The sequence below is a fragment of the Maniola hyperantus genome, chromosome 13 (assembly GCF_902806685.2).
Source record: "Maniola hyperantus chromosome 13, iAphHyp1.2, whole genome shotgun sequence".
In the NCBI taxonomy this organism is placed as follows: domain Eukaryota; kingdom Metazoa; phylum Arthropoda; class Insecta; order Lepidoptera; family Nymphalidae; genus Maniola; species Maniola hyperantus.
Genome location: NC_048548.1, coordinates 9682035 through 9742982, shown reverse-complemented (window position 1 = coordinate 9742982; position 60948 = coordinate 9682035). Strand labels below are relative to the sequence as shown.

General features: G+C 36.0%; 1 protein-coding gene across 4 annotated transcripts; it reads right to left on the bottom strand.

The window, feature by feature from the left end:
- Nucleotides 1–2688: 2688 nt before the first annotated feature.
- LOC117987733 (uncharacterized) lies at nucleotides 2689–35503 on the bottom strand. Of its 4 annotated transcripts, none has more exons than XM_069502628.1 (4): nucleotides 35478–35503; nucleotides 6261–6356; nucleotides 4735–4821; nucleotides 2689–4264 (listed from the first exon to the last, which is right to left on the bottom strand). In XM_069502628.1, the coding sequence occupies exons 2-4, from the start codon at nucleotides 6274–6276 to the stop codon at nucleotides 4119–4121; spliced, it is 249 nt and encodes an 82-aa protein (XP_069358729.1). In that variant the 5' UTR covers nucleotides 6277–6356; nucleotides 35478–35503; the 3' UTR covers nucleotides 2689–4118. The 4 variants fall into 4 exon arrangements, with proteins under 4 accessions (XP_069358729.1, XP_069358728.1, XP_034830669.1 ...); XM_069502627.1 differs by lacking the exon at nucleotides 35478–35503 and adding an exon at nucleotides 20573–20821; XM_034974778.2 differs by lacking the exon at nucleotides 35478–35503 and adding an exon at nucleotides 20543–20820.
- Nucleotides 35504–60948: the final 25445 nt, after the last annotated feature.

The window sequence follows — 60948 nt, the reverse complement described above, 5'->3', positions numbered from 1 at the left end:
ATGGAGTCTTAGTGCTAAAAATTTTTTACGAGACATTTCACCGCGATTAATAGCCTCAACTGGTGACAGAAGGGCTGGCTCATTTTTTGCGCAGCGGATCAGCCTGGCTGTCCAGCGCGGAAATGCAGCCAGTATTCTTGGCACCATTCCACGCGGTCATGATTTATATAGTAATTAGATAAGGCTAGCTTTAAGTTTTATTGTATTAAAAAAAAAAAAAAAAATATTAAAATAAATTAAAGAATCGACTGTTAGGCGGTACGAAGTTCGCCGGGGCAGCTAGTGAAACAATAATATTATGATAATAAGTACCTTCATGTCTATTTAGTTAAAATTTGAGTGAAATTCGGGCAATTTTTTAATGAGATTGTATAGGTCTCACAGGTCGGAGGATCTAGAAATCGAGAAATGATGTTCTCACATTATTATACACAATATTATAATATGAACTCTTCAATTTTAAAAGAAAAATGTTTTCCAACCTTTTTTCCTAATTTGTTTGGTTTGAAAATAGACTGGAAATCTTTTGCTCAAATATTTAATTTGAATAATTTCTGGGCCAAGATAAACAACGAGGCGTGCCTATTTAAATTTATTTAGTTACCTTTATTAGATAAGTGCTAGATATTAAAGGCTGAAAATCGGAATGGTTTTGGGATAAAGAAGTATCTGACTTCTACATCGATGAATAATTAACTAGGTTCAACTTTAACTATAGTCAATTAGTGATGCAGGTGTCCTACAAAAAAAATGACTACAAAAATCGAAATAAAATTTCAACACCCAATTCTCACCGGTTCGATCCGATTTTTCGATAGAGTTAGAGTCAAGATAAAAAGCGATTATCTATCTGCGCTAGGTTATAATTTCTTCTTTCTGGTTCTTATCATTTTTATATAGAGGAAGTTATCAGCAACATGTTGATGTAGTCATACGTACATAAACATGCTATTCTAAGAGTCGGGCTTCTAAGAAAAGCCATTAGATTGGAAACTATAACAATAACTATTAACTCTAACAACTTACGTCCATCGGCTTTATTGTTTTAATGAGATTTTCGTTTGAAGATTCCGTTACCAATACAAATTAAATTAGCGTTAGTTCAAGTACCTAAGTGTTTTTGAAGTGAAGCTTCTAAACAAACGTTTTGGACGTTAAAAAAACGAACAGTGCATATCTATTGTTTGTTTCCCTTAAGGGTGAGCGAGACAGAATACAGCTTCGCTTCTGCGGGGGGCATTTGGGCTGTACTCTGTGCGCCATATTCCTCATTGTTGAGGGTCGTGGTCACTATCCGTTAATCACATCGTAGGAGATTTCTTGGGGTAATAATGCGATGGGTTCCCAGATCTTTCCGCATACAACTCGAATGAGAGAAGGAAATTTCGACTCTTAGTTTTTAACAGTTACCTACAGAACCGGGATCTATCTCTAATCTATCCACCTGGCCCTACTATGGGCCGCCCGACTTATCTATCAACTTTTTAACCGACTTCAAAAAAAGGAGGAGGTTCTCAATTCGTCGGAATCTTTTTTTTTTTTTTTAATGTACCTATGTTCCCCGATTACTCGAAGATGCCAGGACCGATTTTGAAAATTCTTTTTTTGTTTGAAAGGGTATACTTCAAAGTTGGTCCCATTTAAATGTGGTGAAGATCTGATGAACATCTTCGAAGATAGATACTGGAGCTCCTCAACGGATAAGAGTAAATTGCTCGCGATCAGTGTAATAGCTTAGTAAACAGTAGATTTTTAACCAGTCATAGCATAATTCCATGGGACCACTAAAAATTGTGAAATAAAATTTTTTTGCAAACTGGCACCAACAAGTATTATTATGGAACTATATTAACTCTTGTATACATAATATATTCGGTAATAAATTAAATTATTTTTCAATTTTTAGTGTTTTTACATAACAACTCTTTGGATAGGTACTTTTGCCAAATCTATATTGTATAGTATGCGACAGGTCAAGATGGCAATCAGGGTGGAGACGCCCCGGACACTCACACATTCCCCGCGCTAATCCGGTGCGGGGTAGCGCGGGTGACGTGCGGGTGTGCGGGGCGTCCCCCCGCCTCATACCCCGATTGCGATCTCGACCTGTCGCGTACTATACAATAGGCTTACTCATTGAAATGGAATAAATAGGTACGTATAAAAATAGTGCTTAATTCACATGGAATGCAAAAAGTTATCTTCATACCACATAAATTATAATAAAATATAATGGCTATTATTGTGTCAAATATTATAATCTTATAAAATTATTACTGTTGGTTTTGTATCCGATTGGAAATGGTGCCATCTGAAGAGCACTTTCCACTTCACAAAGAGACTGCTTGACGTCTCTAAGGCGCTGCTGACAGCTTGCTGAGTTGTTCGTTTTTAGTAGCTCTTCTCTACAGTACCTACTATTATAAAATTTTAATAGATTGTACTATATTTCTATACCTATTTGTTTACTCCAACACGTAAACCTAACTGCCTTGACTTTTGAAAAAAATATTTATTAATCTAAATAGTTTATTACTTGATCCGAATTTCAGTTCTATAATTTTTTTTAATTTCTTCATAATTATTACATTCTTATCTTACCAACCTCATATTACAATAAGTTTGAAAATAAGTAAAGGAGTGTAAAATAACTAGCCGAATAAATAAAAGACGATTTCGATTCTTGTATTGAATTATTTAATGAATGATTTTATCTTTATGTATTTGGTTGTCACACATATAATAGAACTATACAGATGTTAAAATATTTTATTTATTTGAAAGTAAGTAGCAAAAACGAAACTGTTTGAAAAACCTGTTAGCTTTTACCATCTTTTATTATAAAAGATGGTTTATTAAAATATTGCGTCAGCTTCGTTACCTCTTACTTATATTAAATCATTAATAGTTTGATTCCAACCAGAATTTTTATTATTTTACAACGCAAAGAAAATAATGCTTATTAAAAGTTCAAGCTTTAGCAGATTCGAAAAAATTTGATAAAAAATTATCAAGTATTATTATTTGTATAATTACCTCTTACTTATAATAAACGTTGTATAGCGGTAGTATTTAGTAAAGTAATACAATACTTTTTCTTTTTTTAAATGATTGATAGAAAGAGTATTTGTAACTATTCACCTGCTATACAATGTTTATTATTGAGGCCGCTAGTTTTATGATTTTTGTGCCAAATTAAGCGAAAATCAAACTATCACATAGGTATAGGCATAAGATAATTAAACTAATCGGTAAACTTTGGGCCATATTAATATTATTTCCAGCCCAATATAATAAGCGATAAAAGTTTTGTTTGCGAAAATAAGGAGTAATTCCAAGTTTGTTCGAATTGAGGTTCCATAAGTACACAAAGTACACCTTTACTTTAATAATTAATTAATTACGGGCAATCTAGCCATCTTGATAATATAATAGCTCTATTAAGCCCAGAAAGAAAATGTATTAGTATAGGTATTTTGTGTAGGACTCGGAGTTATATATGTTATATAAATATAAATCATATCTAATACTCGTTGCAGAAAACTAATTTTACATCCACATCTTCTATCACAGTTAGGATCCCATTGTATAAAAGATGTACAAACGGTAGCAGTACAGTCGTATTCATTCATGCATTAGATTGTAAATATTAATATATTTTCACATTCACTTCGAATTTACATTTGACTAACATCAATGACTATCATCTAACCACATACCTACGTTTTTCATCTACACATTAATTAATTAGCTAGGTATTAAAATAAATTCAAAGTTACGTCTGGCATAGAATATACAAATGTTTATATTTATGTAGGTACTACAACAAATTCACTGAACCACTGTACACAAATCTACGCTGCTGATCACGCATTGATATAAACTTCTTCTTTTGCACACAATTCTTCTTTTCCACACAACGGATAGTCCTTAGCGTATTCGTCCAGATAATCTTTTGGAGGCAATTTGAAACTGTCCCTCAAGTAAGAAAAACGATGAAAATTATAAAAGTACTCAGTTCCATCTGGAGAATACTGTGGGTAGAGGGTATAGGCGGGGAACTCAAGCTCAGCAATGGAGTCCGTGAGGACATGCCTCGCGAACTCCTCTTTATATCGTCACGACTGCTCGCGGTACGCCGCCCGCCTCGTGCACTTCTCTTTCAAGATGTAGCAGAGAGCGATTGCTATAAGCACCGCGATCGCAATCGCCATACTTATGCTGATCCAGATGATCTCCTCGTTGATACCACTTGTTGATTTCCCTACAATACAAATAAACATTGTTACAGAACGTCAACATAAACAAAGAAAAGCAGGTGGTCGGGATTGCCGACAGAAATATAAACTTAAAACTATGAAATAACAGTGTTTTTTTTGGCATTTCAAATTAATCGTAGTATTATAGATTAAAATTTGTAATTTAAGCTTATTTAATTAGCTGTTTAGCTTTAACATTTATCGTCACTGCGAGCATGTCGGTGACGCGACTTTAAAGTTTTTATTCAAAATCGCCCAACGCGCCTAAAGAAGTTTCACTTCACTAATCTCTTAAAAATAAGTCCGCAAAGTTAGCGAACTTTGTCGTTATTTAATTACCTATAATGATGATCCTAGGGGATAAAACTTTTTGAGTTTGAACCGACATTGTCAGAAGGCCATCGCAACGCATCGCATGTAACGTTTAGTTATATTGGATCTTAAAGAACTCTATGTAATAAGTAAATGAACTAACCACCCATTTTGTTGGAATAGCCACCCATCTTGCCGGCGACTCTGGCGGACACGCCGCCCATCGTTGCCAGCACCAACACACTTGTCCCTGTATATAAAACAAAAAATATCTTACCAAAGAAAAAATGTTGACTACTATAAGGGGACTTAAATATGAATTCATCCTATATACTATGAGCCATTACCATAACCGAAATGTACTAGAAATTCCTAGAGGATTCTGAGCTAGAGGTCCCTGTGTGTAGGTAGGTATAGTACGCAACAGGTCGAAATAGCAATCGGGTAAGAGGCAGGGGAACGCCCCGCACACCCGCGCTATCCCGCACTGGGTTAGCGCGGGGGCTGTGTAGGGGCGTCGTGGGGGGTAGTGCGGGGCATCATCCCCACCCCGACCTGTCGCCTTACCTACTAGTGATATCGCGGTGTCCATGACTATGGCCCATGAGTAGGTTAGCTCGGTATCGGTTATTCTGTCTATCGAATATATATGTATTTTCGTTGTAACCTTATAGTGGCTATTTCATAGATCCCGAACTTAATATATTCTATAAATAGGAATGGTTAGTTTATCAAATCGCAGGGCACCGTTAGACTCGGCTATTCTGCTTCTAAATCGTTCCAAGAAATAATATAAGTACTTTATTTGAAACCACACTAGATAAAACCAGATAAAAGTATTTTCTTAATATCCGTCGCAATTTTAATTAAAAAAGAAATCACAAAGCTTGTTTAACGGCAAAAGCTCGCCGTCTACTATAATTAAGGTTTTAAGTTTATCCCGTCAATTTAAGTGGAGGATTATAATGAGAAAGTGGAAATGTTTTCTTAGGGACGAGGTAGGCTGTTTCGACTAATTATAGTACTTTTGTGTTCTAAAACGTGAGTATTCCTATTACTAAGCAGGTTGGTAGGCGCATTGGAGGTCATGGGTGATATTACAAAAGAATAAAAATGTTTTTCGCTGTTGTAAAATAATGAAGCTTTTTGTAAATGTCATTTTAAAAACACTTTAGTGCCCTTAGAAATCCAAGTTCAGAATATTATCCCTAAAGATGCTTGAAAAGACAACATGGCTCCTAGAAGTTGTAGCATCGTCGCGTCAGTGTGATATTAAGTGTGCTTCAAAGAGCACGAGCAGGAGCCTTGTATTAGAAATCGTACACGAATTTTCGGGCTTGTTATAAGATACTTAGACCATTGAATTTCAGTATGGAAATGAATGGCACAAAAAATATTAAATTGGGGATTTTTATTTAGATTGCACGCAGTGTAAACAAGGTTTTATTAATTACTTAACTCATATTGAGCTGAAACATAATATTATTGATTGCGGAAAAGGGAACACTAAACACGAGCAAGTTTGACGCAATTATAATTAGAGTATACATTAGGGTATACAATAGACAGACATACCTACATTCACATTTAAAATTGATAACATTATTGCTAAGAGTAATTAGTACCCACTGAATGACGTAACCCGATAGGTATCTACCCTAGTATCTACAGTGTTACTTTATTACTTACTTATTATGATCGCCATTATGAAAAATTTTCAACCTGGTCCTTTGTCCTAAATGTTGGATTTCCCACAGCTTACATTACATCCACCTTTTAAGAATCCTGAAACAATTAATGTACTGTTGTAAATTAAAAAAAATATCTCTATATCTAAAAATGAATCGCTGAATGTGTTGCTGATCGCAAATCTCGAGAGCAGCTGAACCGATTTCGCTAAATTTTTTTTCATGATATTCCTTGAAGTACGAGGATGGTTCTTACGGAGAGAAAAAATTAAAAAGTTCCTGTAAAATAATCGACTGTTAGGCGGTACGAGGTTCGCCGGGGCAGCTAGTATTATTATAATAATTCATAAAAGTGTGATGTGATCATTAAGTATTATTTATTACGTTTATACTTATCGTTGATAATAATTATTTCTCATACAAGAAATTTACCAAAAATTTAGAGCTTAAAAGGAAAATATTAAAATGTTCCGGTTTTTAAAATATTTCGGTACCGAATGGGAGAGGTAGCGTCACTCTTTTTCTCGTAAATTACTTAAATTTTTAGGTAATGCCAAGGCCTAGTTATTAATACATGTTAAACATGAAGCCTTTTGGATTAAAAGGCAGTTAGCTGCTTCCGTTGACTGCTCTACCTAGTAACAGAAAGGTTCATTTCTTGTGCGAAGAATCAGCCTGGTTGTTATTACATTATTTTTTGTACCATTGCATGATATGGTATAGCATGTTTTGTACATTAATTACTTTAGGTTAGCTATTCCTATTTTAATGTTTATTTCGACGGATAATGTAGTAAGTCAATTTGAAAATGTTTTTCAATTTTTCCATTTATTTATTCGTACTTACCAAAAATTAGTAAGAGTAAAAGGAAAAAGGTAAGAAGTGGACAGAGAAGCACTTATCTCTACAAGAGACCTGTACCAGTGACACTTGGCAGTGGGAAACCTTGAAGGTAGGTGGGAAGAAGAATAGACAGATACAACAAAGATTTTTGCGATTCTTCACGAAATTCATGATTGCTACGAACATTTACAATCAAACCAGCTACTATTATTGGATGGCCGCGTCAATTCATTCCACAATGGCTGGATTTCACAATGACAATACCTATTGGTCTTATCACAACCACGCTGATGCGGTGTTATTTTCGAAACAATATGAACAGTGTGACCATTTTTATAATACATTTCCTCAATTGTTTGGCTTACAAAAGAAACACTTAGGTAAGGGAAATTATGGATGATTTGAAAATAGCTAGTTGTGCTTCATAAATAAAATGAAAACGACTTCAATATTGTATTTAAAGTTATATTATGTTATGTTTTAAGTATATTGGAAAGTCAAAATGTTATACTACACTGTTACACTAATCACGATTGGTTTAGCATTATTATCTGTCAAGGAGTTCTAGCCTCTCTGATTCATCCTCGAAGAACAAGAATACGCGTTCTGTTGGGAAAACGATTGGGAAAGGAAAAAACTCGTCGAATGAAGAACTTTAAAATGTATGAATTTTTGTTTTAATTAAATTTAGCTGTCTTTTTATATTTTGTAATAAATAGCAAAGATTTTTAAACTGTGTATATGTTTTTTTGTAACATACTCTACCCGTGTCGTCGTTATCATAACCTCCTCGGACCATAAACCGCTCAACTCTGCGAGATTGATGAGGTCTATCAAGCGAGCGAGCGCACAACAAACGCAATTTTATCTCAAAATGGTTGAAATATTTACCTAATAACGAAATTGACGTTATTATCATGTATATACGTCGTTGAGGAATTTCACATATTAAATATGTATTTTGATAAATAAAAATATCTCAAAATGTTTCGTACAATGTAAAACATGTCATAGCAAAACATGAGTTATTTAAGTTAGTTAGTTTAAGTAATTAAATATCACTTGCTTTAACGGTGATAGAAAATATCGCGAAGAAACCGGCATACCTGAGAGTTTTCCATAATGTTCTCAAAGCTGTGTGAAGTCTACCAATCTACACTGGGCCAGCGTGGTGGATTATGTAGTGAGCTGGCAATGGATTGAAGATGATGAGTGAAGATCTTTATTTTAATAAATTCATTGATGATGCAATTTAACAAGTTTTATCTTCGAAATAGTAAATCGTTAGCTGTAGGTTCGACTTGTGGACGATCCCAAACTAACCGGCTCGCTAAAAAGCCTGGAGCACCGCAGAGACGTTAGCTCTCTATGCGTGTTCTATCGCCTTTATAATGGGGAGTGCTCTGGAGAGCTTTTTGACCTCATTTTTCTACAACCGCACCGCGCGCCACCATAAGGAATTTCACCCTCACCACCTGGGTGTCTGCAGGTGCACTTCGACCGTCCGCTGTGCCAGATCCTCTTTCCACGCACATGCAAACTGTGAAGCCAACTCCCATCGGCGGTGTTCCCACTAGATTACAACAAGGGGTTGACCAACAGATTCCTAAAAGGCCGGCAACGCATCGGCGGTTCCTCTGGTGCTGCAAATGTTCATGGGCTGCGGTAATCACTTAACATCAGGTGACCCACCTGCTCGTTTGCTCGCTATCTCTATTTAAAAAAAAAAGGTTATGGATCCCTTATTTGCAGGTAAGGTACTCGTTCCGTAGGCTTTTACTACCGAAATGCGGGAGGCAGATTTATTAGGGCTCAATATAGCGACAAATGACTGGCACCTACATACGAGTTTACTTAGCGTCGATGTCTTGGGTAATAAACCTTTTACTTTTAAGTCAAGAAAGAACATTGAGCACATTTCACTAGATGCCCGCATTTTTGCAGTTTGTAAAGCTGATTTCATAGCAGCAAAATCAACTGTGAGGTACAAGTTAAGGTGCGTTTCCGCCCGAACACGATTCTTCGATCTGATACAATGTTGCTGGCATTGCGTAATACTTATCCAATCATGATAAGCTAAATTTCCACTTTACTAATTAACATAATTTAAAACTAAGTTAACTTAGGCATAATATTGAAAAAAAAAAAAATTTACTCTATCCACGGAAGGGAGTTAGTATAGCGCTGTCTCTGTTACGTAATCCCATATAAATGACGAAACCAAAAATCTTAGCGGCCGTTAACCATTTTTTGGCACCAACCAATTACAAAAAACATTCGAAATTGAATTCAAAAATATTTTCAAACAACATTCGAAATTCAATTCGCAAACATGGTTTCGTTTGTGATTAGTTGGTACCTTAAAATAATTAACGGCCACTGAGTTTTTTTTGGCTCTGTCATTTGTTTGGAATTACGTAACAGAGAGAGAGAGAGAGCGCTTTACTAACTTCTTTCCGTGGATAGAGTTATAGTTGAACATTATTATACGCGGTCTATTTGGTCTAATAAATAGTCAAATTCTAGTTCCTCATTTCGCTCATTAAATAAACAGAACAGAGCCGTCTGCGGACTGCTTTGATTTTACAATACTAGTTGTCAGTTTCACAAATAAAGCATTTTTCGACTGTGGGGTTTCGGTAGCTGTTTTATAATATTTAGATGGAATATTTTGCTAATTATTTATTATAAAGGTCGTATTTCTCGTAGATAACCTTTAGATAACCTTTTAACATTTTAATGTAACTTAATAGGGTATTAAATGATAATAAATCTGTTTGACAATTATTTTAGTGCCATGAATATTGTTTGGCTGCATAAACGGAATCATAGCATACAACCCTAAGTATTTGTAGAAAATAAAACCTTTTTTTTTTAATCAATATTTTTTTTCTCATACTTCTTCATTATCAGGAAGGTCGTGCAGGAGCCGTTATGGTTTTATGGCCTGTATAATGGTCATAAATGGGTTTTTCATTCGGTAAAATTTATAGCAAGTGATATTATAACTCCACACAGGTACAAAATGGTTGTAAGTATCATTGTTTTGAGGGGGAATGATAATAACTGTTTCTTAGGGGTAGAGTCAAGTTTTAAAAAATACATTGAGAAGAAACGACTTCGATAAATTGAACGAGTTTATTTAGATTTCTTTTCACAATCCAATATCCATCCTATTGAGCAATGTTGACTGCATTTTAATTTTAGAGTTCGCTTTCTGCTTTTAGGTAGGTACTTTTAAGACCCTTTTTATTTTGTGTTAACTAACGAATTTAAAAACTATTTGTGGTAGCAATTGCGATGTCTGCTTCATTTTAAAAACTAAGTACTCTCATGTTAATGTGGCCAGCAACATTTCCAGACTGCCAAAAAGTTTGTGGAAAGTTATATGGTTTGCATTTGGTAATGGAGTCTGTGGTTTTTCTGTACTTTTACTTATAATAGTGGCTATTTTATGTTAAAGTATATTCGTATAGTGTCCAACGATCCATTAAAATAGAGTGAAATTTTGATCACGTAGCTACGTTAGTTTTTTATTCATCAAACTGGTCCTGAACTTTTTCAGAATTTGCTGGCAAATGGACACTACAAATATTTGATTACCAATACGGGGGAAACATCTATTTAATGCTGAATTTTTTTCAGTAATATTTTAAAATTAGTATTAAACTCACATACCTACATAGAAATAATAGTATATAGTTTTATAAATCTTGATATAAAAACTAAAATACTGTCCTTAGGTACCTACTTACTTAAAGCGGCAAGTTATTTTCTATTGAAACAGTCATCATCATGATCAACCCATCACCAGCTCACTACTGACTACTGAGCACGGGTCTCCTCTCAGAGTGAGCAGGCATAGTCTACGATGCTGGCCAAGTGCGGTTAAGCACATACCTTTGAGAACATTATGGAAAACCCTAAGGCATGCAAGTTTCCTCACGATGTTTTCCTTCACCGTTAAAGCAAGTGATATTTTATTACTTAAAACGCAAATAACTCCGAAAAGTTACAGGTGCGTGCCCGGGATCGAACCTTCGATTAGGAGGCAGATGTCCTTACCACTAGGCTATCACACCTTTAAAAGCATCACAGCTTGGAAAGAATACAATGGTAAAAATATAAACGGTGTATGAGTGCCATGGTTTTCGCGGGATATATTACGTCGCTACGTCGTCGCTACGACGCTACAAGATGGCTACGTGTCAAGGAAACTGAACTACGGAAATGACGCACCTATATACATTATATTAGCTATATTACATTATGATTTATGATAGCTTTATTTACACTAGCGGCACGCTATGATGGCCGGTTTGACACATTACAATAGTGATGTGGAATGTCAATTTATTCTCGAACAAAAAACAATTAAGTTTTGTTTTTGTACCTGATTAAATAGGTTTAATAAAACAAAAATGTATATGTTTATTTAATTTATTTGAACGAACTGAATATTTGAACGAAAATGAATATACATACTTTATATGCACACAAGAAACATATGAATACAAAAGATACCGAAAAAGGTGCCACAAAAGGCCATAATTAATCAGATTCGTCCATACTACTATTTTCACTGTCGTCACTGCTATCATCACATACATTAATAATTATATGTTCGTTTTCTATAATATTATCTATTTTCACATCTCTTTCATAATCTTCCCTTATTAATTTAACAGTTCTATTCACAACCTTTTCCCAGTCTCCTTTAGTCACATGTTCACAAGCTTCTTCTAATAATTTTAGCATTTTTTTTGTGGTAAATGGGGGTTCTGTATTGTGTCTTGCAGCATATCCCTTAATTTGAGCCCACACCAACTCAATCGCATTATACTCACAATGGTAAGGCGGTAACCGTATAACTCTGTGCCCATGTTCTAATGCTATTTCGTCAATGACGTATCGGATCTTGGTTGGTTTGTTTTCTTTTAAAAGACGTACTAATTCCGCTTTTAACATATTCATGTTTGCATCTACGCCATTTTTACGAAGCCATGCGACGATATCAGCTTTCTTTTGGGATTGGGCAGGTGGCTTGTCAATTTGCATCGAGTGGTATGGGGCGTTGTCCATAATTATAATAGATGGTTCAGGGAGGCTACACAACATTGAGGTAAACCATTCAGTAAACTTTTCTCCATTCATGTCTTCATGATAGTCTCCAGTGGTTTTTGACGCAAAAGCCATGAGAGAACCTTCGACAAACCCGTTGATGGTTCCGGCGTGACAAATTATAAGTCGCGATCCTTTTCCTACAGGAACTTTGGAAGTAGATGCTGCTGTGTCATCGTTCCAAGAACGGCCTACAGTATGGTTAGCATTAAGCCATGTTTCATCCAAGAACACAACATTTTGCCAATTTTTGATTTCTTTCACTTGCCGTAAAAAAGTATACCTTGCCATCGCTATATCAAATCTTTCCATCAATATTTTGCGTTTGTTACATTTTTTGTATCGAAATCCAATGGTCTTCAAAATCTTCGTTAAAGAACTTTCCCCACCGAAGAATAATCCAGCTTCCTTCAGTGAATGCACCAACTTTTTTCTTGTTGGATACTCCTTCTGTAAATAGTAGCCGTAAACATGTCTTCGGATAGCATCGGCATCAAAGCTATCGATGCCTACGACTGGTTTTGCTCGTTTTCTCTTTTTTGGTGTGTGAAGTTTATTTTCTTCTGTGCCAGTCTCGCCATATTTTTTTTTAGTTATCCGTCTAACAGTTCGTTGTCCAATATTAAGCGCATCAGCTACGCGTTCAACCACTGACGTTATAGGTAAAATTGGCCCTCCATTTTGAGCTTCACGATCGAAATAGTTACGAAGGCGTATTAGGAACTCACGTGTCTGACTATTTAGAACAGTTCTCTGCGTACGTTCGGTCATATCGACGAAATCCACAACAAAGGGCTTGAACAGAGTCCAAATTAACGAGCAAGGGTCAACAGTAATGCAGTATCAATATTTGAAATCCAAAGCCAGGTCAAAACTATATCACAATCGCATTGCACTGACAGTTTATACTTTTCGAAGCAACGTCAATTCGAAACTGCTTTGTTTTGCATTGAGCATTGACGCGAGTTTGCCGGAGGTAGTAGTTGTGCTAGCCAGCGATCCTATGTGACGATCGTATTAGATTCCATTTTTAAAAATTTATTGATATTTTTTTGCGATTTCAGAGGTTTGTCCACATAGTGAAAATTGTTCATATTCACAAGTACATTCACCCCTTAAATGGTGCAAACTGATTTTTCTACACTTGTATACATTTAAGAAATCAATTTAATAAATAAATTTTGAGTCCTAAACCTAAAACTACATTCGATAAAATTTATGAATCTCTGCACATCACTATCGTCAATAAAGTAATACAATTATTTCCTTCAAAGTCGTTATCAATTAATACGGAACTTCATGAGCGGACAAACGTCAAACCGGCCATCATAGCGTGCCGCTAGTTTAAGTGCTGACTTTTGCAATAGATTGAAAATCAATGTGGTTACATTATTAGGGCTAAAATTGAATAAACCAGCAATATGAAGGCATTCGTAGAAATGGAATATTTGGACCGTAGTATGCAAATTGGGTATGTTCTGTAGATACGAGGTCACATTGTTTAGAAGCCAGTCACAGTTATGCTAGCTTCGGTATAACGAATTTAACACAACATTCGCTGCAGTACCTTTCTACAAGCATACAATTGCGTATATTATACAACATTACAGGGATAGAAGTTAATTTCACATTGTGCATTCGTACGGTAGCATAGATTGAGCAAAACAGGAGACGTTGCAGGCATGCTAGGTATCCAAGTGATGCGGATAAAGTTTAAACTGCATACCTACTATTAAACTATTAATAACTAGTATTGTACTATTAAAACTGTTTCATCACTCATATTATTATAAATGCGAAAGTGTATTTGTTTGTTGGTTTGTCTGTCAATCACGTCAGAACGTAGCAATAGATCTAAGTGTTTTTTATTGCATGAATATAGATAACCTAACCTAGGTTATCTTTTCATCCCGGAAAATCAAAGACTTCGGTATTGCCCAGATTATTAAAAATCTTTATCCACACGGACAAAGTCGCGGGCATCATATGGTCATAATATATCCTTAATCTTTATGAAATACTTGAGTGTTCGAGCGACATATATCTACCTATCAATAACACGAAGCAATTTCTGCTACGACAGTAAAATTGGGTAAGGATATAAGATATTTTCGCCGTCCCTTCTTCGTTGGCAGAACATTTCCGCACCAATCCGGATCAGGGACGTATTATGCATAAATATTTCTATGGAAAGGAAATGTTTTAGAATTTACAAAACATCTCTTCAAAACAGTGAGGGTAAACGTGGTGCGCTTTTACGGCTCCCTAATGATAAGATCGAATCGATATTCTTGTTCGGCGGGAGTTTGAGGATATGTCTAGAGAAAGTGATGACATTCGATGAGTGAGATGTTACTTTATCTATTTTATAACCATCTGAACTACTGCGTCTAAACCATTTCGTTTATTAAGTAGGTATTTTTAAATACGTTTATAAATAATGATATTTATGACAAATGGACACAAAAAATATGAAGGACTGGGAATTGAAGCTGGAAGAAATCTCTGTTTAGAGATAAGAATTTCCAATGTAACTTAATTTATTATTACTTTGTAAATACAATTCTGGACTTTGGTACATCTCTTTATATAAAAATGAATCGCTGAATGTGTTGCTGATCGCAAATCTCGAGAACAGCTGAACCGATTTCGCTAATTCTTTTTTTATAATATTCCTTGAAGTACGAGGATCGTTCTTACGGAGAGAAAAAATTTAAAAATTGCCTGAAAAAGAATCGACTGTTAGGCGGTACGAAGTTCGCCGGGGCAGCTAGTGAAAAATAAAAATAAAAGGTTTTGTAAAATAGATAACATTATTACTTTGTAAAATATCAATCACGATGAAATAAACTCCAAGACAAAATCGCAGGCTAAAGCTAAATTATTAGAAATCGATTGCCTCCCGGTATTGAAGTAATTAATATCGAGAATCACCACTTAGCTACTTGAAACGTAACACTTATAATGGGGTAATTAGTTGGGCATGATTACTTGGGATAGCTTTTGCCGATGGTTTCACGTCTGTAAAATTAATCATGGTGCCATGATAAATTTTCTTTGTTGATAGGTATTTTACGTCCTCTCTACTTGCTCTGACATGGATATCAATTTTGTTTGTTTCTTACTCCTTTATGCTACAAAGACTGAACCGATTTGGCTGAAATTTGAAATGTCTTTTAGATCGTGAGTTAAAATTATTGAGTAAGTTACGGTTACGGTTAGATTTTGATGACCGTCAATAAAACAAAATAGATTGGTTCTGCAAGGGATTTTTAAAGTTTGAACCAAAGATTTACTTCTAAGCTTAATCATGGAAGTATGAATTCTAACTTGTGTAACCCACTTCAAAGTTTAACGCTAACCGTCATGTTACTTTAGCCGCCTATCATGCAACTGGACCTAAGTCTTTGACTACGCGCTAACTTGGAACAATCATGATAGGATTCCTGACAATTGGCATAACTTGTTTCAAATAGAACCCAATGGAAACGCCAAATCACTTCACAGTAGGCTATCTTGGTCGCAAGGGTGGGAAGTCGTTGCGGTCGAAGTCACCCGCCAGATCATCCAGCCAATTTAGAAAACATTGTTTCCTTAATAACCCAATCAGGATGATTAATTCGTATTTTGAAGAATGATGCTTAAGCAAAAGAAGTCTCTCTTACAAAACGTTGCTACTATCTAAAAGTTGCCTGTGCACTCTCCGTTGAACGTATTTTGGAATATAGGTAGGTATATAATAGGCATATTACACAACATTTGTCTCGATGAGGTTTTAGATTTAATTTAATTTATTTTAGTTTTAATTTAATGTTGTTTTTTTAGATTTAAGTTTATTAATAGTTTATTTAAATAATTTAAATACAAATAATTTAAAAACGAAAAAAAAAAAGATTACAAACTGAAAAAAAATTACAGTACGATAATAATTTTAGGTTTTATAGATTGATGCAGAATATAGCACGTAGATCATCTTGATACCTAACAGCAAATGAAAGTCTAAAAATTAATAATAAATGAATAAAACTTACACAACATTATACATAATAGGTATTTTCACAAGTGATTCATTTTCCCCCTTATGATGTAAATTAAAAATTACTAAGTGTAAAAATGCAATATAGTTACCAACATAATAGGTGTATGCTATTACTGCTGGTGTACAGTTACAGCAAAGAAAATTTTAATAATTTAAAAGAGCTTTTTACATTTGTGTGTTACAAAAAAACCCAGGCTTTTCATAAACAGTCGTCAATACAAGTACCTAAGTAATGTTTGTTCTTCTGGCAGCATACTAACGAATGCTACTAATTAAAGAAATGTATAATGAGCGTCGCTCGTAACTCTCTCTCATTCATTTTTTTTTTAATTCTTTATTTAGCCAAATATAATTCTACAATTTTACGCTTGACATCCTAAAACTCTGTTGAGTTTGTATGGATGTTGCACATTCCTCTTATAAAACTAAACTAAACTAGATAATAACTAAGTACAAATCAAAACTGATGAAATCGATGCGATCTTAATAATATTCATCTTCCAGCTAAATTCTAAGGGTAACCTTAACTATCCAATTTATTTACTTAAGATTAATTTGGAGAGAATATAAGTCAGTGGGTTTCGATCTCAGAAAAGAAAATCTTTTGGGTACGACCTTTGAATAATTTCTAAACCTACACGGTTTGTAAGTTTTGGGTTAATCTTGCACATTCCTCTTATAAAACTAAACTAAACTAGATAATAACTAAGTACAAATCAAAACTGATGAAATCGATGCGATCTTAACAATATTCATCTTCCAGCTAAATTCTAAGGGTAACCTTAACTATCCAATTTATTTACTTAAGATTAATTTGGAGAGAATATAAGCCAGTGGGTTTCGATCTCAGAAAAGAAAATCTTTTGGGTACGACCTTTGAATAATTTGTAAACCTACACGGTTTGTAAGTTTTGGGCTAATCTCGGCGAAATAAGACAGAATAGTAGGCCAGTTATCCAATAGTTTATTTATAGAAAGTTGAGAGGGTGGCCATACTCGTTGAAAAGGGCCTACATGCACAGTCATGTACTAATACAAGCACATGTATACATGGTTTAAATAAGAGGTGTACGACGTACCTCTTGTTTGAAGAGTGTCTTAAATCTAATTGTATCGCACAAAGATAGTGGCGAGCTATGTCATTCCACGCCATATTTATATAGTTACACACAAGTAGCTACTCCGTCAGATATAAAATTTTAATAGGTGCTTGAGCACAGATTTCAAAAATTTAATAATCCAGCTTTATTGCTATAACTTGGTTCATAATAAAACATTAATGGCTCTCGTAGAAAATAAATATAATGAACGTAGCTTATGGTTATAAAAGTGAGTCATAGGAACATATACGTGGAACGAATAGGTATATGAGGATAACAAATGAGAAGCCATCAAACGCCTTTTCTATGTATAGGGCAGTCAAGTTTTTTACTCACATACTAGGTTTCTACATTAAATCGAGAAAAGCGCGCAAGCTGGCTAGCTAACGTCCGCTAGCAAAGAGGCATGCATAGAATTTTTAAGCAGGAGCCAAAAGATCTAAAAAATCTAAACGGATCAAAGTTTACGGCTTTTTCTGTGTACCTATGTGCACCCAAATCTCTTCTTTTCTTTGGTGTGAGTGAGCCTGCGAGGGCCAGATATTCGTTATTTTATAAAAGCTGAAAGTTTCTCTGCGTATTGTTTCCAACACAGGGAAGAACGATTAGCGACTATGAAGTTTGGATCATGGTGACTTTGGAAGATAACAGGTAATAAGGTGTAAAAAATCCTAGTCAAAGTATAAAGGTAATTTTTTTCTTTTCTTCGGGGCAGTATTAAAAATCTCGTCATACATGGCCAAGAAACTCAGTATAGTGGCAACCCCTTACCAGATACCCTTAAACTTTAAAATTTATTAAAATTTTAGGAGGATACTAATCCAAAGAAAATATAAAAAATTACGCTTTCTACTTTGACGTATTTGAAGAGAAGAGAAGAGAAGGTATGTTCTAAAGAAACATGATACACTGCATTCGTTAGAAGGAGCGCACGCGCAAAGATGTCAATTGTAAGGATTCCATACCTCAAAAGGAAAAAATGAACACTTATAGGATAACTTTATTGTCTGTCTGTCTAGTTTTAATAGGTAACTTTTCCTTTTCAACAAGAGTTTTTCATTCGCGTTTTATAAAAACACTTTAGGGGTAGGACAGACAAGAGACGCGTGGAGTCAGGATGCTCAGATTTCGTTCTGGACCACATAAATATTGCATCTAACTCAATGATAAATATTCCAGCGAATAGTAATTTATTTCTTCACTGTAACGAATGGTCTCATTATACTGAATACCTAGAGAATCTCAACATAAACTAGTTAATCTGAGAAACGAATCGCACTTTAACGGCTATGAAAATTAGTAGTAAGGTTAATCAATTTTATAAAACAATAATCCACGCCACCTTAGTCGTGGCGTATGTCCGGAGTATTCTAGAATATGCGTGTAATATCTGGTCGCCTCAATACATAATATATGCCCATAGGCTTGAAACCATACAGAGGCAGTTTCTTAAATACTTAGCTTTTAAAGACTTTAAAAAATTTAATAGTTATGAGGAAGCGTGTACTCACTACGGTATCGGCTCACTGGAACATAGAAGGGAACAATGTGATATGTTGTTACTGCAAGCAATTTTAACCGGCTCAATCGATTGTCCTAGCTTACTCTCAGCCTTTTCATTTAATGCTCAACCTTTAAGAACGCGTCACACGCGCCTTCTAAATGTTCCCAAATCTAACTCAAATTATGCGCGAAATTCTATAATTCCACGCTTGGTACGTACTTATAACAATCAGTTCGCTGAGTTTGACGTATTTTACCTATCAAACAATAAATTTAAAAAGGAATTAAGAAACTATCATCGTAAAACAAAAAAAAAAGTAGCTAACATCTAAATATGCATGCAATCATACACTCCCATTTACACACACACACACATGCACACACGCTCACACATACTCATAAGCACACACTCACATACGCATACACACACACATACAATCATACACACACTGTTGTAATTTTATTTTATTATTGTATATACCTACATTTATTCTAACTCTATTCTGTTAAAATAGTTTAATTATAATTTTAAGTAATCTCTTTTGGCCTTCTGTTATACCTAGATTTAAATTTAAATAATAATTATGTATTTACGCTGTTGATTACTTTCAAATAAACAAAAATAAAAATAAAAAAAATAAAAAAATAAATTATACTCGTGGATAGTGGATACCTACAGTCGTAACTCGTAGCGGTAGAACGGGCCATTAGTTTTAGCCTACTGTTCCTGGGAGAGCTCATTAAATTGTCGCTCCCATCGGATATATCGATTTAATGGAAATCATTTTGCTAATCATGGATTGATTGTGAGTTGTGGACTTAAAAAACCTTTTATGTGGTACTTGGTCAAATCTAGGTTATCGCCATAGAGTAGCCGCCAAATAGATCTAGGCTAAAATCCAGAAAAACCAGCAAGAGGTCGCTGTGAAAAACTAATAAATCTTTGTCTTATTCTCCTTACATGACATAAATGTTTCGTAGAGTGCCAACTAGGTACTAGCCAAAATGCTTACACCCTTCCAATAATTTAATATAATAGGACATTTTCAGCAAAGCTGTTTTATATGTGCATATTAATTGTGGATGTCATTTGATTTCTTTTGTTCAAACAAAAACTAACGAAATATAGCAAGTATTACTTGTATACCTACATATTGTGGTCTTCACATTGATGTAGGAGAAATATATCTGTGGGTCTTCATACAACAGCCATTAGGTACAGATTCCGGGGCCAAGCCCATAAAGATCTTGCTCTATATCACCTAGTTACTTATAAGGCATAGAGTGATTACCCATTCAGTAATTATTAACAATATGTTATAATATATTAAAGCAATACTACAATTGACGTGACTGCGGGTTAAAAAGACTATCGTCATAACGTTTAGGTACCAGATAAAAAAAATTAGCAGTCTATGATCGTTATTTTTATCGACTGAAAAAAATACCAGATTTTTAATAATTTACAACCTTAAAGATATTGCTATAAAATAGTTTTTGAATGAAAACATTATGCCTCTTTAATTTATGAATTCAAAAAAAATTAAAAAAAATAAAACTTATTTTAATAATCGGCGGGATTCAATATACTTAATAGTAAGTAGGTAATTATTAATATATCGCGATAATTTCTCTAGTGTTTAATACAAATGAACGCCAATCACTATAATTAATTACCGATTCCAATACGAAACTTAAATTGCGTACAAATCGGCGGCGCTCAATCCTTTACCGCGAGGCATCGTTCAGCCAACGGGCGGTGTAATTGTTACTATACGGGTCACCCGAACACAATCACTTCACATTTTTCAGTCGGAAACATTCGAAGCCTTCCGGTATGGCATTGTGTTCCGGAGAAGTTGGATCGTATTATTTCGGAACTTGTCGGAACGAGCGTCCGGAACGCAATCCGGGAGAGCACTGGTAATCGGTCGGCTTGTCCCGGGTTTGCCGCGCCCAACGTCAGCTAGATTTTCCGCCCGTTGAGATGTTCCCATGTAACTTTTCCATTCAATCCTAGTGCTAGGCGTAGACAACAGATTAATAAATAGTTGCTCATATACGTGACCACACTGCATGAGAGGATTAAGAACTAAGTTTTAGGTACCTATTAATTATTGTGAACGGGTGCTGAAATTCTAATTGTTATGATGTCAATAAAATAATAGTTCATTTGTTGTGATATTAAGTAATGGCGTTCGTACTTAGACAAACCCGTTCATATACTTTTCAACTGGGTATTGAATACATTGAAAAGAGGGAAAGACTGCTTTCGTGAATCCTTTAGCCATAGAAAATGCTTAGTTAGTAAACCACAGAATATTAATAAATAGTTGCTAATACCACAAATTTAATGGATGTTAACCGCAATCTATGACGTATTTTGCGAACTACGGGATTAACTTGTATTGTGGACGACCACCAGAATTCAAATTATACCTTTATACCTAATGTACTTTGATAAAGTACCTTAGTGCTTAAATAAAATGCGTGTTTCTTAGGTTCCAAGTGTCCTCCCTATTATACGTAGGTATAGTACGCGACAGGTCGAGATGGCCATCGGGGAAGGAACTCCCCGCACACCCGCACAGCCCCCGCGCTCATACCCCGATTGCCATGTCAACCTATCGCGGACTATATCTATTATACGATTTTCACGATAAAAATTATGTGTCATTTTCAGTACTTAGGTATGTCTCTTGAATAATACATCCTCCGAGTTTCGAATATCAAAGTATGTAATTTTAATTAAAGGATATTTAACTTCCCTTCCTCCCCCTCCCCTCCTCTTCCCTTTGGCTGTAGATAGCAACATCCGCGATTTTCTTGATATATATATATCGCCTTATGAAGGGCAGTTTATGCGTAGCGCGCTTTTCGTAGCCAGATTTGCGTAAAAATGTGTAGGTATATAGTAAATATTTATTAATAATATTCTTTTGCATACCTACACTGAAATCAAGTGAACATACCAATTAATAAATTAATTTTACTTCGTAAAAAGTATATATCTACCTTCTATGCACGCTACTGTAATAGAATAGAATATAATAGAATAAATTTTATTGCATTAACTGTGTAGGTACATTAGGTGTTATACTTGTTATAAAGTTCTAACAGTTTGCCACTTTGTGGCGTGCAATACTGGTTACATACAATATTTTTTAAATATTTCAATTTTTAACTATTTTGTTTACTAAACTAAATAAAAATAAAAATGCATCACATTTTAGTAATTAATACAGAATGAAGAATGACAAAATGCTATCGTACCTACCTGTTCATAATCAGTTTATCGATGACGCACTCACATGTATCAGATAAAAATAAAAAGGGGCACCCGCCCTAGAAACGCTACTCTAGCAGACATGTGCTGGAGCGGCGAACAATCGCCGGAGGGAAATAAACTTATCGCTGCGAATCGAACGGAACTGCTCTCGATAAATATAAACTCTTGGCGACAGAGCTAGACGTTTCTTTGGCCATGTCATAATGTTTGCTGATTTGCTGATTGAATTTCGTTTTCCATCTTTCTTTATGTCTGACGCAAATAATGTGTATGTAGCCAGATAAAAATAAAAAGGGATGCCCTAGAAACGCCACATAGTCTTATAGGTATAGAAGTGGCAAACAATCACTGAGAATTTGAACTGAACTGCCCTCAATAAATAATCTCTTGGCGACAGAGCTAGATATTATTGTTAGTTTGGCCATGTGATAATGTTTGCTGATTGAATTTATTTTTCCATCTTTCTTTATGTCTGATGTAAATAATGTGTAGCCAGATAAAAATAAAAAGTTGTGCCCTAGAAACGCCACATAATATTATAGGTATAGAAGTGGCAAACAATCCCTGAGAATTTAACTGAACTAATCTCTATAAATAAACTATTGGCGACAGAGCTACATATTAGGTACCTATCGTTAGTTTGGCCATGTGATAATGTTTGCTGATTGAATTTATTTTTCCATCTTTCTTATGTCTTGTCTGACTTACATAAAATATGTAGCTAAATAAACTTCTGTGAACTCAGAATATAATTACATACACAACTGTCTGCCTTGAAAATACGTCTGCGAACAAACGAGGAGAGCAATCAGACTGATCAAATATTTATAAGACGGACCCATAGTACTGAAGTCACGCCTCTGGAGGCCAATATATATTGCTTCAGTTACCTTTCACTCTGTTGCTAAATATCGGAATTCGGAAGGGCATTATTAATATTTTTAGGCCAAGTTCGAAACTTTATCTATGTAAATTGTTATGGACTCCAGCTGTAGAGGCTTGTCTATTCATTTGTGTGTCGTTCTTTGTGCATTGAAAACGAGGAGAGCGGTTCACAGTAAAATACAATGCGGCGTAAATGTTCGTCAGAATCATTGATGTTGGAAGGCCACCCCCTAGAATTCTGACAGTGATCAGTACGTTTAGTATGAGATTTTAAATCACACCAACGTTGATAGAATTTGAGCGTCGAAACACTTCAGCGCTAAAGTAAAATAGACCTTAATTGCCTATTTTAAAGCTCAATTAGTACACACGTCTGCAACCAGCGTTCTAATCAGAAACGTTGCGAAATTAAAACTAGTGGTACTGAATTTTTGACTTTCAAGTAGTTTCAGTTCATTTCAATCTGACGGCATTATGTTTCACGCTCGAATTCTATCAACGTTGGGTGAGATGTAAAATCTCATACTATCACACAGGCCGCCTGCGTTGAACGGTTGAACGTGAGAAAAATATTTTGTGTGGATCAATTTTCGATTTTTTTTGCGATGACACTAACGCTATATAGTTTTCGCCAAACATGGCGTACTACACAATATGCTTATAGGTTTGGACTTAAGAGATTCGGCAAGTGAAATATGAAAGAGAAGTGGCAAATAATGTTGTGAAATAAAGTAGGCAATTTTGCGATGTCATCTGTCCAATAGCCACTGTCCAATACATTACAAGGGTGTTAGATTACCAAGCTGTTTCATCCACATTATTCCTTCAAATGAATCTGTGAGATCAAACGAATTTGTGAACCTTGTCATTTTTTTGTACTAAAAAATTAGAAATAATAATTAGGTACTTAAAATGATAAAAACAGTTCGATGAATCTTTTCGACATATTCCAACTTTAATTTCTAGATATAATTTATTTGTAGAAAATTAACAATAAGTATACCTATCTATAATAATAATTATTTATTATATATTATTTTATATAATTATTGTCACGAGCGATGGTCCGGAAAATCTAAGAGTGAACGAAAAAATCTGCGTAAAGTTGAACGAAATGGGAATTATCTATTTGGTATAGAGATATCCCGCATCCCGGTGGCGAATATAGGCTACTCTTTATCCCGGAAAATGAAAGAATTTCCAGGGAGTTTTTTAAAACCTAAATTGGCGCGGTCATCGTGTAGTAGTAGTAGATTATTATCTAGTAAATATCCATACTAATATTATAAATGTAAAAGTGTGTATGTCTGTCTGTCTGTCTGCTAGCCTTTCACGGCGAAGTCACGGGCATATCAAAACGCGCAAAAAGTAGGGTTCCGCAGCCATGCTAGCTGCTAAAAACTTTGGCGGTCATTTTTTAAATTTTTTTAAAAAAAATCCCCCAAAAACTATCTAAAAAGTAAAAATCTCATAATGATTTTAAAATAGGTAGCTATTTAACAAGGTATCACTCAAGGGCAAACCCAATTTTTTTTTAATTCTCACTTTTCATGTTCATTTATTTATTCCTATACACGTAAGCCCTTGACTGCAATTTCACTTGGTGGTAATTGAAGATGCAGTCTAAGATGTTAGCGGGCTAACCTGAAAGGAGTATGGCAGTTTCATTAAAGCCTGGTCGATTTCTACCGGACATTCCGGCATCGGACCAGTACCCGTAGTACAAGATTTTACGTCTCACCAAACCAAACCAAATTCGAGAGTCGAAATACTCTCTAAATAGAATACGAGTAAACTGGATCTTAAATGCCTTGTTTTAAAGCTCAAGTTTGTCTACACTTCTACAGCCAGCGCTCCAAGCGGAAACATTGCGAAATTAAAATCAGTGGCATTGAATATTTGACTTCAATTCAAGGCTGTTTAAGTCCATTTTACTGTAACGCGGAAGTATTTCGACTCTCGAATTTGGTTTCGTTTGGTGAGACGTAAAATCTTGTACTACAGGTACAGAACGCTAAATCGGCTACGGTACGGTATCGGGTACGGCTTTGCCGGTAGGGTGGTATAACTAGCCACGGCTTAGTAACTTTAAGCAACAGATTTCTATTACTGCTTGAACTTTTATAGCTATAATTTGTAAAATGTCTGTGACACACAGACAAGTGGACAGATGCAATGGACGAAACTACAAGGGTTGTTTCACTACGGAATCCTAAAAGTGCGGAAGTATACGAAAACTCCATAACCACAGAAATTACAAAAGTTTGATGCGAACAGCCAATAACATACATCGTTGGCTCGTGGTTTGAAACGTTGCTAATATTCATTAAAGAGAATTTTCAATTACGAACTCGGCGCGTTCTACTATTTCCTCTGTATTCACACCATGCGCACGCAATATTGGAATTGAGATGGCTTTCGGTCGACGACTTGGGAAAAACAGAAGGTCACCTTCATACAAAAAGCGAAAATCAGTGTGCTCGCTGCTATGATGCCCCCATGCGTAAATTATGTCTTTCTCAGATAGATTTAGAAGGACGGCAGTCCCGGGTGGCAATGCTTTAGAGAAACATGTTTTTTGGGCGATTGTATAGGTATTTCCGTAAAATAATTCAATGAATAAGCGATAGTTGTGGTGGCGGCGTTGGCGACTGTGGCGGCGGCGGTGGCAGGAGCGGTGGCGGCGACTTCGGCGGTGGCGACAGCGAGCGGTGGGAGACCTTCCGTATTGATTTTCGTGAAATCCGTATGAGAACCCTATAATAGTTTCTATGATTCTCAGCAGAAATTCTCTTTTGTTGTAATAATATATCACATAAGTATGTGATATTGCAGCCAGACCTCGGAAAAGCTACTCGTTATGCATTTGATAGAGCTAACCCAATACATTCAGGTATATCGAATGCGATTTCCTATTGGCAAATGCAACTGTGCCAACTTACTTATTCATTTCGGTACGTGTCTATAGTGAAGCGTGATGGAAATACCTATGTCTTAAAATAAAATAAAATAAAATAAAAATGTCTTTCAAAAGGAGTTGAGGTAATATTTGACCCCTGCAGCAATAAAGATTTGAAATATTATGTTCTAAAGTAAGATTAAGTACCTACATACTCACAGAATTATTTATAACTAGCTGATGCCCGCAACTTCGTCCGCGCGGAATTAGGTTTGGATAATCCCGTGGAAACTTTTTGATTTTCCAAACGAACAAACTAACACACTTACGCGTGTGTAATATGAGTATGGGTACTGATTAGATGATACCTGCCAGGATCAGTCTTATTTTGATTGACCCAGGTTCAGAGGTTAATTATAAAGATTTAGGAATTCTGCTTACAACATACCTAATTTGTAAGAAAAACAAAAAGTTGATAAAAACTATTTATAATAATAGAAAAGCCACGACCTAACAAAATACAACCAATGTTCTGCCCCTTCAAACAAATTAATACAGCACCATGGCCTGTTGCTTTTATTTGTTTTGTGAAGCGTAGGGTACTTTTATTTTTCTAAATACAGGTCATTTAAGTACGTGAGAAAATTTTATATCGCGATTTACCGTACCTACTTAATATCTGGAGTATGTTAAGTGTGTGTATACATTTGTGACAAATATGTTCCTGGTGCACTCAATAAAATCAATCATATAATATATCGTAAGTACTACAGGCTACAGAGAAAATGGGGCATCGTTTTCACGTAATGGGGGTATTACAGCGGTACCGCTCACCTATAATATGACTTCGGGAAAGATTGATGATAAAATTGCCATAAAAATAGCATCATCACCATCCAATAGATAGACGTCCAATGCTGGACATGTTAGGTTCTTATAGAGAAGTAAGTACATACTAAATTTATAGATATAATGAGTAAGGGGAAGAAACTCATCATCAATCATAAAGAACAATTTGTGATTATAAATTTACATTTGCAGTTAGGCATAATTTAAGCAACAAATAGATAATCATCTACACGCAACCTTCCACTTTGCTGGTTTTTAAAGCATATTTATGTTAAACGAGACAATAAGTAGTATCTATTCTGGCTCAGTAGACACGACTTAAAAACTACTGTTAGAAAATACATAATTAAACTAAACTAACATTACTCAATTAATGATTATGTACCTACCTCTTAGAAAAGTTTTAATTTCTACATTTTACTTCTATTTTTTGGTGACTAAGTATTTAATGTGACTAATTTTATCCAAAAAAGGTAGGCACAACCTTTCAAATTCAGTTAAACTAGTCGCAGAGGGAGAATAGCAAAGGTACTCACTACAGTAGGTACTTACTAACGATCAAATGAAACGGGTACACGGACTACGCGTTAGTTCGTGTAACTAATTTTCCGGTTGAGTGGTAACTAACCGCAGCCAATAGGTAAACTGTCCCGATTTTCATAGGACTATCTTTTCCAGAGTTTACCTGCGTAGGGAAACTTATATACTAGCTGTATATGTATTTGCTGTCGAAATACGAAAGTTTTGCTTCAATCTGATTTTTGCATTGTACCTAATAATATAACATGTTTTGAATAGGTACTTTCATTTGCAATCATGTTGAGCAAACATTATTTAAAACTATTCCAAATTTCTGCCAATGAGCACTATGCAAGCGTCGCTGACTACGACCTAGACAGACTATAGGTTAAACCCTTCTCATTCTGAGAGGACACCTGTGCTCAGTAGTGGGCCAGCGATGGGTTGATCATGATGACAATGATGATTCCAAATAGTTAACGAAACAAACAGGAGTGACGGACGGACAGACGGACTTAATCGAACAATGAGGGTACCTTTTTATCATTTCAGTATTGAACTCTAATAAACAAACTACATACGGTATACATTGCAAAAAAGTAAAAAAAAGAGATAAGATTTTTATCTGAGTGTTAATTTAAAACGAGGCAAGAATTCAATAAAGACAGCAGGACGATTTACTACAAATAAGAAGCCAATTCAAATCCCTTTTACTCTCAGACTTTTTCTGTAGAAAATAATTCACTGACTGTATCAGGACCGTAATGGCAATATCACGACCAACGGTCGAGAAAAACAATACAACTCCACATGTTTGTTTACGACCAACCGCCTTGATAGCCTTCTTATAATGTTGATCGCACATCACAAATAGGCCGCAAAAGATGCATCAAACCACTTTTTAGTACTGAGAATATTAATAACATGAGCATCATGAGTCGTACGGACGGCACGCACCTTATAAATGCTGACGGTGATCTTTCTTTGATGCTTCTGATACAGTATGGTGCGGGCAGGAGACTCATGCCGGTTGATATCATTGGCATTTTAAGTAATGAATATTATAAAGCCAACGCGTTTGCTGCGTGCAGCTAGTGCGGATTTGGACACACATAACATGCGAATGCACGTTCAACATCGCTTAGCAGAAGTTGTACAGCAAGAAACAGTTGAACGCGTTCACATAACAAGGCGAGTATGATAGTCACAGGGTGACTATCATACCCATATAACGTCGCGTCGACCTTGAGCTCATTACAACTCCTTGTCACACCATGTTTACTGCAATGTCTAAAACATGTATTCTATACATTACCTTTCAAAAATTACCTAGCTTTACTAACTGTGAACACAAAAGAGAGACAAAATACAAACTAAGTATGACGTCTGAAATAACAGTAGGTACAGGCTTATCTGCACAAGTAAGAATTATTAATTCCTAAATCACAAGTCACAACTTGTTTCTTGGTACCTGGCGTAATTTACGTACGTAGATACTCGTTCAATGTCATATCCTGCGGTGAAATTGCAATCGCACTTTGAGTCTGTTCATATTCAATATACTCTGTGGTCTGTTCAAACAGTGCGGGCGGCGCGAGTGATTCATCTACAATGTGCAATCAGCATCGTTCCTACTCGCATAATATTGGCAGTTTCATTGTTCAAGTTTGATGAGTCCGAGGGAAAGTAATCAAACAATGCCGGAGCGCGCCGAGCACGCAGAGTGCTGGCTACTGGAGTAGATGCTATTTGTTTTGTCAACAACACGCAATACAGAGGTGTCAGTGAATTTGTCGGCATAACAAAAGAATGCGTAAATAGCTTCATCCTTCTCAATAAAACATGCGATAATATTTTTTTTGTTGGTGCTCATCTAATTAAAGACCGTTTTAATCATAAAAATGCATAAAACCGTGACTGAAAGAACAATATCCCTACATTTGGTGTAGTACATGCCTAGGTAATGAATAGAGTAAGTATGCACTATAGAGTAACATAAATACACTACACGATGGGGAAACTCATTACTCTTGGTTAGTAGAATTCAAGTTTATAGTCATACAAACGGATGGTATACCCGACAGACTTTTGTTACGTACGGAGATTTGCAGTAGGTACCTAGTTATCTAAAACGCTATTTCCACTTTGTTTGAGAATTTCCTTAATTCGTTTTCATTTATAAAAGCAAACGTGACTTATTTACATTTAATTTCGCCAAATGCTTTTTGTACCAAATTCAATAGAAAATCAAATATAGCAAACAGATTTCCAACCATTTCTAATTTGCAATAGAAACTAATGTACACAATAGGTCGTGTGAAAAATGAAAATAAGTACAGTGAGTAGGTACTTTTAAATTGAGTTCTGGGAGTTTTTTTAATATACTTATCTTAATTTTTATGGGATTTGGTCCGACACACATAAGTCAGCCCTATAGTAGCCGTAAATTACTGTCTAAATTACTAAATGGAATGCGACAGATAATACAACAAAAGAAATATTACTGCCTATGCAGAAATAGTTCAATATCCTGGGAAGTGAATGAGGTAAAATGTGACAATCAATCAATCAATCAGCCTATTTGCGTCCACTGCTGGACATAGGCCTTCCCAAGAGCACGCCACCACACACGATCCTCCGCCTTCCTCATCCACCCACTTCCCGCTATCTTCTTAAGGTCATCAGTCCAGCGGGTTGGAGGTCGTCCCACACTGCGCTTGCTGATACGCGGTCTCCACTCCAGAACACGTCTGCCCCATCGGCCATCGGTTCTGCGGCAGACGTGGCCTGCCCACTGCCACTTCAGCTGGCTAATTCGTTGGGCTATGTTGGTCACTCTGGTTCTTCTACGGATTTCCTCGTTACGGATTTTGTCCCTCAGAGAGATACCCAACATAGCCCGCTCCATAGCCCGCTGAGCGACTTTGAACTTGTGGACAAGGCCAACTGTCAGTGTCCACGTCTCAGCGCCATACGTTATCACAGGTAGGACACACTCATTGAAGACTTTCGTCTTTAGGCTTTGGGGTATCGACGAATTGAAGACTTGACGCAATTTGCCAAATGCTGCCCAGCCCAGCTGTATTCTTCTGTCAGCTTCCTTGTCGAAGTTGTTCCTACCAAGTTGTATTACTTGTCCTAGGTAGTTGTATTCTTGAACAACGTCGATGCTGACATTTTCGACAGAGATGGATCTCGGGATAACGTACCCATTAAACATGACTTTCGTTTTGTCCACGTTCATCCCGAGACCTACTCGTCTGGAAGAACAGCTAAGGTCGGTCAGCATTTCTTCAAGGTCTTGCAGCGATTCCGCCAATATAACTATGTCGTCTGCAAATCGCAAGTGTGAGATGTATTCGGGGATAAACATCAAAATGTGACGATCGCAATCAATTCTAATTGACTGACGCTCTCATTTTCTGAAATGCACGGATGCAGTAAGATTTAAGAATGCCATCAATTCAGCCAGTCAAAAAAAATTAGATATTGTGATAATCACAGCCACTACGGCCTTAGGATTAGCTAGATATGACATGCTCATTAAATAGTGTGAAACAAACTGCCTATTTTTCCTAACTAGGATGACGTCACGAGTAATAGGATGATAACAACGCACAATCACAAGTTCCAATCGCCATGCCTCAGTGAGCCAACAGATGTCGACTGGAGAGAGGATCGATTTTTCGTATTAGAAAAGAGAAATGATAGTGTTGACAGAGGAATGAAAATAAAATAAGCGCTTGGCTTGGTTCAAAGGCTTCGGGCACGCCTAAGCAGATGGCTTGCGATATCGAAGTAGCTACTCCAAGTCCGTAATCACAACTTTCGTAATCGATCTGCTTTAAAGCACTAAGCAGCCACCATCATCATTATCAACCAATAGACGTCTACTGGACTACTGCTGGACATAGGTCTCTTGTAAGGACTTCCACACGCCACGAACTTGCCCTGCCTGAATCCAGTGGTTCCCTGCGACTCATTTGATGTCGTCTGTCCACCTAGTGAAGAGTCCTCCAACGCTGCGCTTTCCGGTACAAGGTCCTTCTAAGGCCCATCTAGCACCTTGGGATCCTAACCTCTATCGTGTTTTCGAACTATGTGCCCTGCTCATTGCCACTTCAGAGTCGGAACCCGTTTATCTATGATCGGTTACTCTGATACTTCTACGGATCTCTTCATTTCATTTCTGATTTGATCACGTAGCTAAAGGAAATCCAAGCATAACTTTCTCGAGCTCTAAGCAGCTATAAATACCTATAATATAATACTAAAAATAAAACGTTTTAAAAATAAAATTAAAATGTAAAACGTGCTCACTGCTCAGACTGTTCCTTGAATTGAAATAAACCTACCGTATTTCAGCAGTCTAAGTCAATGTTTGCCAACGAAGGAGTTTCTGGCTTCTTCACTACGATCACGGATGGCTGCCTTTTGGGAACGATTACACTATAACCACCTTTCATTCTATTCAGACATGATGGCAAAATTTGAATTTGAACAGCTGCTTCCTTGTAATAACTTCATACTGCTGATCCATCACTGGCCCATTACTTAGCACAGGCCTGTTCTCAGAATGAGAAGGGTTTAGGCCGTAGTTTGGCGAAGTATGGATTAGCAGACTTCCACACCAACTCTCTCAAGGCATGCAGGTTCTTCTATCGTTAAAGAACACCAAGAGCACCGGTGATGGGTTAATGATGATAAGCCAAATTCCATTATTTTTTTGGCCTCACCTGGGACTCTAACCCGGGACTTCATGATCCGCAGCCAAGCAGGCCACTAGAACAACGAGGCAGTAAAATAAAAATAATAAAAAGACACGAGGACAATATTGTGAATTGTATGTTTCAGCAATTACTGGCTGCGACCGACAGCGTTGCAGTTATTAAGTTTTCCTGACATTTACTTTCTAGGTGAATAATAAAAATACCTGAACACGACTGTGGAAAACAGTACAACGCAATACATAATGGCCATTCAACGAATACTTATAATTAATTCTAGGCTTCGGTGTAGATTGAAATAGAAATAAGTCTTTTTCAAATAAACTTTTACAAGTGCTTTCGGATTGTCAAAATAATCTAGCACTGGTTCAGAATGTCATTCCTACCTAGAAGAACCGGCAAGAAACTTAGCGGATGGTCTTTTTATTTTTATTATTTTTAATTATTATTTTTGACATTTTTTTTATTCTGAAGTATTTTTATAATGTGGCTTTAGAGATCGCGGTCATTATCTAGATATTAATAAAAGCTATTATTTTATCTATCGCTATCCATATTATAAATGCAAACGTGATTTTTGCATGGATATAGTTATAGACTTGAAGAGTGACATAGGCTCCTAAGTATATTTATTACACAAATTCCCACAGGATTTTTAAGTCTAAATACACGCGCATGTCACGGGCATCAGCCACTACTGAGCACTGAAATGGTGGGTTGAGTCAACAACAACACCTGCAGTCCATAAAAAATCCTAATGAAAAATATTATTGACACGTGCGATGAGTTTTTATTAAATTTTAAATTGTTTCATCATCAACCCGTCGCCAGCCTACTACTGAGTACGGGTCCCCTGTCAGAATGAGATGGGTGTAGGCCGTAGTCTGCCACGCTGGCCCAGTGCGGATTAGCCGACTTCACACACCTTTGAGAACATTACGGAGAACTCTCACGCATGCAGGTTTCCACACAATGTTTTCCTTCACCGTTAAAGCAAGTGTTATTTAATTGCTTAAAACGCACATAACTCCAAAAAGTTAGAGGTGCGTGCCCGGGATCGAACCCGAACCCGACTTCCCGAAAAGAAGGGCGACGTCCTAACCACTTGTCTGTCACCGCGCTGTTTGTTCAATTGTCTACAATTTAATTTTAAGCAGCTTACGGAACCACAATCAATTAACCACAAGGTTTAAACAGATGAATGGCAAAAGCTCATTTGGCGAAGCAAGATGGTGTTTCTACTGAATTATTTAGTGGTTCTGTAGAACACCTGTTCTGATTGTGGTCAGAGCGAACTCGAGCTTAGTGTATTTATTTTTATTGCAGGTTTACGTCATTCAATGTTGCGGTGAAGTGAAAAATAGCGGAATAATAAAACGAAGAATTTCTTACTGTTTATTTCTACAATAGATAATAAAATTCCTAAGCTATTCAAATTTACAAAAGTTTTTCATCAATAACTCAACAGTGCAAAATTAAATGTAAACTGAAACTATCTACAGCCTCCAAAGCAATAAATAGGTAGGTGTTCGTTTTGAGTTTCTTGTAATTTTTTTCATTACAAGTTGAACATTAAAATTATCAATTAATTTTGAAGTAGCTATGCCTATACTAAGAATATGAAATAAATTGGACTCTTTAACATTTTCAAGTTTTGCGATGTATCAAACCAGATAACCGTTACCGAACCGAACCAATGTAAATCGATGTCCTAAAACTTCGGGGTCCGATTAAAACTTTGCCACTTCTTCACGCTTCATGTATTTGAAGTTTTCGTACCTAAGAGTGTCTTTAAAAAAATGTTTCTATGACAAAAACCTATATTGATACCTTCGTCGACATTTCGACTGATATGTTTCCACAGTTGAAAATAGGTCTTTTGAACGAACTTCCATTATTATACCCTACAGCTGCAATCGACAGCAGATTATGTCATCATAATGTTAAAGCAAATCGAATTTAATTGCTTAAAAACGCACATAACTCCGAAACGTTAGAGGAATTGAACTCCCGACCTCCCGAAAGAAATCCGACGAAAACTAAAAAACTACTAGACTATTACCGCTTTGCTTCACAAGTATGCATTTCTAATCATGATTCCTGCTCTATAGAAAAAACATTCTTATTTACAGAAACAGCAGGTATAAATGGCAATAAATAAATATGAACCTTCCTGTCTTGAAAATACAAGCTAGATGAACGAGCGAGCGAATTCATAGGTAGTACGTGCTCAGAAAAATTGGGTGCTATTATGGAACATTACTTTCAAGACAGTATGGTATATTTTTCAAAAGGATTTGCAATGTTAAGGGTAAAGACTTTGAGAAACTTATAACTACTTAAGTAAAATTTTTTTACAAAAAAAATAAAAACCGACTTCGTTACACAAACACTAAAAATTGAAAAATAATTTAATTTATTACCGAATATATTATGTATACAAGAGTTAATATAGTTCCATAATAATATTTTTTGGTTCCGGTGCCAATTAGCTTTAGCTGCGCGAATCGTCTAGACTTCATATTTTTATAGGACTCCACAATGGCACCTCATTGGCACCGACCCCAAAAAATATTATTATGGAACTATATTAACTCTTGTATACATAATATTATATTCGGTAATAAATTAAATTATTTTTCAATTTTTAGTGTTTGTGTAACGAAGTCGGTTTTTATTTTTTTTGTAAAAAAAAATTATTTCACAATTTTTAGTGGCTCCATGGAATTATGCTATGACTGGTTAAAAATCTACTGTTTACTAAGCTATTACACTGATCGCGAGCAATTTACTCTTATCCGTTGAGGAGTTCCAGTATATATCTTTGAAGATGTTCATTAGATCTTCACCAAATTGAAATAGGACCAACTTTGAAGTATACCCTTTCAAACAAAAAAAGAATTTTCAAAATCGGTCCAGGCGTTTTCGAGTAATCGGGGAACATACATAAAAAAAAAAAAAAAAAAAAAAAAAAAAAGATTCCGACGAATTGAGAACCTCCTCCTTTTTTTGAAGTCGGTTAAAAAGTAGGTATACCGTAACAAGACACGACCCCGAAAGAGACGCAAGTGCCACATAATATAATTATATTATATTTTTTAACACTGCAAAAACAACTGATAGATTCGGTGGCATCGGGTAAGTCGAAGAAACACTAATGACGTCTACCTACAAAAGTGCGCATGAGTAGAAATCTAGTCAGCAACGCTCTGATGTAACTGATGTCACTCGCATATTCCTTGCTAAAAAAGCGTATCTCACGACTCTTGCTGGTGTTGCAGTTCCCGTAGGTCTTGCTATTTGTTTTTTTGTATGATCTTAGTATAAGCGTTGAGAAAACCTGAACCAAACTTTTATAACGTTATAAATATATAACTTTATACATTCTAGCGTTTAAACTACCGTGAGTGATTTCCATTATAAATACTATCTGTCCCGGCTTACCCGGCTTCAATCGTGACAATGGATGGATGCTACCCTCAGCGTGGAAACCGCTTTTTGACGCTAAGACAAGGGCATCAGTCGTGGGACGGGACACCATTAGCTCCGCGTGCCTGGATTTCGGTGACGGTTCCAGTGATGAAGAACAGCAGGCACTGTCGGGAGACGATCGGCTGCTGCCCCCCCCCCCCCCCCCACCCCAGCCACCCTCACAACGGGCTCTACGGGCAGCGGCACGTGCGTCCCGCAGTCATAACCATAGAGGTCATAACCGCGGCGCGTGCGCGGACGGACTCCCTTGAAAAAGGACCCCGGATGGGTTCGAAACTAGTCGGGCTAACGTCGACTACACACGTGAGTAAGCCGGGACAGATAGTATTTATACATTCTTTTATAGAGTTAGCCGTAAACCGAGCATCAATGGAGTCAAAATGAACACAACCCTCCTTAATCCTTAATGAAGTAAACCCACGGAACGAATAAGAGAATCTTATTTCACACAACTAAGTAACAACATAAACAGAATATTTTATAAGAGAAAGTTTGAAGCAGTTTGAGAATCTTTTGTAAATTTGCTAAGCTTTTGTTCTGACAAGATTTAGTTATGTAGCCCAGTAACTGTTCAATTTCGTCAAAACTATACGATCAAGCATCTTTGACAGATAGCCAGGTACCGTTACATTTTATTGGGGATATTTTAAAATGGCCGCCGAGAAAATTAAAAAAAAAAAGTGTTGTTTCTCGTATGATACGATGGTACGGAACCCTTCATGTGCGAGTCCGACTCGAACTTGATCCGTTTTTCATATTAATAAATATATTTAGCACCCATCTTTCAAAATATTGCTAGTACAAATTACGTTTGAAACTGATAATATATCAAGGTAGTCTACGTATCTTCGCTCTTACCGAGATTATGCAAATCGATACAACAAGTATAGAAACGATAAAGCCATTTGACTTAATGGCTAGCTTCCCTCTAAAGCCCGGCGCTTATGTAATACGAGTACCTCTGGGAGAATCTGACGGAGATTTTGTAGAGTAATCACTTTTAAGTAGTTGCCAACTACGGGCTATGGCTAGGCCTACGAACTTTACGACGTAGCTGTATCTACGCGCCCCAGCAATATTATTATGTTTCTTTACTATCACTACCCATATTATAAATTTTATGTGAAAGTGTGTTTGTTTGTTGGTTTATTGGTTTGTTGGTTTGTTGATTTGTCCTTAAATATCGTCGCAACAGAGTTACGGATTGACGTGATTTTTTGCATGCCTACGTCAGCCTATATAAAGACCTACATAAATGTATAAAGACTATTTATCCCGGTAAAGTTACTTTTTATCTCGGAAAATGAAAGAGTTCCCATGGTATTGTTAAAACTCTAAATCCACGCGAAAGAAGTCGCAGGCATCAGCTAGTAAGCAACATATTATTATATAAAGCGGTGATAGCATAGTGGTTAAGGCCTCTTATTCGGGAGGTCTGGTGTTCGATACACGGGAACGCACCTTTAACTTTTCGATTGTGTGGCAGTTAAATATCACTTGATTTAACGGTGAAGTAAAATATTGTGAGGAAAACTGCATGCCTGAGAATTTTCCACAGTGTTCTCAAAAATGTGTGAAGTCTGCCAATCCGCACTTGGCCAGCGTGGTGGACTATGGCCAAACCCTTCTCAATTTTAGAAAAGACCCGTGCCCAGTAATGAGCTAGGATGGGTTAATTATGGTGTTGTTGAATGTGTAGGTTTGGTGTAGGTATCTAAATAAAAAATTCGCTACAGTGATTGCATTAACATTTTTGATTAATTCCACAACTTTGCGAAACTGTTTCCCCGCTGGTATTAAACAATTCCTGTACAAACACTCAGTTCTTTTCGCGAAAATCTCCGAACAATTCTCTTTCTACTTGAATACTTCATGCAACAGGCGCTTTAAGAGCACTCCTGGAGAATGAATGCACTAATTGCAACTGAGCTCGGTTTTGGAGTCTGATTGCTTCATTTTCTTTATCTGTCTGCATCAAATGTAGGTTTCAAAACTCAAAACTTTATGCGGATGAAACCTCGGGCAACTGCTAGTAATAAATAAATCTAGTATCAAAACCAGGTGAGAACATCAGAATTTGTTAAAGTGCGAGTTGGACACGCACACGAAGGGTTCCTTACAAGAAATAACACTTTTTAATAGGAATAGAGTCCTGTTGGCATCCTTCGTATACGGAACCCCAGAAACAAAAAAACTGGCAAGTTATATTTACCGTCGTGTTGCAGGTTTCTAAAAACGCTAAAAAATCCTTCCAGCTTTCGTTTGACAGACTCTAACACCATAATGATATTATTACATAGGTATACATATTCAGGATTATTAAGAAGAAAAAAACCGGCCAAGTGCAAGTCAGACTCGCGCACCGAGGGTTCCGTACTACAGCCGTATTTTTTCGATATTTTGCACAACAAATCAAAAAAAAATATGCATGAAAATAAATAAAAGCTGTTTTAGAATGTACAGGTAAAACCCTTTCATATGATACCCCACTTGAAGTATCTTACTTTGAAAGTTGAAAATACTAATTATTTTTGTTCATGAACACATCTTAATTTTGTTTTTGCGATGCAACTACAAATACATGGTTATCGGATTTAACACTTTACTTTTCTATGTGACCTACCTATCTACCAAATTTCATGATTGTAGGTCAACGGGAAGTACCCTATAGATTTTCTTGACAGACACGACGGGCAGATGGACAGAGACAGACAGATAGACAACGAAGTTATAAGGGTTCGGTTTTTTCTTTTCAGGTACGGAACCCTAAAAACGGAAGAAAACCAAACTTACACATTTTCCCATGAGCGGGTATGTACCGTTTTGATAATTTAATATATTTAACAATAGATTTCATTTAATAAAAATAATATAGGTATTTTAAAACTGTTGTTTTGTATACACTACTACCTATTTTCAATTCACATTTAGGTCATGGCTTAAATATTTCATCTGCAAAAACTCAACTGCTAGGTTACGAAAAATGAGCAGCCAATTAGCAAATCCACAAAAAGGAATGCAAAAACAAACTCTCACAAAGAGGGCGTGCGATAATTAGATTTCTTGTTAGTACTAAGATAAGATGTGGCTACATGTTACGGGTAAACTCCACAGGATGTGCAAAGCCAGCAATGCCTGGAAGTCAACAGTTGTACTGTTAAAAATTCTCTTGGCCTACCATTTCAATAGTGGATCATTGTCAATAGATCAACAATTTTAGTTCATTCAACAGTAGGTAAGTATGTATAATATAGTAGGTATTGATAGGACCTGCACGTGAGTGTTTTATAATCAAAACAACAATACAAATAGGATTAGATTATAAATTATGATAATATATCGTTCGGAGATACAATCATCGATATGTGGAAACTCTGCCTGGACCTATAATTTACCTACTTTGTGCATAGGTAATCTTAAATCGACACAACCCGGGCTAAGTTGATTTTGCATAGCCTGTAAACTGCGTCGATAGCATAAACATTCCACGGGTCATTAATTGGATTGGAAAATGTTGCTTTTAGCTGTAGCTTTCTGTCTTTCCAAGTGGAACTAAGCCAGTTCGAGTTGCTGAACTACAAAGTTGTAAGTTAGAAACTTGAGTCATGTAGACTTAAGAGTTTGGTTCCTTGAGTTTTGGTTCTAAAGTCTGACCAACCGATCTCAATTTCATATGCTTTATAAACTTACTACCTGCTTACTACATTAATGTTATTACTTAAAGTCTGACCAGAAAAAGAAAATACCTCGCTATACCAGTGGAACTAATTTAAACAAGACCATATACTTAGTGACCATGTACTAGTCGCGCCCCCAGAGCAATTTTTTAAATTTCTGGTCAGGCTTTAAATACAATATTATAGATGAGAAAGTGTCTTTGTTTGTTGGTTAGTCTTTCACTCACGTTGCAACGGAGCAACGCGGATCGATGTGATTTTTTGCGTGGTGGCGACTTGGAGAGGACTTTATTTCTGAAATCAAAGAGTTTTCACGGTATTTTGTAAAAACTAAATCTTCGCAAAAGAAGTCGTGGGTATTAGCTAGACTGACTGAGTGACTGACTGCCTGACTAACTGACTGACTAATCTATTAACTCACAGCTCAAACTACTGGACGGATCGGGGTGAAATTTGGCATGCGGACAGCTATTATGATGTTGACATCCGCTAAGAAAAGATTTTTGAAAATTCAATCCCTAAAGGGGTAAAACAGGGGTTTAAAATTTGTGAAGTCCACGCGGACGAAGTCGCGGGCATAAGCTAGTAGTATATAAATGTACGTACCTACTACTGTTCCCTGCGCTAGTCTGAATCCTGAAGTTACGTTATAATAACTACTTGCCTTGTAGGGGCTTTATGTCCATAATGCCCGAACATATTACACAAAGAAGCGAAAATCCCCTGTAAATGTAGAGCAATAAGCTCCACTACCAACATTGAAAGCTCTCCACAAATACATTTTCTCTGCCTGCTACGTACGATTGTCATTGAATAGGAAAAAATAAGTTTCTGATAATATATTAATAGATGTGAGTATAGTGCACCGAGGAGAGAAATAAGTATTTCTCTAGTCCGTGGTATAAGTGATATCGACCCTGTAGAATGTAGATTGCTACTCACAAGTTAAAGACTTCGTCCGCTTGGATTAAGGTTTTAAACATCCAGTGGAAACTCTTTGATTTCACGGGATAAAAATTAGCCTATGTCACTCTCAAGGTCTTTAATAATACCCATGCAAAAAATCACGTCGATCCGTTGCTTCGTTTCGACGTGATTGAAGGACAAACCAACAAACAAACACACTGTCGTATTTTGTCATCGCACTGATTAGACACCAAAGTTTCATATTCCATAACCTCGCGAACGAAGTTACATGAATCAGCTAGTTATGGACGAAGTGATTGAAAAGCAAACGTTTGTGTCCTAATTTTCTGGAACAATAAAACTGGAAAGCTTTTGGCTATAAAATTTATTTGTGTCCGGATTTATTTGTGTTCTCACAGTTTTATCTGTTTCAGTAATAAATTCTTTTGAGCACTATTTTCATAAAGCAGATATTTGAATGTATTCTCCGTTCAAAAAACTCTCAAGGGATCCTTGCAGCAATTCATTTTAATGTTAGCAGTTTTAAACTAAGCCGAAGTCCCCTTTCCAGATCAGACAAGTTTATGAAAGTTGTATTACAGCAATACTACATTAATTGACGTAAGGAGTTTCCCCACTCTAGTTCACTCTGACTCTGATTAAATGAAAACATTAATAACGTCCGAAGTCCGAATAGTGTTTAAATACTTAGCTTTATAAATCAAATAACAAGATTCTATCCAATCCAATATTCGTTTTAAAACAGCAACGCCTTATACTCTTTTACAAGTTATTCCCACGTCCAAGCTAAGTAAGTATTTGTTGCCGTATTACGAAGGTAACGCGTTTAAAATAAAACATTAGGAATTCCAGACACGATATTGCGTGAAAGGGCAGACAGCTAAAATACCCCTTTTACTTTCCTAGAGCAATGTTCCGCAAATTAAGAAGAAAGTGAATTCTTTTCCTTTATAGGTACCATATATATCAAAGTTAATTAAGCCACATTCCCCACAAGAGTACTCGTGTAGTGAAATAAGATATTTTGTATGTAGAGAACAGTACCCGTAGTACAAGATTTTACGTCTCACCAAACGAAACCAAATTCGAGAGTCGAAATACTTCCGCGTAACAGTAAACTGGATCTTAAACGCCTTGTTTTAAAGCTCAAGTTTGTCTACACTTCTACAGCCAGCGCTCCAAGCGGAAACATTGCGAAATTAAAATCAGTGGCATTGAATATTTGACTTCAATTCAAGGCTGTTTAGGTCCATTTTACTGTAACGCGGAAGTATTTCGACTCTCGAATTTGGTTTGGTTTGGTGAGACGTAAAATCTTGTACTACGGGTACAGAGCATTTATCGATGTAGCTGCCCTAGAGAAACTTAAACTGCGATTGAGGTGCTACGGCGCTAGACTTACAGCCACATGAGTAGAATATGATGCTACAGCGGTGAGAGGCTAATATGTCTAGGTTTAGCGTTTTGGTATGGGGTACCTAAGACCTAAGTACTACAATAGGTATTGCACGCAGAATTACAGGAACCTAATTATGTATCAAAAGTATTAATATACCTATAGGTTCCAAATAATTCTATTATAACACGGTATACAATATTTCAAACCTATCAAAAATACCAATTTACTTAGAGCGATTCCCTAATTCCCAAATGAAATAGCGTAGGTTTATCTCGTTTGGCAGAACTCATCAATCTTGGCAGGAGCTGGGCGGGTCACAGTGAGGACGACTGAAAGTTACAACATAATATATGTTACAAGGAGAACTCGATTTCATCGAGTATAGGCACTACTTCATAGGATTATTTCTATAGTAAGCTCTTAACGAGACACACACACACACATTTCCAATACTATCTAAGGCATCATCAATATCTTTGCAAAACTTGCAGAAGTTGACTTGCTGAGTGTCTTTCCTCTTCATCATCATCATTGCCGACTCACTTCTGAGCACGTTTCCTCACTTTGTTTTCCTTCACCATACATAGCAAGTGATATTTGATTGCTTAAAATACTCATCATAGCTTCAAAAAAATACTCCGCGAACCTTCTCTACCGACTACCTGGAAGGTATTATTATAAGTATTCTATGATATTATTAAGCATATTTAATTCAGTAATCTGCGGGTTCTCTTGCTATTGTAATACGTAATTCCAGGATTATCCAATCAATTGGTTGGATACGCCGACTAGGACAGGTACACAATACAATCTATTGTATAGGAACGCAACTATATTAGTTGGGCCAGAATATTCCGATCGCATGTTAGTAAATTGCGAATTCCTGCAAATATTTTGTGAAATTACAACAAATTCAAACGTGAAAAGGGGGCCGAGGATCATAAAGGGCCATTGTTAGGTAGGTATGCCTTTTTGTTCCGTCCCTGTTTCGTATATAGGTATTTATATGTAAGTAGTTTTTATTTTCTAAGGATATGCGTGAAAAAGAGGTGGCTAATACGTTGACGATGACAGGAATGAGTGGAAGAAGAAGACATGTTGTGCCGACCCCACGTAGCGTGGTATAAGGTAAGGAAGAAGAAGAAAATATTTTCTAAGGGGCTTTTACAGATGACCTATATGCCAACCCCATCAATACAAATTAAATGAAGTAATATTATATTAGTCCGGTCAATTTAGACATAAAAATAGTGGTCAAATAACAAAATTTCCCGGAGAGCCAAATATTGATGGAGAGCTGGGGTTTACCATTACAAATAAAGTTTTAAAAATCCCTATGTGTGCTACAAAAGTTATTCGGGGTCAAAGGTCAAAATTTGAGGTTTTTGGATTTTTCTCGAAAATGGTAAGTTTTGTCAAAAAAAAACTTCAAACCAAAGTAGATCTTAAAATTTTCTACAAAAATGGTCTATTAATTTTTTCCTAAGAGTTACCATTCCTGAGATATCGCGATTCTATAAGAGTCACATTGACGTTCATATGACGTTTTGTCGGTCTCAACGATAGAGACAGCGCTCTACAAATCTCCTTCTAAAGGTCGATGTACATTACTTTCGGCCGCGTACTGTATGTGCGTTTTGAGTAATTAAATATCACTTGCTTTAACGGTGAAGGAAAACATCGTGAGAAAACTTGCATGCCTGAGGGTCTTCCATAATGTTCTCAAAGATGTATATAGTCTGCCAATTTGCGCTTGGTCAGTGTGGTAAACTATGGCCAAACCCCTTCAATCTCTGAGAGGAGACCCGTGCTCTGTAGTGAGCCGGCAAGGCAATGGGTTGCTTATGATGATGGTGATGAATAGAAAGAAAGAAAGTTATCACTGACCTTGGAATAGATAAATAACATAAATCTAAACCTGAATTGTGGTTTGACTTAAATACGAAACTACCCTGACCTAAAAACTAGACACGTTGTGAATCTGAACCCACCTGCATTTATTATTAAGGAGACATTTGATTTAAAGGTCACACGATAACCCCTTCTGAATATATAATAAGGGTTGAAACGGAAAATTCTTTGCATCTTTTCTGTATTATATTATCATAGTATGTACCAACCAAGTACCTACCTACTAGATACTTAATTCTATGGGAAACCTGTGCGCTGCCACAATATTTTCTTTTCAAAGAGTATAATGCATGTTAATCATGGCAAAAATAGAATTAGATTCTTTTTCTTTTTTTAGATTTAGATTCTAGATTTAGATTTTTTTTTTTAAACAACATGCGATAAATTTCTGTATTTCAAATATCATTCGAGAAGTACTTATTAAGTTATCAAGTCTAATTACTATATAAATCATGACCGCGTGGAATGGTGCCAAGAATACTGGCTGCATTTCCGCGCTGGACAGCCAGGCTGATCCGTTGCGCAAAAAATGAGCCAGCCCTTCTGTCAGCAGATAGATAAATTCTTGTAACCTTTCTCTTAAACTAACCTTAAATCTTATACTAGAAGATTCAGAATCATTCTCTTTAATATCAGTCCAACTTATATGTTCTAAGTCATATAAGTCATGACAGGGTCACAGAAGCGCTTTAAACCTAACCTTACATACCTATAGTATACATACCTATGATTTTATGTACGCTTTTACCGATAAGAAAGAACAAAGAACCTAATTACACGAAGAAAAGCCCGCTTTCTCGTTTATTTCTTCCACGTGGCTGAAATTGCAGTTGTTATTTATTAAAGGACATGAAATAGAAAGTTCTTAATCTAACATTTCTAACTATTGTAGAGGAAATTATACCTTCACTTGTGTCATAGGGAAGTGAGTTGGTATTCTAGTTGTGTAGAGGCTACGTGTCTCACACTGCGCTCTGTAGATAATAATAGATCACTGGGGAATTATTGTCCGTAGACTGTTTTCCGTGGAGTGGAGTTTTAGTTATAATTTACAGTAATTTTAACGCGTGAAATTTGAAAATCATGCTTGGATTTCCCTGAGGAAAAAATCAGGATTACATTTCTATTTTTCTTTCAGAAATAGATTCTTTCATTGTCTAAGAACTACAAACAAGTGATGACTCAGCTGAGTTTGTTGTGGTCACTATCTTGAATAAATATATGCATAAAACTAGTAAGAATAGTAGTAGCACGATTACTGTCTCTTCGAAAGAACAGTGTCCGTGCTACTTCTCTGCCACGTGCCTTCTAAGCCGTAGCACGTAGCCGTAGCCGTAGCCGTAGCACGTCGATAGTACTACATAACCGTTGGTAGGTACATTTAACTCTTACCAATGTAACTCTTAACTTAAGACACATGGACATTATACATCCGTGTATAGACACGGACACGGTATATTATGATTTCAGAAAGTTTCTACAAGTACTTTACAAAGTAAAACCGGTGAAATTAAGGAAAGTAAGTAATTGAAAATTCAGCAAGTTCAGTAGTTTAACGATTTAAACATTCAGCCGCCGCAGTCTGCAGAGGAAATGCAGTTATTGTTCCAGAGCATGTCCTACCTGCCTCTTTAGAAAAAGCGCTCGTTAGTGGTAATTTACAGTTAAATTACCAATACTTTGGTACATATTCGAAACGAAACCTACTAAGACGACGACCTATCACATTAGTATATGCTACAAATTATATTCCATGTTTGAGTATGAGAACTGTGTGTTGTCTTTATGTAACAAATAAATAAGCTTTTATTACAAGTAACAGCGCCTCATTTTGTTAGCAGTACCTCAGAATAAATAATACCCGGACCTTTAGAAAGGGCTTACGGCTTCTTAGAGCGTTGTCTCTGTCACTCATATCTATATGACGTTTTGTCGGTCTCACAGACAGATAGAACGCTCTACGAAACCGATATCTTTCCAAAGGCCGATGTACAATATGTATTACTTGATACCACTCTTGTACCTAAAACGATTGTGGTGTGGGCTATGGTCGTGTGGTATTCATGACCGGTTTTTTTTTGTTTTGAAGCACCAAATGAGAAAGTAGAGGAGATGAAAGCATATCTGTTTACGTGTCATTTTTTCACAATCCATCTTCTTACTTACTATTCAAAGATAGCTTGCATCTCGGAAACGGACATATAGGCGCTTTATTTCGGAAAATAGACAGGATTAACTCGGAATTTTTGAGAACATAGGTAAAAGCATGCAAATGAAGTTGCGGGCATCAATGAACACAAAATATATGCAAAAAAAATTAAACAATGAAGAAGTCTACTCTATTATAATGAAAGTATGTCTATCTGTTACCTTTTTAACCGACTTCAAAAAAAGGAGGAGGTTCTCAATTCGTCGGAATCTTTTTTTTTTTTTTTTTTTTTTTATTTTTTATGTATGTTCCCCGATTACTCAAAAACGCCTGGACCGATTTTGAAAATTCTTTTTTTGTTTGAAAGGGTATACTTCAAAGTTGGTCCCATTTCAATTTGGTGAAGATCTGATGAACATTTTCGAAGATAGATACTGGAACTCCTCAACGGATAAGAGTAAATTGCTCGCGATCAGTGTAATAGCTTAGTAAACAGTAGATTTTTAACCAGTCATAGCATAATTCCATGGGGCCACTAAAAATTGTGAAATAAAAATTTTTTACAAAAAAAATAAAAACCGACTTCGTTACATAAACACTAAAAATTGAAAAATAATTTAATTTATTACCGAATATATTATGTATACAAGAGTTAATATAGTTCCATAATAATATTTTTTGGGGTCGGTGCCAATGAGGTGCTATTGTGGAGTCCCATAAAAATATGAAGTCTAGACGATTCGCGCAGCTAAAGCTAATTGGCACCGGCACCAAAAAGTATTATTATGGAACTATATTAACTCTTGTATACATAATATATTCGGTAATAAATTAAATTATTTTTCAATTTTTAGTGTTTATGTAACGAAGTCGGTTTTTATTTTTTTTGTAATTCATGATCCATCTTCTTAACCAAAATGTATTACTATTCAGAGATAGCTTGTATTTATTGGAGTTTCTACTATAAACAGATTTTAAATATTAAATATTATATTAAGCCGGTCGACTAAATTAAAAAAGTAAACGGTATATTTAAAAAAATTCCTGAACGTTCTTATCAGTTTCGGGTAAAATATTCATGCAAAAACAAAAAGTTGCGCGTCACGGCCTACGATAACAATACTAAATTGGAGCCGACGAATCGTGCAAACATTTTTGGCTCATAAATTTCGTACATTTGTATGTTTTTATTATGTAAAGAAAAAGAAAGAGAATTACAATACAATGTTATGCTCAAAAGAATATAACTTTTTACATTTTCTTTTTGCTCGTCATAAAAAGCAAAATATTTCTCTCCGTAAGAACCATCCTCGTACTTCAAGGAATATTATAAAAAAATAATTAGTGAAATTGGTTCAGCTGTTCTCGAGATTTGCGATCAGCAACACATTTAGCGATTCATTTTTATATATAGAGATTTCGACCATTGATCAGTGGCTGAGCCGTATCGCGACCAAGCTTCGGTCGGCATTTTTCCAGTTCTTCCGCGGAATCTTAGAGATGTCTCCTATCCTGATAAACTTAGAAATAGTAAAACATTTTCTAAACACAAAATTTTGTATAACTCTGTACGAACTGTATTCATCCAATAAAGTAATTATATTTTATCTAGATTAATATATCTGCTGAGCTATTACGGTTACTTATTAGTTTCTGATTTGATAACGTAGAGAAACTCCTAGCATAGCTATCTATCTCTTTTTGCGAGCTGAAACCCTGTGAAAAAGGACCCCGGATGGAAAATATTCGGGCTTCCGTCGACTAAGCACGTGAGTATAGCTGGAATCATCTATATTTATAGGAAATTACTCACAATAGTTTAAACGCTAAAATAGCTCTCTCCATCCCTCGCTGGAGTGATGATGAGTATCTAGTTCGAAAAATCGATAGACGTTGGGGTCCCACTCCCAAAGTGCTATAGAATGGCGACCTCGCACCGGAAAGCGCAGAATTGGAAGAACCATCTAGCTGGACAGACGACATCGAACGTTAGTCACGGGGCCGCTGGATTCAGGCGGCGCAAGTCGGTGTCGTGTGGTAGTCCCGACAAGACACCTATGTCCAGCTATGAACGTTTGTCGGTTGATAATAATGATGACATAAATACAGTACTATACGTTAACATGCCTCAGTACCCCACGTAGCCAAGTTTTTATAATAATTTGTACCTTTAGGTATAATATTTGTTGTTTACCTACTGTTTTATGTTCTTTTTACGACTTTGTTTTCCATATCGCCTCCGTATAATATCAGGCATCAGGCATGAAGTATAGTACGCGACAGGTCGTCCGCACAAGGTTACCTCCTCGATTGCCATCTCGACCTGTCGTGTACTATAAGTAACTCAATTCCCTAAAGCTTTAATAATAAAGTTATGATCCCAGTCATTTATAATTAAAGCGATAAAATATTTAATATTTATAAGTCTATCAACTACTAAAATATGATTCCGTGCTTGCCTACTCGGATTATGAGAAATAGATTCCGGCTGAATTGATGTTTCCTAAATATTTATTGAAAAGACCAATAATAATTTTCCCTCTACCGCCTTTATAGGCAGAAAATAAAAGACAATTTTATTTACAGAAAAATATCTCCTGAGTCCTAATTTTGGAAGATAATTTACTTATTCCTGGCTACAGAATGAAACATTTTTGCAGACAACTTTTGGCATGGAATTAGAAATTGGCAAGGAAGAAAATATAAATGAAATATCGATAGTTATTTCGTTTACTTCCGTGGTAAGTGTTTCGCTTCCTTAGTCATCTCGCTGAAGTATTTCTTTTTAATCTCGCTCTTTAATCGCCGCTTTAAGAAAGTGATAAACTAACGGAACTATGATATTATACTAAAGTCGTCGCAAAATCTCGCTGCTACAAGTATAATTCATTTTTTAATTCATGTCTTTCATAATTCATGTCTTTGCTACAAGTATTAAGTCCTAATTAAGTCTTTGGGTTTTTAAGTTTCTACCATTGAGCGCTGCAATTTGTTCTCATGATTCTAGACCATGGTACAGGTAGGTAGCTACTGGTAGGTATATTACCTAGTGTATTGATGATTATTATCATCCAAATGTCGTGATTAAAAGACTGCCGAAAAAAGAGGTCCGCAACTTCATACGCGTGAATTTAGGTTATCAAAATTTCCGTAGGAATTTTTGAATTTTCCGGGATAAAAAGTGGCCTAGGTAGGTAGGTATGCTTTCGGTAGTTTTCGGTCGGTCTATAGGTGACTATTCCCATACAGAAAATCCGTTCCGTTGTTCCGTTGAGTCGTGATTGAAGGATAAACCAAAAAACTAATGAACCAACAAAGACATACTTTCGCATTTATAGTATGGGTAGTGATTTCCGAATCTTCCTACAAGAGCAAAGAACTGAGTAGTTGCCATCTCCAATCGCAACGAGTCCGACTTACTAAGTATCGTCGGCGATAGTATTGCCCTGTGGAGATTTATCATTTATCTTTATCATTAATTTATTTGTTTACAAAAGGATGCTTACAAGGTAGTTATATAGGGGGCGACTGCAGGGGTTGCGAAAGGAAAGAGCATTTCCTTAACCTAATTTTATTACTAAAAATTTACATTATATTAACTATTACATAAAATTATTCTAATTGCTCCGCCGATTTGTGGTAGAGGCTTCTATAGCTAAATGTGATGTGTCGGTCCCAAGTCCTATCGCACGGTGCTAGCGATTTCTGCCGCGTCAGCAGGTGTTGGTTTTCGCGGCGACCGTATTAAGCAGGCACGTCTAGCGTTGCGGCCTGACTATGCCTGCGTAACACCTCCACCCGTAGACCAGCGCATATTGAAGACCTTGGTTGGAGATATGCGCTGCGCTGGAACATGATCTTCGTTCATTGTCCTGATGTTGTAGAACCGGTGTGGTTTCTGAACTTCGGGCTTTCAGCCTCTATGTAGGTACCTGAATTCGTTCAAGTTGGGAAGTCCCAAGGGATGGGTAAAAGGCTTAAGGATGGACTAGGCTTTAGCTATGAATATTATATGCCTACACTATAATTCCTATATTAATAAAAGTTATACCTACGCTGTAATAATTTTTAGAACCTATCTAAGTTTTATTTAATGGGTATAAAATTTAAATATAATTAAACTTTTACTATAAACGAACTAACTATCCGAAAGAAAAGAATTTTAAATAAATGGATCAAATTTTTTTCGATGGGTATCACACTTTAGGTATAGTTAACATATTATCACCAAGGATAGCACGAACTTACACTAAACTGCAAACCTATCCACAATAATCGTTCAAATATTTTTTTTTCAAAATTAATCCAACTTCGAAAAAAAATCTAAAAATATCTGAAGGGACTAAATGTAAAATAAGGTCAAATAAAAGTTAGAGGTACCAAAACTAATTAAATCTGTCTATAGCAAATTTTCATAAATTTTATATTCTAAAATCAAGTCACTATAAGGCTGAACACATTTGATTAAAAATTTTTTACAAAAAAAATAAAAACCGAAAAAACACTAAAAATTGAAAAATAATTTAATTTATTACCGAATATCTTATGTATACAAGAGTTAATATAGTTCCATAATAATACTTTTTGGTGCCGGTGCCAATTAGCTTTAGCTGCTGTGACGTTGTAAATTTTGAACTACTAATTAGCGTTTCGCTTTTAATAAAAATCTATTTTGTTCAAAGTATGTTGGTGCCACCTAGCATCAAGGTGCAGAACTACGCGTGGGTCGATGTTCAGAGTTCATTCGAGCCACAATAGATGGCGTTTGCTTCGTTGTCAATTGTCGTAAAAATAAAACAAAATAATTAAATAAAACCATAATATCATTTGTTTATTGTTAAGTCATTAACAAAACGGTTCTTATAATATATCCTTAGGTTCCGCAAATATTCAAAAATGAATTGGCTTCATGATCGAACTGACTGGGAGCGGCCACACTCGGGTTGCGTCTGGCAACACCGAGAGGTGAGATTTAGAATTTTCCTGGAGTCAACATGTGAAGACGAATTTTTTTCGTTCCAGGAAAATCTCACTCCTTTTCGCCCATGGCTTCGCCTGGGAAAATACAATAGTATAAAATTTAGTCATCCTAACGTATTTCAATGTTTCATCAATTATGGTGAGTGAAAAATCAAGGAATGTGGATTCGACAAAATGGCGGTTTGGTTAGAGAAAATCCTAATTTTATGATTTCATTCCAGTTCCAGTTATTTTATCTTCCCAAATAAATGAGGATAATGGGTTGTGGGTGGACTTCTGAAAACCATTGGTGGCCAGGAGTTCAATAGGTGAGTTGTGTTTGATCGGGAAAATTCCACGTGTCGAAATTTTCACACAGCACAAATTATAATCTTGTTTTTCTTTGTTACAGGGTTTACGTTTTTAATTTTACGTTTACGTTTACGTTTTACGTTTAGCTTCAGTTTTCCGTTTTAGTTTTCCGTTTAGTTTTCGGTTTTCGTATTTATTTCTTTTGCACATTCACGTAGGCAACTTAATTTCTATGGATAAGACTTGGTGAAAATCTTTGTAATGAAACATTTCGGTTGTGAAGAATCAAATAAATTGAGTTTTGGATCTTGGCCGATGCCGTCCAGCTACCTTGCAGTCTTCGCACCTACAAGTAAGCATATGTTTGTATCCTGCAACAGTTTAGTGAACCTTCTTAGTGTATGTGTACAGTAAGAACCCTGTCTTTACTACTGAGCTTTTATTTTGAAACAATTTTATGAATTTTACTGTGTCATTGTCTATTCCATGCCAATGGCATCTTAAATTTAAAACATAGATTTTATGTACTATCTACCTAAGGCATTCTAATGTATCTAAATTAAGTCTTGGCACTAAGCTAGAATAACTAAGTATTATTAGCCATCACTATGTATTAAGCGACCCCGGTAAAGGTTACATTAAAAACAATTTTGCCTAACATCTAGCAAATTTCATTTATAACACCTCATATACATTACAAGGGAGTCGACGGCTAGCTTCTATTCTTTACTAGGTAGATAGATCAAGTAAAGTAAATTATTATTTTCCTCTAATCTTTGTAAGGTGGTAGATTATTCCGTATCCGGGTATATTTCTATTCCGCCCAATTTATCACCCTTACAAATGGCGCCCGAACGTTTTTTTATATAGTTATTTCAGTATATTTTGAGAAATTTTGTGAATTTTATGAAATGTACTCCGCTGATTGTACAATTTTCTAAGTAGTGACACATTGCAAAGAGCACTAAGCTGTTTTTTATGGTTAACTAACTAAATAATAACTAATAGTTAGAAATTTTGTCTGATAGGTTAAGTAATTTTCTGAGTATAGTCCAACATTGGTTTTTTCTTATTTAATTAACACATTATAAATGGTGTTTATGCCGTTCAATTATGTTATTTGACTTACCTTGGAGGTGTATAAGTGAATGTTTGCCTTCAGTTTAGTAATAAACATTGCTTAACTGAGTTGTTGTTGGGTATTGCTTTCAATAGTAAGTACATCTTATGTTTGAAAATTTCCGGTAACTTAGTATAATTAAAGTTTTGAAACGCTATGTGCTGTTAACTAGTTACACACATACATTTATAAATACTAAGAGTTACAACTTGTGAAACTAAATATATAAACTATATTCAGAGATTACATTAAGTTCAAGTATGAAGTTATGAACAATTTTTTTTCAGTGACTTGATACTTCATTATTTTGTTGAAATTTTGTTTAGAGCTGTGTTAAGGTTATGATAAAAGCTACTTCACACACAAAACATGTTAAGTTTAATTGAATGCTGGTAGTTTAAAGTGACATTTAGAAACAGATTTTGTTGTATTTTAGGTTATGTGTTAAAAGTGTAAAGTAACAGCCATCAAACCATTGCACAATCTCTTTGTTTTTTTTTTGAATGATAATATGCTAGTCAGAGTTCATTGCAACTTTGCTGCCTGTTTACTTTTGTAATTGTAAAGGTTGTAACACACTGTGTACTCATAAAGGTGATACTGCACCTTACAATCATTTATTCAATTTTGGGAAGTTTTATTTTGTTATATTTTGTTTACTATAGTAATAATATGTGCTTGTATTATTAACAATATTTTGGAATAGGAACATAATTGATAAAATAGGTTAGGATAGACTTAAGAATATTGTTTTTGTTGAGTATTTTGCTTGTGTATATTTAATAGTTTAAATAACTTCTTTTGTGTTTGTGTTTAACCAATTTGTATAAGGCTAAACATAGACAGTTACACAAGCTCGATATTTTGTTAAATGTGTTTTGACTTAACACAATGGAACAGACTTTTGCCCAGTTTCATTCACTTTTGAAGGACGAATTGTGTTATGAGGTATCCATTCGTTCCGAAACTCCAGCACCTACAGTGCTAGGTTTAAAGAAACAGTTAAAACAATTAATTCAGGAAATTCCTTCTGAATCAATTTTAGAGACGGATTTCACTTCTGAAAGTGAGTTAGGGGTTATTACTAAAAAACTTCAAGACTTAGAAGATTTATTAAAAAAGTGTTCTGACACTAAAGATAGACATGCCCTCTGTAGGTCTAAAGCTTTAGCTTCACATTTGTACTTTAGAATTTTGAGAATACAGTGTTCCGAACTCAGCTTAATAAGTAGGAAGAGTGAATTACATACAAAGTTGCAGAGTTTGATTTCCAGAGTAGATGCTGACAATGAGTCGTCTCACGACGAATCACTGGATTCCGAGAGTACCGCCGTTGACTGCACTGGTGATAAAAATGTTGCCAAGTGGAAGTTAAATTTCAACGGACAGGGTGATCCGCGCAGTTTCATCGAACGCGTTGAGGAATATAAAAGATCTTATGGCGTTTCAGATGGAAAATTATTTGTTTCTGCATTTCATCTTTTTACAGGCCGAGCATTGTTATGGTACAGAGGCAACAAATGTCAAGTTTCGTCTTGGTCAGAATTGAGAACTTTATTTTTAGAGGAATTTGATGCAGTAGATTATGACTACAGGTTGCTAGGTGAAATTCGAGCAAGAACACAAGGCTCTGAAGAACCTGTGTCTATCTATTTCGCTGTAATGTTTGGCATGTTTTCAAGGTTGTCAACACCACTTTCCGAAGAACAAAAGTTACAAATTTTATTACATAATATTCGCCCTTTTTACTCAGAACAATTAGCTCTTGTTGACATTAAGTCTGTCGCAATGTTGAAGGAAAAGTGTCGCAAACTAGAGGCTGCGAGGCAGCGTTCCGCCTTATTTTCTGAGCCTACTAACAGTAAGGCAACTTTAAGTTCAGAGTTTGCTTACAAACAAGTGACAAAACAGATAAACACACTTTCAGTCACACCTGCACCTAAGGTTGATACAAGTAAAGGCACTAATTTTACGAAAACAAATAAACAACTATGTTACAAGTGCGGCAAGGGTAACCATTCCTTTAAATTTTGCAGGACAGTTCCGAAATTTATTAGATGTTTTTCGTGTGGACGTCAGAACTTTACAGTAAAGACATGTCCAAGTTGTAGTAAAAAGGCGATTAGTAAACCCGCTCCGGACAAAAATTCAAAAAACTAATTAGTAAGAACTGTGCAGAGACACAAGTAAAGAACTTGGTCATTAACAACAAAACATCCCTTTTACCTGACACAGTTCTGTATTCAGTGGATAAACGAGACTTTAGGCCACATTTAAAGGTTTTTGTTGACGGTTTTGAGATTACAGGTTTACTAGATTCCGGTGCTTGCGCGTCAATTTTGGGTAACCAGGCGCACAAGGTTTTTTTGAGATTCGGTTATAAATTGCATAGCAGTATTGATACCACATTTTCAGTGGCAAATGGAGACAAACTTGATTGCATGGGTTATATGTTTATTCCGATTACTTATAATTCCGTAACTCACATAATAAAATTTTTTGTAGTACCCTCTATAATAGCGGATGTTATTTTTGGCTGTGACTTTTGGAAAACATTTCAGTTAGCCCCTGGAATTTTTGATAATTTAGAATTAATTAAGGCACCTTCTCAATTTTACAATATTTGTGCGATTGATAATGAACAAATTCATACCATCACTTCTTTTGAAAACTTATCATCTCAACAGAAAGAATTAGCCCAGTCTGTAGTAAATAAATTTTTAGATATTTCTTCAGAGAAAATTGGATTGGGTAGAACAAAATTAATTGAACATGTTATTGACACCGGTGATGCCTTGCCAATAAAAATAAAACAATATCCACTTTCTCCCGAAAAGAAGGAAGCTTTAAGTAAAGAGTTAGATAGGATGCTGGAAATGGACGTAGTTACTCCGAGTGAAAGCCCTTGGAATAACCCAGCAATTTTAGTGAAAAAGGCAAATGGAGACTGGAGATTTTGCCTAGATTGCAGGAAATTAAATTCAGTGACAAAGGGGGATTCATACTCAATACCGTACATTCCACAAATTCTAGATGGCTTGAAAGAGGCAAGGTTTTTATCATCGATTGATTTAAGTTCAAGTTTCTGGCAAATTCCGTTAGCTGACGACTCTCAGGAAAAAACCAGTTTTACAGTTCCTGGTAGAGGGTTATTCAAATTTAAAGTCATGCCGTTTGGCCTATGCGGTGCACCAGCACGACAGCAGAGGTTAATGGACCAGTTATTTAATCAAAATTTTTGTAGTGATATTGAAAATGGAATAGTATTTTGTTATATAGATGATATTGTTATTTGTTCTGCTGATTTTGAAACCCATTTAATTTTATTAAACAGAGTTCTGGATAAACTAAAAATGGCTCAACTATCCATAAATTTTGATAAATGTAATTTTTTTCGAAACTCTTTGAAATATTTAGGGTATATAGTGGATGAATTTGGTTTACGCACAGATCCTGGAAAAGTTGCCGCAGTTTTGAACTTTCCGACCCCAAAAACTGCACAGGAGGTAAAGATTTTCCTAGGCACTTGTTCTTGGTACAGGCGCTTTATTAGGAATTTTTCAACCATCGCTGCACCACTCAATAGACTAACGAGTAAAGGAAAGAACGCACCTAAATTTGAGTGGAGCGAACAGGCAGAGGTAGCATTTAATACATTGAAGAATGCGTTGGTAACCGCACCTGTTCTTGCGGTACCGAATTTTGAAAAACCATTCAAAATACATTGTGATGCTTCTGCATATGGTGTTGGCGGTATGCTAACGCAAGAAACCGATGGTTGCGATCATCCCATTGCGTATGTCAGTAGGAGCCTAAATAAAAACGAAAGGAATTACAGCGCGACGGAACGCGAGGCTCTAGCTGTGATTTTTGCAGTGGAGAAATTTCAGGCTTATTTTGGTTCCAAGCCAGTCACAATTATCACAGACCATGCATCCCTAAAGTGGTTCTTAAATTTAGAAAATCCCTCAGGACGACTCGCCAGATGGGGTTGTAGATTATCACAGTATAATTTTGTTATCGAACATAGGAAGGGTTGTGATAATGTAGTTCCGGATACCTTGTCGAGACTCATACACGTAGATGTAGTTGGTGATCGTAATGATAACTCTAGTCAACAAGTTTTGGTAGATGACTGGTATGACAAAACATTTAATGGCTGTAAAATCAATCCAGCAAATTTTCCGAATTTTAGTATTTTGAACGATAAACTATATCGTTACAGTAAATGTAAATACCAGCTTCTCAGTGAGTTCGACTGGAAAGAGGTAGTCCACAAGAACGACATCCTTAGCATTATGCAACAAAACCATGCAGATGCAACTGCAGGTCATTTTGGTGTGTTCAAAACTCATCGCAGATTATCCCTCAGATATTTTTGGCGTGGTATGTATAAGGACGTGGTTGAGTACGTTAAGAATTGTGATACTTGCTCTGCGTATAAACACACGACATCAGCCACTCCAGGTCTGCTAGGGAAGCCTAAAGTCTGCGAGAGACCTTTTCAGGTCATTTCGGCTGATTTAGTCGGACCTTTGCCTAGGTCTAAATCAGGATTTACATTTCTTTTTGTGGTGACGTGTTGTTTTTCGAAATATACAATGTTGTTTCCGTTACGGCGTGCCACAGGTGCCGCTGTTGTTAAAGCGCTAGAGAATTTTGTATTTTTGAACCATAGTGTTCCAGAGACTGTGATTGTGGACAATGGGTCCCAATTTACAGGATCTGAATTCCGTAATCTCATTAAGCGTTATAATATTCCGAAATTACACTACACACCACTGTACACTCCGCAAGTTAACCTTGTTGAGAGGTACAATAAGGTTGTTATGACTGCTGTAGCCGCTTTTGTGAAAGATAACCACAGGTCCTGGGACGAAAACCTGTACAAGGTCCAGTTCGCCATAAACAGTGCGGTTAATGAATCCACTGGATTCTCCCCGTTCTTCCTTGTCCACGCTAGAGAACCGGTATTAAATGGTTCCTTCTATAAGGACACGGATAAGGAGTACGAGGCCGGAATTCCAAGGGAGGAATACGCAGGAAAGTTTGGAACTTTGGAGGACATATTTGGTCAGGTTAGGAGAAATTTGTTTCAGGCTCATGCAGAGTATGCAACGCATTACAACTTAAGGCGTAGGTCTGCAAGCTATTCTGTTGGGGATATAGTGTGGAAAAAGACCTATCCACAAAGCGACGCTACAAATTTTTCGCAGCTAAGCTGGCACCTAAGTATGAAAAGTGCAGGGTTGTCAAGGTTTTGTCACCTTTGGTTTACGAACTAGTTAGAGTAGCTGACAACCACCCAATAGGCACTTGGCATATTAAGGATATTAAGAAGTAGATATTTGCCATTACTTAGTTTGGTCTAAACTGTTTGAATATTTAAGTTATCAATATTCAATTAGGAATTTGTATGAGTGTAGTGATGTTCTGAGTTAACAGTTACATTACCATGGTTCAGTTGAGGATGAATGTAGTGGATGTATGTAGGGATGAATATGTGATGATGGGAATGCTTGTGGTAGACCAACCGGTTGAGAAAGTAAAAATGCAAATATCGTACTTTGGGGATAACGAAAAGGGGGGGGTTTTGTGTTTTGTTTTCGTTTTCCTTCTAGATAATGGATCATTTCTGTTATTTTTTCCGATTCTGTTCCGAGATCTATTTTCTAGGAGAGTTATTTCGTTTTTTTTTCTCATATTCCGATTTTGATTCGGTTTTATTTTTCCGAATGGGATAGAGAACGGTTGCCATATCAGATGGACCCGTTCACAACCAGTTTTTCCGTATTTGTTGAGTAACAAATATTAAGATGGTAGTTTAAAAGAGTGAACCACCGTAGGCCTAGACGCATTCTATCAGTCAGCTGAAGAATGATGCCAAGATGTTTCCACTCAAGTGTCTTAGACACCATGAAGTTTTTTTGTATATATTCTTTTTAGAAGTAAGGGTTGTGTAGTTAAGTATAACGTATAAAACCTTACACTGTTTTCAGTATATTTATTTTGTTAGACAATTTTCCTTGTTAGTAGTAGATGTGCGTTCACGCGTAACTTCTGTGTTTTTTTTGTTTGTTTGTTTCAGGCAAATTGTTAGTAGTTGTGGATGACGCTGAGGGCAGCGTGGTTCAACCTGTTGAACCTTTTCGTAGGAGGGGAAGTATTGTGACGTTGTAAATTTTGAACTACTAATTAGCGTTTCGCTTTTAATAAAAATCTATTTTGTTCAAAGTATGTTGGTGCCACCTAGCATCAAGGTGCAGAACTACGCGTGGGTCGATGTTCAGAGTTCATTCGAGCCACAATAGATGGCGTTTGCTTCGTTGTCAATTGTCGTAAAAATAAAACAAAATAATTAAATAAAACCATAATATCATTTGTTTATTGTTAAGTCATTAACAAAACGGTTCTTATAATATATCCTTAGGTTCCGCAAATATTCAAAAATGAATTGGCTTCATGATCGAACTGACTGGGAGCGGCCACACTCGGGTTGCGTCTGGCAACACCGAGAGGTGAGATTTAGAATTTTCCTGGAGTCAACATGTGAAGACGAATTTTTTTCGTTCCAGGAAAATCTCACTCCTTTTCGCCCATGGCTTCGCCTGGGAAAATACAATAGTATAAAATTTAGTCATCCTAACGTATTTCAATGTTTCATCAATTATGGTGAGTGAAAAATCAAGGAATGTGGATTCGACAAAATGGCGGTTTGGTTAGAGAAAATCCTAATTTTATGATTTCATTCCAGTTCCAGTTATTTTATCTTCCCAAATAAATGAGGATAATGGGTTGTGGGTGGACTTCTGAAAACCATTGGTGGCCAGGAGTTCAATAGGTGAGTTGTGTTTGATCGGGAAAATTCCACGTGTCGAAATTTTCACACAGCACAAATTATAATCTTGTTTTTCTTTGTTACAGGGTTTACGTTTTTAATTTTACGTTTACGTTTACGTTTTACGTTTAGCTTCAGTTTTCCGTTTTAGTTTTCCGTTTAGTTTTCGGTTTCGTATTTATTTCTTTTGCACATTCACGTAGGCAACTTAATTTCTATGGATAAGACTTGGTGAAAATCTTTGTAATGAAACATTTCGGTTGTGAAGAATCAAATAAATTGAGTTTTGGATCTTGGCCGATGCCGTCCAGCTACCTTGCAGTCTTCGCACCTACAAGTAAGCATATGTTTGTATCCTGCAACAGTTTAGTGAACCTTCTTAGTGTATGTGTACAGTAAGAACCCTGTCTTTACTACTGAGCTTTTATTTTGAAACAATTTTATGAATTTTACTGTGTCATTGTCTATTCCATGCCAATGGCATCTTAAATTTAAAACATAGATTTTATGTACTATCTACCTAAGGCATTCTAATGTATCTAAATTAAGTCTTGGCACTAAGCTAGAATAACTAAGTATTATTAGCCATCACTATGTATTAAGCGACCCCGGTAAAGGTTACATTAAAAACAATTTTGCCTAACATCTAGCAAATTTCATTTATAACACCTCATATACATTACAAGGGAGTCGACGGCTAGCTTCTATTCTTTACTAGGTAGATAGATCAAGTAAAGTAAATTATTATTTTCCTCTAATCTTTGTAAGGTGGTAGATTATTCCGTATCCGGGTATATTTCTATTCCGCCCAATTTATCACCCTTACACTGCGCGAATCGTCTAGACTTCATATTTTTATTAGACTCCACAATGGCACCTCATTGGCACCGACCCCAAAAAATATTATTATGGAACTATATTAACTCTTGTATACATAAGATATTCGGTAATAAATTAAATTATTTTTCAATTTTTAGTGTTTGTGTATCGAAGTCGGTTTTTATTTTTTTTGTAAAAAATTTTTATTTCACAATTTTTAGTGGCCCCATGGAATTATGCTATGACTGGTTAAAAATCTACTGTTTACTAAGCTTATACACTGATCGCGAGCAATTTACTCTTATCCGTTGAGGAGTTCCAGTATCTATCTTCGAAGATGTTCATCAGATCTTCACCAAATTTAAATGGGACCAACTTTGAAGTATACCCTTTCAAACAAAAAAAAATTTTCAAAATCGGTCCAGGCGTCTTCGAGTAATCGGGGAACATACATAAAAAATAAAAAATAAAAAAAAAAAGATTCCGACGAATTGAGAACCTCCTCCTTTTTTTGAAGTCGGTTAAAAATGATAAACTAGAAATAGCAAGTAGCCTATAACGGTGTAGATTACAGTAGTTATTACGAATGAATCCATTTATAACTTTATATTCTTAAATTCTTACTAGCTGATGCCCACGACTTCGACCTCGTGGATTTAGGTATTTAAACATCCCGTGGAAACTCTTTGATTTTCCTGGATAAAAAGTATCCCACGTCACTCTCCAGGTTTTTAACTTTACCCATGCAAAAACGACTTTTAACTCCTCACGCGCCATTTTAACTTTTTGCTTCAAATTTCATGTCAAAAGTATGATTTTAGTCCTTATTTTAAATGTGCACCGTACTTTTGACATGACAGTTGACCCATAGAGTTAAAATGGTGCGTGAGGAGTAATTTTATAGGAACATGTCGCACTAATTGGGTATTTGACTCCAATTTTTTTACTAAGCACTTTATTATAAACTAGGATAAAAAATGACGTAAACTGAAAAAACTAATTAAATCGATCAAATAACAAAAAGTTATAAGCATTTAAATATTTCTGATTAGACAAAGATAGCGATATAGCATTTTGACGTCACACCTTACTAATGCCATAGTAGCTTCGTGCGGTTTCATACAAATTTTTGTTTTGCGAGAAAGGGATAGAAGACCCTCCCACTCCAAAATTAAAATGCCTGTAACTTCGTAAATCTTTGTTGGATTTTAATACGTACGTCATTACTTTTATCCTAGTTTATAATAAAGTATAATATTTATCAAATACAAAAGTTGGAAAATAATGTTCAGGCTGCACAGTACTTTGAACA

Bases quoted from the DNA above. Each gene is read 5' to 3' on its own strand.
- LOC117987733 (XM_069502628.1), bottom strand. The intron at 4,265-4,734 runs GTTAGTTCATTT...TTTGTATTGTAG, and splicing joins CTATTCCAACAAAATGGGTG to GGAAATCAACAAGTGGTATC.